Source organism: the organism of the source record quoted next, unplaced genomic scaffold, assembly GCF_019419815.1.
Source record: "Pyrus x bretschneideri cultivar Hongxiangsu unplaced genomic scaffold, Pyrus_bretschneideri_v1 Contig3, whole genome shotgun sequence".
Classification (NCBI taxonomy): domain Eukaryota; kingdom Viridiplantae; phylum Streptophyta; class Magnoliopsida; order Rosales; family Rosaceae; genus Pyrus; species Pyrus x bretschneideri.
This window is the reverse complement of record NW_025999612.1, coordinates 9989349-10047601: the sequence shown is the minus strand read 5'-3', so window position 1 is coordinate 10047601 and position 58253 is coordinate 9989349. Positions and strand designations below refer to the sequence as shown.

At 38.6% G+C, this 58253-nt stretch overlaps 11 protein-coding genes and 2 pseudogenes across 15 annotated transcripts; 8 read left to right on the top strand and 5 right to left on the bottom strand.

Moving 5' to 3' along the window:
• Window positions 1-920: 920 nt before the first annotated feature.
• LOC125479821 (39S ribosomal protein L47, mitochondrial-like) lies at window positions 921-3184 on the top strand. The gene is made up of 4 exons (XM_048589862.1): window positions 921-1054; window positions 1338-1510; window positions 2162-2319; window positions 2866-3184. The coding sequence occupies exons 2-4, from the start codon at window positions 1351-1353 to the stop codon at window positions 2971-2973; spliced, it is 426 nt and encodes a 141-aa protein (XP_048445819.1). The 5' UTR covers window positions 921-1054; window positions 1338-1350; the 3' UTR covers window positions 2974-3184.
• A 2821-nt stretch (window positions 3185-6005) lies between these two features.
• Window positions 6006-8075, top strand: LOC125479713 (the record flags this gene model as incomplete). The annotated part of the gene is made up of 3 exons (XM_048589435.1): window positions 6006-6163; window positions 7389-7760; window positions 7845-8075. Coding segments are annotated over exons 1-3 (726 nt in total), but the record flags the coding sequence as incomplete, so codon positions are not given.
• Window positions 8051-13385, top strand: LOC125479808. Of its 3 annotated transcripts, none has more exons than XR_007260301.1 (3): window positions 8051-12467; window positions 12771-12828; window positions 12959-13385. XR_007260301.1 is itself a non-coding variant. In XM_048589848.1 (2 exons), the coding sequence occupies exon 1, from the start codon at window positions 8076-8078 to the stop codon at window positions 12426-12428; it is 4353 nt and encodes a 1450-aa protein (XP_048445805.1). In that variant the 5' UTR covers window positions 8051-8075; the 3' UTR covers window positions 12429-12467; window positions 12959-13385. The 3 variants fall into 3 exon arrangements, 1 of the variants encoding a protein (XP_048445805.1); XR_007260302.1 differs by having other exon boundaries at window positions 12771-12841; XM_048589848.1 differs by lacking the exon at window positions 12771-12828.
• Window positions 13386-13537: 152 nt separating this feature from the next.
• Window positions 13538-16523, bottom strand: LOC125479816 (rac-like GTP-binding protein 3). Its single transcript, XM_048589857.1, has 8 exons — window positions 16028-16523; window positions 15660-15747; window positions 15350-15459; window positions 15182-15245; window positions 14748-14812; window positions 14604-14669; window positions 14048-14145; window positions 13538-13878 (listed from the first exon to the last, which is right to left on the bottom strand). Exons 1-8 carry the CDS (start codon window positions 16130-16132, stop codon window positions 13839-13841), a joined length of 636 nt encoding a protein of 211 aa, XP_048445814.1. The 5' UTR covers window positions 16133-16523; the 3' UTR covers window positions 13538-13838.
• A 4802-nt stretch (window positions 16524-21325) lies between these two features.
• Window positions 21326-25605, top strand: LOC125479811 (protease Do-like 9). 2 transcript variants are annotated; one of them, XM_048589852.1, is made up of 8 exons: window positions 21326-22147; window positions 23051-23250; window positions 23350-23530; window positions 23693-23884; window positions 24180-24412; window positions 24768-24930; window positions 25026-25129; window positions 25223-25605. In XM_048589852.1, exons 1-8 carry the CDS (start codon window positions 21550-21552, stop codon window positions 25319-25321), a joined length of 1770 nt encoding a protein of 589 aa, XP_048445809.1. In that variant the 5' UTR covers window positions 21326-21549; the 3' UTR covers window positions 25322-25605. The 2 variants fall into 2 exon arrangements, 1 of the variants encoding a protein (XP_048445809.1); XR_007260303.1 differs by having other exon boundaries at window positions 21328-22147; window positions 24768-24920.
• A 124-nt stretch (window positions 25606-25729) lies between these two features.
• On the bottom strand, window positions 25730-28742 carry LOC125479812 (WAT1-related protein At3g28050-like). The gene is made up of 7 exons (XM_048589853.1): window positions 28445-28742; window positions 28296-28358; window positions 28081-28197; window positions 27371-27620; window positions 27124-27282; window positions 26858-27009; window positions 25730-26032 (listed from the first exon to the last, which is right to left on the bottom strand). Exons 1-7 carry the CDS (start codon window positions 28633-28635, stop codon window positions 25864-25866), a joined length of 1101 nt encoding a protein of 366 aa, XP_048445810.1. The 5' UTR covers window positions 28636-28742; the 3' UTR covers window positions 25730-25863.
• Window positions 28743-30152: 1410 nt separating this feature from the next.
• On the top strand, window positions 30153-32060 carry LOC125479712. Its single transcript, XM_048589434.1, has 2 exons — window positions 30153-30537; window positions 31716-32060. Exons 1-2 carry the CDS (start codon window positions 30153-30155, stop codon window positions 31889-31891), a joined length of 561 nt encoding a protein of 186 aa, XP_048445391.1. The 3' UTR covers window positions 31892-32060.
• Window positions 32061-33703: 1643 nt separating this feature from the next.
• LOC125479819 lies at window positions 33704-37643 on the top strand (annotated as a pseudogene).
• Window positions 37644-39241: 1598 nt separating this feature from the next.
• Window positions 39242-41396, top strand: LOC125479809 (probable inactive receptor kinase At2g26730). The gene is made up of 2 exons (XM_048589849.1): window positions 39242-40626; window positions 40834-41396. The coding sequence occupies exons 1-2, from the start codon at window positions 39300-39302 to the stop codon at window positions 41394-41396; spliced, it is 1890 nt and encodes a 629-aa protein (XP_048445806.1). The 5' UTR covers window positions 39242-39299.
• A 1975-nt stretch (window positions 41397-43371) lies between these two features.
• LOC125479813 lies at window positions 43372-45039 on the top strand (annotated as a pseudogene).
• Window positions 45040-45763: 724 nt separating this feature from the next.
• LOC125479822 lies at window positions 45764-47633 on the bottom strand. 2 transcript variants are annotated; one of them, XM_048589865.1, is made up of 3 exons: window positions 46613-47633; window positions 46469-46502; window positions 45764-46087 (listed from the first exon to the last, which is right to left on the bottom strand). In XM_048589865.1, exons 1-3 carry the CDS (start codon window positions 46789-46791, stop codon window positions 46025-46027), a joined length of 276 nt encoding a protein of 91 aa, XP_048445822.1. In that variant the 5' UTR covers window positions 46792-47633; the 3' UTR covers window positions 45764-46024. The 2 variants fall into 2 exon arrangements, with proteins under 2 accessions (XP_048445822.1, XP_048445821.1); XM_048589864.1 differs by lacking the exon at window positions 45764-46087 and adding an exon at window positions 46166-46386.
• Window positions 47634-47673: 40 nt separating this feature from the next.
• LOC125479711 lies at window positions 47674-48099 on the bottom strand. The gene has a single exon (XM_048589433.1). The coding sequence runs from the start codon at window positions 48097-48099 to the stop codon at window positions 47674-47676; it is 426 nt and encodes a 141-aa protein (XP_048445390.1).
• Window positions 48100-51851: 3752 nt separating this feature from the next.
• LOC125479663 (probable alpha,alpha-trehalose-phosphate synthase [UDP-forming] 10) lies at window positions 51852-57103 on the bottom strand. The gene is given in 6 exon segments (XM_048589311.1): window positions 51852-52780; window positions 52871-53144; window positions 53249-53396; window positions 53399-55288; window positions 56498-56550; window positions 56759-57103. Coding segments are annotated over 4 exon segments (2601 nt in total). The 5' UTR covers window positions 55236-55288; window positions 56498-56550; window positions 56759-57103; the 3' UTR covers window positions 51852-52438.
• Between the last annotated feature and the right edge of the window lie 1150 nt (window positions 57104-58253).

Sequence of the window (58253 nt, the reverse complement as noted above, 5' to 3'; positions counted from 1 at the left end):
CCTTTTCATCGAAATTAGGGTTAGTGGTTGCTCCATCTGTTTCTTCGGTTGGATTAGAACCACAAGGAGGAAAAAGAGAAACCAAGTATAGTATATATATTCATGGTCCCCATATTTTAACTTACGTTATTGCTATGAATTTGATATTCCAAAGAGAAAAAGGAAAGAAAAACTGTTACGCATTTGCACTACTTTTTATGAAATTTAAATAATTTAGTAAACCCCAATTTAAGGAGAGAACTTTTGTTGCAGTCAAGACATATTTCTACAAGTATCACTCGTCTAATAGATGCTTACAACATGTTCAAAACATACATTATCCGTCTAATATGTCCAGTAAATTCTTGCCATACAAAGTATTTGGTTTACAAGAGAGTTCAATATCCTATATAAGGTACTAATATAGTTCAATAAAGTAAACGGTACTAATAGTTTAGTTTGCCGAAGTATATTCAGGTTAAGTCATGATTAGGACAGCGTGCTCAGCCCGTTGCACTCAAGCTTGAGTTCCTTCTTGTCAAATTAAGGTAGTTTAAAATATGATCTTCTCTTAAAACATAATTCAGACACCCAAAACTTTGAACTAATGATTACACAAAAACGTCACTTAGCACTAAAGTCCAGTTGTACTCCCTTTCACTTATAAGTGAAAAATTTTAGGTTCGAATCGTTGATTATGAGTTTGATACTAAGTTATTATAATATGTTTATTGTGTGACGTCCGTTTAATTTCTCTACAATATAAATATACCATTGTATTATAAAAGAAAATCTCCAATAGCTCAAGGCCATTTAGGATTAGGCCTTTTTTGGTTAATGGGCTTAGTTGTTTGGTTTTGGTCTAATAATTGGGCCTTCATTTGTTATGTTTGGTTTTAATACAATAGGCTGCATATGGGCTCTCTTATTAAACCCATTACCCGGCAATGCCCAAACGACGAGAAAGCCTCTGAAATTGCCATAGCCAGAGTTCCCATCAGTCTTCAGTCCTCAGCCTCCACCCACCACGACCCGAATTCAGGAGCCCCAAAAGCGCCGCCGTCAACCTCCGCACGTAAGTAGTTTCTGGGTTTTCCCCGTACTTTCGTTTTCCCATAATCTATATTGGTTCACAGTTTCCAACCACCGGTTGGATGCGTGTTTCGTGTCATTCAATAGTTTCTGAAAGCAGAGCACTCTATGTGTCTGCGAAAATGCCCCAATGAAAGATATCCAAAGGGGTTTTTCTTCGTGTTTGTTTTGGACTTTCAGCGTGAATGGTCTTAGTCTTGTGTTCCAATTAGAGCGTTTGATTGTTGCCGTTTAGTTTTCTGATGTCCTTGCATTGTGTTATGCAGCAATCTGAGCACGATGATCCAGGTGGCAAGGTATTTCAGGAGAACACTCTTTTCTGCTGCTAAATCGGAAACTTGTGCCGCGGCTTCTGCGGCTAGGACGACGGAGTACAACCCTCTTGAGGAGTTCTTTGAGAAAGATAGAAGCCAAGAGGAAGAAAAGCCAGTTGTCTACGGTACATTGTTTCCATTTTCATTGTTTCTGGTTGTTAATAACATATGTACATTATTTTCCCGGTTTTCATGTTTCTGTTGAAAGAAGTTAATTTGATTAGCAAATACGAAATTGTATATTGTTTTTGGAAATTCGAGCTATTATGCTGATTCAATGTATGAAAAAATTGTTAATTAAGCACCGGCGAGAGTTTAAGCAACAAAGGGTATAAAAGGCTTGAGCTATTGGAAATGTTTATGCTTCCCTTACGAGTTTTCATGTTAGTATACTCACATTGAAAGAGATCTTTTTGGATCAGTTGTGGGGTAGCTGGGTCCTTCATTTGAGTGTATAATTTTTTGCAAGGTTTTAAGCAGAAATCCTTGCACAAATATGGAGATTAAGCATTACTTTACATGTTATTACAGTTTTCTAATATGTATTCTCTTTTCAATTGGTATGCAATGCATTCCATGATAACTACTTTAAGTGTTTTTTTCTTCTAACCTCCATCCTTTTCTACTGTTTTACTCACTACGATACACTTTTACATAAGTTCAACCTTTTTTTTATGTTCTGATGTCACGTAATTCAATGCATTTCTACAAGACTTTGGATGCAATTTGTTTAACTTCACTTAAAATTCTATTATTGATACTTTCCTCGCTGTCAGGTCGAAGTTGGAAGGCAGATGAATTGCGTCTGAAGTCTTGGGACGATCTCAATAAGCTATGGTATGTTCTGCTTAAGGAGAAAAACATGCTGATGACTCAACGCCAGATGCTTCATGCGCAGAATCTCCGGTTTCCCAATCCTGAGCGCCTTCCCAAAGTATGATCCTTTTCTTTGTGTAATTGTATTATTTCAACAAAGAGATACTTGGGAAGTTTTTCAAACATGTTTCTTTGCACGACTACTTCCTTCTTTTTCAACTCCTACTTCTGACTTTCTCACTGTATTCTCATCTATTTGTCTGGTATGTCAGTTAACCAGTGCCATTACCTGGCTACTCAGTTTTATATGAAATTCTGAAACTTTGAGAAGTTAATAAGCTACGCCTGTGCTAGAACCATGTTGCAGCAAAGTCTTTCTTGATGTTGGATTCTCTACATTTGATTATTAGTCTATTAGATTTGATTTATTTACTGCTTTCTTTATGTGGCGTGATTTGACTTACATTAAATGTGAAGAACTATGAGTTGAACTGCTGGACTAGCAAATGTTCGTTTTCAGTTATGCTTTAACTGGTTGCTAATGTTCCCGAATAGGAAATAAAAGGAAGGGAACTATAATTTGTACAATCATATAGAATTCATTTTGTTGCTGCAGTCTAGTTCCTTTTTCTTCTCTCGTTACTAATGTCATTGTGAAATTCAGGTGAGGAAGTCGATGTGCCGTATCAAGCACGTTCTCACTGAGAGAGCGATCGTAGAACCAGATCCCAGGAGGTCTGCTGAGATGAAGAGGATGATAAATGCTCTGTGATAACTTCCACCTTGTGGATCTCCAGAGTCACCGTGCATTGGATATGCCGGGTCATTGCGAATGCTGCCTTCTTTTTCTCCTTGTAGACTAGAACTAATAGTGATTCGATATCGTGAGCTTAGGAGCAACGTGTAATCTGTTGTTGAATCTATGATGGTTTGTCTTTTGCGTTTTGAGATGCAAATAATCAATACTATTTATTCGACTTGCATTCGAATTGCTTTAAAATGTGCTTGTTTCTCCAACCATCTATATTTTTCCACATGTTAACGCTTGTTAACAAATCCTTATGATATATAATGTATAGTTTGGCCATGACTTGATACCCACAAGGTGCCTAAACTAAGGAAGGAAGACAATACTTGCTTGTGCTTCATGATGCGAAGAAATAGAGTTAGAGTTTTAGAGAAACTTCAAACATGTGATCAGACCACTCTCACAAAAGAACGAGCCACTTTAACCTCTTGTGCTAGTGACGAACCATCAGACATCAACTATCAGTCACAATGATTTATAAAATATAGTCTAAAAAGATTTTCTCCTTTGGATTTGAATTTTTTTTTTTTGCAGTGTGCCAGGAACACAATCTAGTACACCAAGTGTCATAATATAAATGGTTAGATTTTTTTTTCAAGTATCCAACCACTTTGTAATCACTGTTAAACAAATCCCTGCCTAGGCGCTAGGCAGCTGGCCACCGCCATAATTAATGTCTAGGTGTTAAAGGGCGCCTAAAATTGTTGAGGCGACCGCTTAGCCCACCTTGACCTGCCTAGGCACCCACCTAGATCACAACTCACTTAGATAAAAAGTAGATAACTTTCATTTTGCATTTTTTTTTCAATAAAGTGTAAGAGATTTGTTGCATATGTAAATGAACACACAATATATCATTGTTCCCTATATTTTTATTATGTTTCAATACTTCATAATATATACGTCATTCTATTTTATAGTTTATGATGAAATTATATATATTTTAAGTATAAGTAGACACTTATTTACATGAAATATAATAGATGTACTTAAATCTCCCCTTTTGCCTATATGCCCGCCTAACTGCCCATCTAGACGCTAAGCCCCAGCCTGTCGCTCAATAGCACCTAACGTTTTTCAAAATCTTACTTGTAATATAACAACATGATCATGTTCCAACGTCCTGAAAAATAAAATAAAAAATAATGCAAAATAAAAACATATTTGTTTATTTATGAAACCCAAAAAGGCAGATAGGTACAAAGAACACATCGTTTATATAGAATCCGATCCTTGTTGTGAAAATTGAGAGATTCATGAATCGTATCTGTTTGTCGTATATCGTACGGTCATAAATCATTTTAAATATTTTTATTTAAAATTAAACACAAATAACACTTGACAAAAACTAACTGCACGAAATACGATAAATAAACACGATTTACAAATTTCTAAGATTCTCATCAAAAGAATTCGAAAGGATCACGTTGGATTTATATGGACAGAGAGAGCAGGGGGTGTGCTGCTTACGTAAGCAACAAGCTCAGAATTCCCCAAAAAAAATAAAATAAGTAAATAAGTAAAAATAAAAAACAATTAAAACTTTTCATGGCAGAGACAGAAACATTCACATCAGCCACCACTTCCCGCCTTGCTTTTAGTAATGAGTGCTGGAAAAACCCAAGACAACCTTAACTTCTCCATCATACTCTACTCTCCCTCGCGTTTGAAGTGCTTTTACTACCCCCCAACCCAAATTACCATTTTCTCCTCCCTTGACACCTTAACGGCTTGACCTCACCCATCCAACCCCAAATAGTATCCTCTCACACAAAGTAGATTCTTTCCGAACCTTAGTGTCCGGAGTCTAAAGACCAGAAAATTCAAGTTCTTAGTTTTTGTGAAAGAAGAGCTCTTGGTCCGTGTGAGGTGGGTCATCAAAATGTGTTAGTGGAGACCGTTGAATTTAATTTGAGTGATCTGCATTATTCGTTCTTTGTGTTCCAGACAGAGAGATTCGAAATGAATCTCTATCCCTCTCACACGCAATTTCCGTCAAGATACCGAGAGACCTCAATAAAATGAGTTCATCGACATTTGCCATTTCGCTTCATTAGTGTATTATAATTTTTTTTACTCAATAATGTATTATTGAGCAAAAAATCATGATGACAATAAATTCGTTCTATTTTTGCTGCTCTTCAAAATAAAAATACTGCCCCTTTTTTTTTTTTTTTTTTTTTTTTAAGATACTACGAAGAAAGCCATCAATTGAAACTAACTTTGTAAACCATGTAACATGATTGTTTATAACTAAATTATTTTTTAATTAACATATTTAAATTAATGAACTTGTCTAAAAAAATTGGTGTATGTAGCATTATTTTTTATAGAAGCAAAATCCGAAAAAGTTCATCACTTTTGTAGTCACAGAGTAATCAATGACCAGCAGATGCCCCTAGAAATCCCAAAAAAATCAAAAGTCAAATGGGGACAAAACGGTCAAACACAAAATCCTAGCCACAGTTCTCAGTCCTGCAAGTGAATCCAGTCCAGTCACATATAATAATTTCTTTATCTTAAAATATTAGGGGGCACGTTGTTTTTTTCAAACCACCCGCGGATGACGCTACACTTCACCCTGCCCGGTCTGCCCGATCTGCCCGCCTGCCCGCCTGCCCGAGACCCTGCAGCTTTGCCCTCGCTACCAAGTACCCAAGTACACCTCTGCCTTTTGCTCCCTGGTTCCTTCTCTTCGACGTTCTCTCTCTAACTTCTCTCTCTACTGTAGATCGAAAGGCGGCTCGAAATTGGGACTTATCGTTGGATCTGAGCTTCAATTAGATCGGGACTTCTTGTGTGTAATCTATAATCGTCTCAATTGGATTCGGAATTCGGAGTTTCGCTGCGTTTGGGGGCAAAATTAGGGTTTCATTTCAGAGGAAGCGGTCGATCCGGGGATTCGCGGACGGCGGACGGGCGGAGAGGCGTGGAAGAGGATGGATTTTGGTGGGAATTGAGGGGCGAGATTGATGGTAGTTGTTGGAATTGAAGGCGGGATCGCGGCTGGGAGTGGGGAAAATGCAAGGCTATGCATGGGAGGGGAGGTGAGGAGAGGAAACGGAGTTGGCACATGTTGACAGTACCCACGCGTGTATCCGTGGCCGATGGTTCTTCTTCATCATCCTCGTCTTCGCCCAATTCGTTTTTCAAGGTTTGGCTTCTCTGCTGGTTTCTATGATCTGTTGATTTTTGGGTCGGGTCCGCGTTTTATTTGCTTTTCGGGTTTTCGGATAATGGGTGTGTGATTTTTGTGTGGTATGGTGGGTGTTATCAGTGGAAAAGTGAAGTGGGGTTCAGTGGAAAAGTGAAGTGGGGTTCTGTGAATTGCTTCGTATTTTGCTTGTTTGATATAGAAAACAATGTTATGGATTGCATTTTGTGTAAAGATGGATGTGTTGTTGACTTGGGGATAGATAAATGAGAGAGTTGCAACATGTTAGATATGAAAATTAGCAAATGAAACCGGTTTTTGAGATTGGGGTGAGGACCGTAAAAGGGAAGGTGAACAGTTGGATTCGTTGTCGCATTTTTGGTGTGATTTGTAGTTGTGAGGGATCTCTATCATAGGAGAGGGGGTTTGTAATGTCGTGAGTGGGAATTATTTTGTGGGGTGCTGTATTGTGTCAATCGGTTTTGGGAAGAATATCAATTTGGTATCAAAATTGGAAGAGTGATACTTTTTAAGGGTTCAGTTAAGATCCCTTCTTTATAATGAGGGGTGATTTTTCGTTGTTGGGTCATTCCCGGTCATTGGTTCTTGGACAATGACCATGAGGTGCAGAATATTGATGAGTATGACATTGTTTGGGATAATTCTCTCTTCTGTATGTAAATTGGATAACTTTCTGTTTTGTATGTAGCATTTTAATTATTTGTTTGGGATATCATTCATTTAGATAAATAAGTTACGATGAGTGATAGATGCAATGAATCTGCTCGAGAGTTTTTCCTTTATTGTTAAATGATTACGTAGTCTTAAATTTTTCAATGATAGTTCTTTATTTTTCTTGCTGTTGTTATTTTAATGACTCTTCTCTAGAAGGTACAGCAAAGCATTCTTTGCTTGGGGGTATTTCCATTTTCGTTCTATAATTTTGCATTTGAAATGGACTTTCAACGAAAGTCTGTCATACCTGTAGATTAGTTGTGAGAAAGCTTCCTCTTTAAGGGGACCTGAGAATGGAAGTGCTGCTTGGGCATGGTGTTATTCTTGGGAATCGTCATCATAATGCTCCTCTGAAGTTCTGAACTTCATTTTGTCATGCACATTATTTATGGTGTATGCTGATTTTTCAAGATGTTTTGCAATTTTTTGTTTTCTCCAAATGCCCATGCTAACCAGCATAATGCTCCTCTGAACAACTTCGTTTTTGTAGGACGGACGTAAGATCAGTGTTGGCGATTGTGCTCTTTTCAAACCACCCCAGGATTCTCCACCCTTCATTGGAATAATTCGTTGTGTGACTACAGGCAGAGAGAACAAGTTAAAATTAGGTGTTAATTGGCTTTATCGACCTGCTGAAATAAAGCTTGGCAAAGGCATCCTGTTGGATGCTGCGCTGAATGAAATTTTTTATTCCTTTCATAAGGATGAGATTCCTGCCGCATCGTTACTTCATCCGTGTAAAGTCGCGTTCCTTCCTAAAGGTGTTGATCTTCCGTCAGGGACTTCATCTTTTGTGTGCCGGCGTGTTTACGACATCACAAATAATTGTCTATGGTGGCTAACTGATCAGGACTATATTAATGTGAGTTTTGGATAATTTTCCATTTTCTGTATTGTGCTCATATGTCTAAACATTCAGGGTAGTTGATATCATTTCTTTTGACAGGAGCGACAAGAGGAGGTAGATCAATTGTTGTACAAAACTCGAGTAGAAATGCATGCAACTGTGCAGTCTGGTGGCCGATCCCCGAAACCAATGAATGGTCCAACGGCAGCACAGGTAAAAGTTGAGTCAGATGGTGTCCAGAATAGTGCCTCATCTTTTTCCTCTCTAGTGAAGGGGAAAAAAAGGGAGCGGGGCGATCAAGGTTCTGAACCTGTCAAACGAGAACGTGCTATGAAAATGGATGATGGGGATTCTGGCAGCTTTAGACAGGAAAGCACTATAAAATCTGAACCTGTCAAACGAGAACGCACTATGAAAATGGATGATGGGGATTCTGGCAGCTTTAGACAGGAAAGCACTTTCAAATCTGAACCTGTCAAACGAGAACGCACTATGAAAATGGATGATGGGGATTCTGGCAATTTTAGACAGGAAAGCACTTTAAAATCTGAAATTGCCAAAATAACAGAAAAAGGAGGGCTTTTAGATTCTGAAGGGGTTAAGAAATTGCTGCAGCTCATGTTGCCGGATGAAAATGAGAAAAAAGTAGACTTGGCTGGCCGGTTAATGCTTGCTAGTGTCATAGCAGCCACAGATAAATTTGATTGCCTTAGTCAATTTGTGGTCAAGGGTGTGCCAGTATTCGATGAATGGATCCAAGAGGTTGGACATAAAGGGAAGGCAGGTGATGGGAATGGACCCAAAGATAGTGACAAATCTATAGAGGAGTTTCTCTTGGTTTTACTTCGGGCACTGGATAAGCTGCCTGTTAATCTTAATGCTCTGCAAATGTGTAACATTGGAAAGTCTGTAAATCACTTACGGATGCATAAGAACTTGGAAATACAAAAGAAAGCAAGAAGCTTAGTTGATACATGGAAGAAACGAGTTGAAGCTGAAATGGATGCAAAGTCCAATTTAAATGCGGCTGTCTCCTGGTCTGCAAGACCACGCCTCCCAGAAGTTTCTCATGGTGGAAACAGACATTCTGGTGGATCTGCTGATGTTGCCGTGAAGAGCTCAGTCACACAGCTTTCTGCTTCCAAATCTGCTTCAGTTAAGCCTGTCCTTGGAGATAGTACCAAATCTGCTTCAGTATCCCCGGGAGCTTTGAAATCAGTTCCCTCACCAGTGTCAGCAAGTTCTAACTTAAAAGATGGACTGCCTCGAATTGTTGCTGTTGGCGTCACAGTTGATCTTCCCTCGACAACTCCAAGGGATGAGAAAAGTAGCAGTTCTAGTCAATCTCACAACAACAGTCAGTCGTGTTCGAATGATCATGCAAGAACTGGAGGTATGTTTGGGAAAGAGGATGCGAGGAGCTCTACTGCTGGTTCAATGAATGTGAAAGTATCGGGTGGCTCTTCCCGACCTAGGAAATCAGCAAATGGCTTCCCAGGACCCGCTGTCTCTGGAGTTCAAAGAGAAACCGTGTCAAGCAGAAGGTCGTCTTTGCACAAGAATCCAGCTCCAGAAAAATCATCACAGCCTGGATTGATAAGTGAAAAGGTACTGGATGGACCTTCTGCTGAGGGAAATGGACCTTCTGCTGAGGGAAATGGACCCAAGTTGATTGTTAAGATTCCAAATCGTGGTCGCAGTCCTGCACAAAGTGGCAGTGGAGGTTCGTCTGAAGATCCTTTAAATACTATTTGCAGAGCTGCTTCTCCCATGCAAAAGGTTGATGCTTATCGAGCCACCGTTGCCGCAGATGTGAACAACGAGTCATGGCAAAGTAATGATTTCAAAGATGTATTGACTGGATCGGATGAGGGCAATGGGTCCCCAGCTGCTGTTACTGATGAAGAGCATTGTAGGCCTGGTGACAATCATAAGAAGATTGCAGAAGTCCCAAAAGCTGCTTCCTCGTCATCTGGGAACGAAAAGTCAGGGAACTTGCAGGATGCTTCCTTCAGCTCTATACATGCATTAATTGAAAGCTGTGCGAAGTATTCTGAAGGTAATGCCTCTTTGTCAGCTGGAGATGAGCTTGGTATGAATCTGCTTGCTAGTGTTGCTGGAGAGATGTCTAAATCTGAATCTCCAACTGATTCACCTCAAAGGTCTACCCCAGTATCTGAGCATCTCTGCAAAGCCACTGATTCTAGAGTCAAATCACCTCCTGTTGATGAGCTTGCTCGAGATGAAAGTCTGTCTATTGATGGCCCTGATGATGAATATGAGAAGCATGGTGTTGCATCCACTACTTACGGGGCGAAGAATGGGGTTGTCAAATCTTCTTCCTCCCTGCCTCCTGAACAGTCTTCTGTAGCAGAGGACACTGGAAATCTATGCTCCTCCAGTAGAAGTTTTCATCAGCCTGCAGAACCCACCCCAGAAAGCCAAGAAAAATCTATGAAAGTTAAGTTAGCTCCTTTTACTGCTTCCCCTCCTAGTACAGTTGAGAAAATTATGGGCGGTGAAGGATTACCCCTTCAAGACAAAAATGTGGTTGGTGGAGCGAGTGCTGATGGCAGTTCAGAAAATAAGGTCAGTGATGTTAGTTCGAGGGTAGTAGTGGGGAAAGAAGCCATTGAAGAATCTTCTTTGCACCCAGAGTTTGATGTTGATGGTAAGATAGAAACTTCAAGTCATGAAGGGAGTGTTCATACGGAGGAGAAACCATCTAGTGTAAAGAGGCATTCTGAGTTAGGGAAAGGAACCTGCAAAGAAGTGCTACTTTCTTCTGGTTTTCATAAGGGTTTGATCTCAGAAAATGTCAGTGAACTGAAGGCTGAAAAAGATGATGAAAAGGATGGCCGGAGTTATTGTAAACAGGCTGAAAATCACCGAATGGATTCAGAAAGTAATGGTCCTGCCACTTTGAAAACAGAAAATAATGATCTTACAACTCCTGAGGGTCGAGCTCTAGGTGGCTCTAATTCTGCTGCTACTGATAACACCGGTGAACATGTAGAGGAGAATATGAAAAGTAAAGAAGCTAATGATCAAGTTGTTGAACCTGGTATTACCAATGTTTCACCTGATATTCCCATGCAAGAAGTAGAGGAGTATTTGAGGCCTAAGAGATCTAAGTTAACCAACATGGAAGCAGAAGAAGCTGAGGAATGTACATCTACAACTGCAGATGCTTCTTCTGTGTCTGCTGCAGGGGCAGCAGATGTGGATGCAAAAGTGGAGTTTGATTTGAATGAAGGCTTTAATGCCGATGATGGGAAATATGGAGAGCCAAATAACTTGACAGCACCTGGATGTTCAACAGCTCATCGGTTGATTAGCCCGGTTCCTTTTGCTGTTTCTTCTGTGTCTAGTGGCCTTCCTGCTTCAGTTACAGTTCCTGCTGCAGCAAAGGGGCCTTGTGTTCCACCAGAGGACCTGTTGAAGAGTAAAGGGGGGGAGGTTGGTTGGAGGGGATCAGCAGCTACAAGCGCATTCCGGCCAGCTGAACCCAGAAAAGTTCAAGAAATTCCATTGGGTACAAGTATTTCAGTTCCCGACCCTACACCGAGCAAGAAAGGACGCCCAGCTTTAGACATTGACTTGAATGTACCTGATGAAAGAATTCTTGAGGATATGGCTTCTCAAAGTTCTGCTCAAGAGACATGTTCTCTTGCTGACACAATAAACAATAAAACTTTTGCAGGTGATCAATCGATGAGTATTGCACCCGTTCGCAGCTCTGGAGGTCTTGACCTTGACTTGAATCAAGTTGATGAGGCTTCTGAAAAGTGTAATTATCCATTGAGCAATAGTCGCCGATTGGATAACCAATTCCTATCAATAAAATCAAGTGGACCTGTCAATGGAGAAGTTAGTCTTCGTAGGGATTTTGATTTGAATAACGGACCTGTTGTTGATGAGTTGTGTGCTGAACCGGCAGTGTTTAGTCAGCATAGCAGGAGTAGTGTGCCATCTCAACCACCTGTTTCTGGTTTTAGGATGAACAATACAGACGTAGGGAATTTCTCATCATGGTTTCCTTCAGGCAGTACGTATTCTGCAGTCCCAATTCCTTCAATTATGTCAGATCGTGGAGAGCAACCATTCCCAATTGTTGCAACTGGTGGACCACAGAGGATGTTGGGTCCCCCAAGTGGTAGCAACCTTTTCAATCCTGATATGTACAGGGCGCCAGTGTTTTCATCTTCCCCAGCAATGACCTATCCTTCTACTTCTTTTCCGTATCCAGTTTTTCCTTTTGGAAACAATTTTCCTCTGCCCTCGGCTGCTTTTCAGGGCAGTTCAGCAACATATCTTGATTCATCATCTACCGGGAGGCTCTTTCCTGCTGTTCGTTCCCAGTTGTTAGGACCCGCTGGTGTGGTTTCGTCCAGTTACCCAAGGCCTTATGTTGTTAATCTTCCTGATGGTAGCAATAACAGTAGCGGGGAAAGCAGTAAGAAATGGGGAAGACAAGGCCTTGATCTCAATGCAGGGCCTGGAGGCCCAGACTTAGACGGGAGAGATGTGACATCACCTCTTGTCCTGCGGCAACTATCTGTTGTCAGTTCACAAGCCCTGGCTGAGGACCAAGCAAGGATGTTCCAGATGCAAGGTGGCACCTTTAAAAGGAAGGAGCCCGAGGGGGGTTGGGACGGCTATAGACAGTCTTCGTGGAAATAGGCGTCTCTAATGGAAGAGTTTGGCGACTCATGAAAGCTTGTAAGTCTTCTATTATGTAGTTCTCTCTCCCGTATGCAAGCTCTGGTAACCTGGTTTGAGGGATCAAGAAATGTTTTAGGATTTCATAGCCGGGAGTTTCTCTGCAATCATCTTTCTCATTTTGTCGTACAGCTCCAGAACTTATGAATGTACAACATGCTTTTTAACTGTCCTTTGTAACATAGGTTGATTTAGTCTCATAACATTAATAAAGAAAGTGATGTCTGCGTGTTTTCGTTGGGGAAAATTGTGAAAAATAACGTTAATGCATTGTAATACAGTGTTTTCTCATGTGTATTCAAGGGAAATAGAAACAGGAAGACTCCAGAAAACAGATCCGGTGAAAGAGAAATTGAACCATGTAAAAGAACTAGGTTTTTCGCATCTTGTCTTCTGGAAAGAATTGAAAATTTGTGTTGTGTTTAACTATTTCATTAATGATTTTGTTGTCAAACCTAAGATATTTATATTTCACTCTCTTCATTTTCCAGTGCTTTGAGGAACGGCATTTGGTAAACGAACTCGCACGAGGTCATTGTCTAAGCTTGTGTGCTTCTGGAGGATGGGCGGTAAGTGAGTTATTTGATGTTGTTCATGGTCTCCGACCCCCTCCCCGTTGATGTGTCAGTTGTAATCTTGAAAGATAAATGAGTTCTTCAAGCTGTTTGTTCCTTGAATTTGTCATGGGCGGAAACGGTCTTGTTTCCGCTTTGTAGATATTCTAACAGTTAGAAAACATACCGTGGTTCCCATACACAATCTTTGGTGCCCCTGTTGGTCTTCAATGCATTAGATATAAACTGAAAATGATCTTCGTCGTTGCCAAACGTCTACATTGTCGATGTTCAACTGCTCAAAACAGAAGCTTCTGTGTGTGGCACTGTTGGTTGTTAAATTTATCTTTTCGTGCTCTCGTTACTGTGGTTTGATGTTGTATCGTAATTTTCTTTAAATTTCGCTTGTCAACCGAACTTGTAGCTTTTCTTTCTGGTACAAGTCTTTCCAGGAACTTCATCGTATGATGCCTGCGATTATGCCAGATTATGCACGGTACCAATCGCTCCGCTGAATGTCTCGTAATGCATGATTGAATGTCTCATAATACGTCATTTTTGCACACAGTAACTTTACAAATAAAGTAGCATATGCAAACGTAAACCCGAGCTTATAGAAACTATCGGTGTTACAAGGGCATCTGTTCTTTTGGTATCTATAGCGTAATACGAAATTAGTAGAACGAAAGAAGCCGGTATGTTCAGATATATTCCGCGCACAACCAAATGCACAGGATCCTCAACAGCCTGACGGTGAAGGAAGCTTTAACTGGCACTAGTGCGACACGAATCGCGATCAAAACGGAAGCGGAAGTTTTCACTTGAGACACACCAGCCTCCGGCCGCAAAGCATGTTGCTGCAATTCGAGAAGGGCCGGATTATTCCCAAGAACAGAAACTAGGAACCAAGATAACACTCGGAACTCGAAAGGAAAATCATAGAGCTTATATACGTATACGACACTATCGAAATGAGGATGTATAAATTAGCGCAGAATATGACATGAACGATAGGAAGACACTCACACTGGGCATCCTCGACGTTGCTTTTTCTTCTTTTCCTTCTGCTTCTGTGGCGGCTTGATAACCACCCTGATCGCAGCGTCGAAGACTGCTTTCACATTCTGCAATTGAAACGTGAATCGGCGCGTTAGTGTTACGCAATACGCAATGAGAACAATTTTAAGGAAATCTACCATGGACAGTGAAAGCATCCAAAGGTTCGAAATCTTTGACAATTTTTGTGAAAACTGGCACTATGCTCATAAGACATTTTCAGACCAATCTCAAGGTTGACGAACCGAATTGGTTGAGGAAAATGATCTGGAAGTTGGTTTAAAAGCCAAACTAGTGAATCGTACATCGGCAACTATTAAGTTAGGGATCTTCTAAATGCTCGCAGATTAATCACTTATCCGTTTTCTACGGATCTTCCAAACGCCAGCACATTTGCTCGTGTTAGTTTGACGATAAATTAGTTGGTTTTATCTTATGCAAGTCCGTAAACGAAGCAGTAAGCAGCTATTTGTAAACTGAACAATTTACTGGCCTTATGAGAATGTAAGTACTATATTATACATACCTGCTGGGTTTTTGAGCTGCATTCTATATAAAAAGCAGCACCAATCTGTTTTCGCAGCTCCTCACCCTGGTTATTTAGAAGAATGATCAGTGATATTACCCGTTGTTGCACGATGAACAAAGCAATCTTTACTAAAAACTACACCTGTGCAGTGGTCACAGGTACCAATCCTGGGTGATCAGCCAAATACTGCTTATCCTGCCGAAGATCTGCATATCCATTGCAAACCATCTTTAGATCCAGAAGATGATATTGCTGACTCCAGATTCCATACCATTAAAAATGACTAATCATACAACCTGCATGCGCGGTTAATTTAAAGGAAAACTAATGAAAAATGCTTGAAAACCTTGAGTTTTAACGAAAAGGACAAAATAAAGGGTAAAGTGAATAGTATCAGGATTGACTTTTTAGTGTAAATGTGGTTTTTCGTTAAAGTAAACAGTACTGGAAGCTTTTCGTTAAAGTTCCCTTAATTTAATGCTTCCCGGCATTATCATTGGTACAAAATCAAATCCTAACCAGAAAACAATAACTCCGGACTGAGTTTGGAAAAGTAGTACAAGCATTGAGCTTACCTAATTTGGTGCCGGCAAGTACTACTGGCACTCCGGGAGCATAATGCTGGAGTTCAGGGATCCACTGACCAAGAAACCGAGTGTCAGAAATCATAAATACGACACAACAGTGATAGATTAACAATAAGAAAAATAGAAGGAGAAACCAAATTTCTCAGGTGAATGCACCTTTTTCAATACATTCTCATAGCTCGCACGGCTAACTAATGAGAAAGCTAAGACAAAGACATCTGCCCCTCTGTAGCTCAATGGCCTCAACCGATTGTAATCCTCTTGCCCTGTGAAAAAAATGAAACAGATACGTAAAACAACTTGCTAAATTTGGCAAAACTATGTTTAGATAAAACCCAAAATTTACGGGTTCGGAAACATTTTGCCTCAATTTATGACATTACAAACAAACAAAAACTAGAACAATGAACACATTTATATAAGATGAAATTGGAATTTGGGTAGGAGAGAGTTAAAGATATCATACCAGCAGTGTCCCATAAGCCTAAGTTCACAGTAGTGCCTTCAACCACCACATTTGCACTGAAGTTATCGAACACAGTTGGTATATAGTCCTGATGGACACAAAAACAATTGGAAACCAAAAGCAAATTACTTGGGAAAGAAAAAGGGGAAAAAGCAAAGCAATTTGTTTAGAGAGAGAAACAGAGAAGAAAGAGAGAGAGTGAGAGAGAGAAAAGAGAGGGGTTTCTGTACTAAAATCTTGAAAACCAGACAAAAAGCTGCAAAACCCAGATGCATAAACACATAAAGTACTCCAAAAATCCAAAAAGTCACACAAACTAGTTAAATTTGATAGACCCAGATGGATATTTTTGGCAGAAAAGAACATACAGTGGGAAACTTGTTGCTGGTGTAGCAAATCAGCATACAGGTCTTCCCCACAGCCCCATCTCCCACAGTCACACACTTAATGAACCTTGAAGCGCTTGAAGCCATTGGAAGCCAAGAAAATACTCAGAGAGCTAGAATCCACACTTAGAAAACGAAAAGAAAAGATGGGTTGCGGTTGGGTTGTTGGGATATGCACAAAGTTTATGGCTTTTTGATTCGGCGGGAGAGAGAGTGGCTCATCTCACATGATTCCCCTCACTCATTCACTGTTTCCTTCCTTATAGCTGTTTGTTTAGCTTTTTGCTGTTGGGGTTACTTTATTTTTTTCTTTTTTGGTTATAAATACCACAATAGGAAAAATTAGCTTTCATTTTGGAGTCTAACACAATTTCTTTTAAATCATTTTCTCTATTTTTTATAATTTGCTTTGGAAGGTTTCTTGTTTGTGAAGGAATTGGGAAATCCTTATATTCTATGTGAATATTTCAGCCTCAAATTGTTGACTATATATGTACACTTTATAATAAAATTTTTAACTAGAGCACAAGATGACACCAAAATAGAGAGGGATATCATACTTTTGTAAGCATGGCTTGACCAACGTAATGAGGTTGTCGTATCCAAATCTCTCTCTCCATGAGAGTTTCCTTCCATGACAAACAAATGGAAAATAATAAGTAATAATGCCAACGAGGGTTGATTGAGTTGGTAAGGATCGTTCTCTTAGACCAAGGTCTAGGTTTGAGTCCCGTTGTTATCAATCCTTCTTAGTGGGCAATCTATAAAAACCAAAAAAAGAAGCTAAGACCTCTTCTATAAGTACATAGGGTAGCCTTCTCTCCCCTTTTAAAACTTATAGAAGGGGACATTAAGGCAAATTAAATATGTCATTAAGAACTTAATTATGGTGGTATAAGATGTAGCTCAAAAGCTTCTTTCAGCTGTTGTCATATATATGACTCATATATCTCAAAATAAAATAGCATCACGGGGGGAGCTAAATCAACATAATGCATGGCATTTAAGAAGTTTATCTGCAAACCTAGCATCATAAGCAACACCTATTGGTGAAGATTGGGATCAAAGGATGTTTACATCATCTAAAAACGATGGACCGCAATATAAATACACTTAAGTTACACCTACTGCATTACTAAACTACTAGAATTTATAGATATTTGCAGAGTATAAGGACCACAAATATTATTCTTATGGGGTATCCCTAATATATATGGGTCTATTGACTCAATTTATATGTTTATGGAAGTGATTCTCTCACACTAGAGAAATGCTAAGGAGACTCTTTTAACAGTCGGATTTTTTATTGACTTTCTACCACCTTATGTCTTTGGCATAATGTTTTATAATGTTGGCACGGAAGTTTATGTTAAACTGTGAGGTAGCAGAGAGTCTATGGAGAGTCCCACTATGAGAGAGTCTATTTAGCATTTCTCTCCGCACTATTCTTTTTTTTGCTATTTTCTCTTAGATTGTAGATTGAATGAAACAAGAATAATTAACGAACAATGAACATTAACAAAACAAAGAGTACTGAGGAAGAAAACACGAATGTGAAAATCATTTTACTCTATTCATCTCCTAGTTTCTCTCGAAAACCTGACATTGCTCATTGGCTTAGTACAACATCAAGATTAATTGATTCTTTTATCTATATAAGGAAGAAAATTCGAACAAAATACTCCTAACCACTGAAGCTACAAACTTGTTGGATCATAATCCATTTGTTGATATTAGGGGGATTAAATTTAAGATCATGTGGGAGAATTGAATAAGATTCTACCGCGTGCGTTGCATTTTCTTCTTTGGGCCAAACAAAACAAGTATACCACCACCGTAAACATACACATTCAAGAAAGATTGAATTCATGTACTCTGAGGCATGGAAGTGTAATAAAAACACACAGCACAGTGTTGCAGTTGCACCAGCATCAACTGAGCCAAAATTTGAGAACTTATTGTGGAGAAGAATTTACATATAATGGGTTCACTGTTATTGTGACGTCTTGTTTCAATAAAATAATGACGTGTAAGCTTTTCACTACATGTCTTTGTTTTAGTAGATGGAGATGCCACGTAACAATGAACTTGTTCCATGTAAGTTGGTTGCACCAGCCACCAAGAATCAACTAAGCCAAAATTCGAGACCTTATCGTGGAGAATAACTCACATGGAACAGGTTCACCATCACTGTAATGCCATGTTCCAATAAAATAATGATATGTATAAGTTTTTTACCACATGTCTTTGTTTTAGTAGATAAAAATATCACATGATGATGAACTTGTTCTATATAAATTGTTTTCCCATGAACTTATTCCATATAAAATTGCTTTCCTTATTGTGTGTCTGTTATGCTTGAAAGTGTAAACTTGGGACAAAGAAAAGAAAAGAGATGTCGTAGGTAGGTTTGAATTATTGCAGATTAAAAGGGGTTGTTTGGTCGGAAGGTGAAGTAAAGTTTTAGCAACATAATAAAAAGGGGTCGCCCACAAAGTGGGTTAGATAGATATAATTAGTAGAGGGAATGACGATTAAGAACTGTTTTAGTTTTGTTGCCTTTCAACAATGCGATATTTTAATTTACAGGAAGAGAGACTCAAACTTGAGCATCAAATAACTGACACACAACCCTAACCTAACTCAAATATGCACTTTTAAGTTCTACTTTGTTGTTAAGAGCCATGTGATTTGACATTATGTTGTTCAACAACTACCGTTCATTATTATGATGAGCAAAGCATTACAGGTTCTGATGTCTCCAAATAATGCTACCCAAGTGTGCTTTGTTAGTTTTGTTAAGTAATTTTCACACTTTTTACGTGGATTTTCAGAGTGAGTGCAGTACCAAATAAAACTAAAAATGCATAAAAAGTACCAGGTGATTCAGACTAACTCTCTAGTTTTATTGTTGCGCTTATTTAATCAGTACTGATCCATATTCTACTTTGAATTTGAATAAAATTTTCAAGTTGATCTTTATTTTTCCATCAGCTTGAATTGAATTTACCGGGTTATCCAATCAAATCCTAGAAACCAAATATGGCCAAAGAGTATAAAACTACTAGCAAGAGTCTCCCAACCTAAATGCTTAAGAGAGTTTACCACGGCAATTGAGGTCGTTTGGTTAATTTTTTTTCCTCTGTACTTTGCTCATTGCGTGACTACAAGGTATTCTTTCTTCAAGAGCCCACTGCAGACTAGCAATACCCAATATACAATCCTTTGAGCCCTGTAATTTCATGGGCTGCACAATCAATGGACTTGTACATTGTACAATATAGTTTCCAAAGGTGATTGATTCTGCATCCAAGACAGGCCCAAAAAGAGAACTTGGTGATATGGGGGGAAATTTTGTTTCCTCACATTTTTTTATTATTAAGGGAAGGCGGATGGTTGAAAAAATTACATTAATTTAAAAGAGGAGGGATTTCGAATCCAGGATGCATGAATATAAACCTAACTATTAGAAGCAAATTTGTGCACATCTGTAGATAGAGGCAATAATAAGTCGGAGTTACCTATAAACTCTAGCGAATGGTGAACATGGTTGATTGGGAGGAGGTGTGATGAATATGGAGTACTACATATCTCCAGGTTGGAGAATCAAATCATTGATGTAGTTCTATAAAATGAATGGTGTAATGTGTTCTACATGGTGAACCATCCTTAACGAAGGTGTCTTGACTTAGGTGTGTTGGAGAGATAAATCTCAATGTCTACACATGGCGTAGACGAATAGTGTCTATAAGAGGGATGAGTATTGGATGATTGCGAGAAGTCTATGTTATGGGATTCTAAGAGATGATCAAAGATAGGTCGTTCGATAGATACTCAAGCTAGAGTATTTATAGATTTTGAGACCTTGTAGAGAGAGTAATTCTTATTAAATCAGGAAACTATCTAGGAGAAAATTTAGGATAAGATATTCAATTCTCCTAGGATTATGATTATGTTGCCTAATCTCAAGATATCCTAATTTGACATGAATTAGGGTTTCCTTACCTGAGAAACAAGTTGTACAGGTAGCATACTTAAACCTCACTTGTCAGACTAAGGCTGTCTGACTACGTATTCTGACTCATTAGCCAATCAGAAGAGCTTACTCCGATTATGACTATGAAGCCTGACTAGTCTGATAGTTTGAGAGTAATAGTCTTTGGGCATTCCAATCTTTTTTGCCACCTGAGATGCCATGTGTCAGGGGTCCAAAATTCATGCTCCCACTCCAATATTCTATCCACTAGGATATTAGAATGCATACTTACAACTCATTCACATCTTAATACTAAGAATAATGTAGTACTATATGAAGTTTACCTCGCCATTACAAGTGGTGGTGTTTTGCTCATCTGATTGAACTTAAACATTTGATCACTTGATTTCACAAATTCCTCAATAAAAAGAAATGGCCGTTCCCGAAAACGATCTTTAACTCGAGATTGACTTTAAACTCATATACTTCAAACTTAGAGCTCGAAATTCTAGGGTTTATGCTAGAATTTGAACTATAAACGTGCAAGGGCGGAGCAAAGATTTTTTTCATAGGTGAGCTGGCTAAAATAATTACCATAAAGTAACATAATTTTTTCCGTAACTACATAAAATTATATAATAATACATAAATATAAAACTCTAAAATCTAAAATGATAATCCAAACTAACATAACAGGTAATACAATTTCATTTTTTCTTAAAAAGTCTTGCATTCATATTAAGTTATAGTTTTTATTAGAATTGGGTACGCTATATAGAAGTATAATAGGTTAACGTAGGTCAATACATAAACTATTAGCGAGAGTTCAAACGGAAGTTCCCTAGGCTACAACCCACCTTAATCGCGAGTGTAGTTCCGCCAGTGTAAACGTAGACTCAGGTTGTACCCAAATTACAAAATAACCCTAAGCATTGGACATTCGACATAAATATGAGCCTCATATCAGTACCTCGAGCCTTGAATTACGAACTCTAAACATCTAACTTAACACTTAAGCGAAAGCTGAACTTCATGTGTCAAAAACTAAACCAAACTTTACCCAAACATAATTCTGAAACCTGCCAAGGTCCCAAGAAAAAAACAACTCGTGAATTTGTAGCTTAGAAATTTCTTAGCGTAATTAGATCAATGTTAGCCAAGAACAAAGCAATTGAAATTAAGAAAAAATTATTTGGAGAAACACTTAGCCAAATTTGTTGACCGTTTTCTATTTTTTTAATTTTTTTTCAAATTACTTATTTTACGAGAAATGCAATAATTACCGTTAAACTGGAATTGGAGGAAGAACTCATAAAAGTTTCAGTTTTGAAAGAGTGGCCTTAGCATTTGTCTTATTTTACACATTTCACCCTCCCTCCGATTGCCCTGCACCGTCTTTTTCCCGCAATTTCTTCCCCTTTCTGTCCTTCTCCATCTAAATCCGACCAGTATTTACGCCCACCCCCTCCTTTTGCAGACACACAGAAAACAAACCCTTTAAACTTTCAGAATTCAACAAAAGCCCCAAATGGGCAAACGAGGCCGCAAGCCCAAAACCCCCACCCGGGAAACCCTAGATTCACCCGCCACCGCCATCGCATCGCCACCGCCACCGCCGGTTACGACGGCCACAACCGCAGTCGACGACGTATTCTCCGTCAGCAACGTCGAGATTATCGAGCAGCCTCAATCCTCTCAGCCCCAACACGGAGGTCGCCGCCGCGGTCGACCCAAGAAGCTCCAAAAGCTCTCCGACAATCCCGAGGCCATGGCCCCTTCCCGGAGGATCCCTCGGGCGGTCGACAATGGCGACCACAAGGGGGCGGTGGGCCCGTTGGTGACGGTTTCGGATCCTGGTGAGGCGTGGGAGGCCGTGGCGAGGGTGGTGCCCGCCATGGATGCGGTCGTGAAGGTGTTTTGTACGCATACAGAGCCGAATTTCTCGCTGCCATGGCAGAGGAAGAGGCAGTACAGCTCGAGCAGCAGTGGTTTTGTGATTGGTGGGAGGAGGGTGCTGACCAATGCGCACTCTGTGGAGCATTATACGCAGGTCAAGCTCAAGAAGCGTGGCTCTGATACTAAGTACTTGGCTACTGTTCTCGCCATTGGCACCGAGTGCGATATTGGTATTCAAAGCTTTCCTTTTTCTGTTCTTTTGCTTTTTTTGTTATCATTATTTAGTACTACTTAAAATTTCACTGATTTTTCGGAATGTGGATGATTTATTGGGTAGAAAAGCTTCATACTTGCTGCTTAAGGGGTTGTTTAACTTGGTTTTTTAGTGTTTGTTGTGCGTTGTTACGTAGTGAAATTTGCGTGGTGAAGATATAGGAAGTGATTTGTTTTTGGAAGGGAAGGAGAATTTCCATGTTTACCTTAGAAGGTGTTATGGAGTAAAACAGTTAGATATAAGGGATATAGAAAAGCTCAGAATAAATCGCGTAGTAAATGAAGGCATATGGGATGAAAAACTAATGCAACAGATGAATTTCGTATTGCTAATACTTTATGAGATTTCACTGATTCATGATGTTTTTAGGAATGGGGATGATGTATTGGTTAGAAAAGCCTCATACTTTCCGCTTAAGGGATTGTTTAACTTGGGGTTTTTAGTATTTGCTCTTCATTGTTACGTAGTGAAATTTGCGTGGGGGAGATATAGGAAGTGATTTGTTTTTGGAAAGGAAGGAGAATTTCCATGTTTACCTTAGGGGGTGTTATGGAGTAAAACAGTTAGATATAAGGGATATAGAAAAGCTCAAAATAAATTGCGTAGTAAATGAAGGCATAGGGGATGAAAAACTAATGCAACAGATGGATTTCGTTTGTCATGTCAATGTGGGGAAAGGTGTGAATTTATCTCAACATGGATGGAAATGGAGGGATTGCGAGTGAATGTTCATGCTCATTGTGTATCAATTCCCATTAGTTGGATTAATTAAACTAATTATGGAAATCAATTTTTGGTAACCAACTGAGCATATGTAAATATTTTATAATGGAAAACTGCTGTTTATATGATGTTGCAGCCATGCTTACTGTTGACGACAATGAGTTTTGGGAAGGAGTGTCACCAGTGGAGTTTGGGGATTTGCCTGCGCTTCAAGATGCCGTTACAGTTGTGGGTTACCCAATTGGGGGAGACACAATTTCAGTGACGAGTGGTGTTGTGTCACGAATAGAGATTCTGTCCTATGTTCATGGGTCTACTGAACTTCTGGGTTTGCAGGTAATGAGAATGTAATTCTAGCACTTCTGTTGGACATCTAGCTTATCAGCAGAATATTTTTCCTAATGTCATGTTTCTTTCTCTTTGGATTTTTTCCAGATAGATGCGGCCATAAACTCTGGAAACTCAGGTGGGCCTGCTTTTAATGACAAGGGAAATTGCGTCGGTATCGCATTTCAGTCCCTTAAACATGAAGATGCGGAGAATATTGGTTATGTCATACCAACACCAGTCATTATGCACTTCATCCAAGATTATGAAAAGAATGGAGCATATACAGGTAAATTTGTTAAATTTGATGTGTTCTAAGTATTTAAATTTATATAAATCGTCATTGGCATAGGTTGTCTTTCTATGTAATGTAGTTACATCTTTGAGCCAGCGGTACCTAGTATTGTCAGTTCTTCATGTAATGTGAATCTTATGATTGTCTATAATGTAGGATTTCCAATTCTCGGAATTGAGTGGCAGAAGATGGAAAATCCTGATTTGCGTATGGCAATGGGCATGAAACCTGATCAGAAGGGTGTTCGTATAAGAAGAGTTGATCCCACTGCTCCGGAATCTCAGGTTCTGAAGCCATCTGATATCATTCTCAGTTTTGATGGAGTTAAGATTGCCAATGATGGAACAGGCATGTGTACTTCTTATATTCCTGCTATGTACATATGTATTATGGGTATATGTTTATGGCATACGTCTATAATTTGTTTAGCAAATGAAAAACTCGCATTCATAAAAGATTTTGTTGTTCTTACTATTATTTGTTTGTGACATGACCCTTATGCTGGTTCTTATAACACTGTTGATAAGTAGTGAAGTTTCACTAATATAACATGTGGCATGTTTTACTTTGCTGTTTCCCTTTGTTAAATTATTATCGTACTCTATGTGACTTAGCACTTGATGTTTTCCACTATGATTTTCAGTTCCTTTCCGGCATGGAGAACGCATAGGTTTTAGTTACCTTGTCTCTCAGAAATATACTGGAGATAATTCAGCGGTTAAAGTTCTGCGCAATTCTGAGATTCTGAATTTTGACATCAAACTTGCATCCCACAAAAGGCTAATCCCAGCACACAACAAGGGCAGACCTCCTTCATATTATATAATTGCAGGATTTGTTTTTACAGCTGTGTCTGTTCCCTATCTTCGATCTGAGGTTAGTAGCTCACCTTTAATCCCCTCTATGAACTTAAACCTCGTTTTTACATCTGCTTAATGGATGTTAAGGAGTGGGATTTTGATTAATTAGTAGTGCTTGTAACTATTGTGCATCTACAGTGTCTATATGTATGTCTCTGCTCGTGTGTGTAAGTAATACTAAAATGATCTGACACAATGCATTAACATGACATAACTCGATTTCCATCTTTAGATGTTAGCCAGACATGGCTATATGTGCGTGCGCGCCTGCGTGTGTAATTAATATCTTAAAAGTTTATGATAATGCATCTGAAATTAAGATCAAATTATTCGTGCTATCTTAATCCAATTCTTTCTGCTTGTATTTACAGTATGGAAAGGAATATGAATTTGAAGCTCCTGTCAAGCTTTTGGACAAAATGCTGCATTCATTGCCACAATCACCGCATGAGCAGCTCGTCGTCGTTTCGCAGGTGCTTGTGGCTGACATCAACATCGGTTATGAAGAAATAGTTAACACCCAGGTCAGGAATTGCACTCTGATGGATTTTGCTATATTTTTGGATGTCAGCCGCTGAATCACTTCAAATAACCTGTTGTCGGATGACTTACTGTGTATGTTTGTGTAGGTTCTTACTTAAACGGTAAGCCTGTGAAGAACCTTAAGAACTTGGCAAGCATGGTAGAGAGCTGCGAGGACGAATTTTTGAAATTTGATTTAGAATACCAACAGGTTCTCTCCCTCTCTCCGTCTCACCCCCTTCCCCCTCGTACAATTGCATGTGTTTTCTGTCTGTATCATGGCTAATTTCTGTCATATATCCAGGTGGTTGTCCTCCGAACAAAAACTGCTAAAGCAGCTACTCTGGATATTCTTGCTACACATTGCATACCCTCAGCAATGTCCGATGATCTGAAGACTTGACGTTGGACCGAACGCATGCGGATTTTTGTAGCCCCTTCTCTACAAGGTCCCAAATAGCAACGGTGGGACTCTGGAGGAGGGTAGGCATACTGGCTATAGATAACTCAATTGAGTATGTGCAGCTCCCTCGTTGAGATCGTTGTATTTAACCCTTGTTTCAAAGGGCTGGATGTAACCATATGAGGGCATAAAATTGAAGAATCGCCGTCAAATTTTGTTTCTTTTTACGAGTTCCCTATAAATCATGAGGCACATGTTTAACTGCTAGTGCTTTACTCTCTTTATTTCTTGGATTTGAAAGGGGATATTTTGCTTATTGTTTCTTTGCAGAAAGTTTCCTAATAAGAGCTAGCCTGGTAAACCACAAAATTGACCCCCAAATTTAAAAATTCGAAGTTAAATGTGAAATGTATTTGCAAAGAGCTTATAAATAGTTCAATTAGGTAAGAGCGTTTATCAAGCGTTTGAGACTGAGTTCGAGTGGACCCGTCTGATATCGCATTTATAAGTGTACACGTATATATAGGGGTAGGGAATGCAAATCATACATGTGTGTGGGTCTTGAGGAGAGGCGTCGTCTGTTGCCGATCATCAGCCTCATGCGAGTCTTCAAACTTTTCCTCTTTCTTTTGGTCCGGACCATTTTGCTCTTTTGATTGCGCCCATACTACCCCATAGAAACCCACCACAATTACCACTGCCCCAATCACACTGCCATAAAAAATTTATACAATTAAATTAAGAATACAACTATCATGTTTTATCAAGGATAATTATAACCACATACAGTCCTCTTACATACTCATTTTTAGTCCGTTCCTTGTTTATGTTTGATTCATTCAAGGTCTGAATTTCTTCACGACCCGTTAACCCGACATGAAATGAGATGAAAATAACAAGTTTTGGGTCAACCCTAACTAGTTGTTTCGTTACCTGGTCATCCGTTAAGATAATAGATTTAACATGAAAACAACCCGTTTTCCAAATCTAGACAATCATGACCCGCTAACCCGATAAGAAATGAATTCTAGGTCAACCCGTTAACGAGTCGAATCGTTATCGAGTCACCTGTTACGCATCCGTTAATATAACGAGTTTGACACGACACGATACGTTAAGATAACAAATTTATAATTCAGAGACTAAAGTTTCAATTGGATTAAATTTATCCACACCCATTTTTACTCTTACACACCTCTTGTTAATTTTTATCGTTTGATATTTTATAATTTATTCGATCCGAAGGCCGGAAATTGAGGGTATTGTGTGAGAGGTAAAAAAGGGTATGTGGATAGCACCACTCTAAATTTAAGGACTAATGCTCCATTTTTCTCTATTTAGTCCAATACCAAAACTTCCTAAGCAGACACATAAATTCAGATGTGAATTAAGCCAATTGATCAGACAAAAGTGCCTATCCTGTTATTTAAATTGAATTCTCTTCTCCGTAAATTAGAGTTGTTTAGAATATATATCGTTTTGTAAAAGGCAAAAATAGAATGATAAGATAAGGCAGTAACGAGAGCGGTTTGTTACCTTCCAGTATAGAGTGTGTCACCAAGGAAGATGGCACCCATTAAGGCAGCAATGGCAATCCCTAGAGGCTTGAACATAGCCACAAATACAGGTCCTTTCTTTCTTATGCACCATGTTTGAGTAGAGAATGTTACTACACTTCCAAAAACAGCCTGCACACAAAGATCAAATGTTGCAGATTATAATTCGCTCTATTGTTGTTCGGTTAAAAAAAAATGCAACACAAGAGCTCCCCAGGAGGCCTCCCATCCTAATTATGCGCTTACCGAATAGGCGATCGCTGCGAGCTCCAAATCAAGTTTAAGTGCCCAGGCACTTGCATTCCTTTCTACAAAGAAAGAAAGTATTGCACATTGAATGGTCCCAAAGAAGCAATAGAAGGAGACTATGGTCATCTCTGATGGGTACCCCTTAAGAACTGCTGCCTTCAGACACAATGTGAATTACTAACATCAGTGCCATTTCCGAACAAAGTTCATAATCGAAAAGAAGAGTTGCACATCAAATTTTAACCTGAGCGGTGTTCCATATCGAAAGAGATAAGCAAGCTGTTGTGATAAAAAGGGCTCCAGTGACCCAATTACTCAGTGGAAACACATCAGAGACAGATGGGTTTAATTGAGAAGAGTCAACAGTTTTGATTGGAAACAACACGATTGGAGGACCTTTAACGAAAGTGACTATCAATGCTCCTGAGATGGATACCAGAGTGCCCAGAATTTTGATCTGGCTTCTTAAGCTTCTCAAATTTAACTTCTCCATTCTATAAGCAGACACAAAATCTTAAGTTCTCATTACCAACATTCTTCCCTTAATCCCCGAAATTCCCTTTAGGCCTCATTCGGTGTCTGGGATAAGATTTATTGGATAACTCACTAGAGTCAACGTATATTGAAGGAAGAAATGGACGACAACGGCCAAACCTTGCCCCAAGTTGACGGTAGAAGAAGGACATTATTTCGATAAATGGAAACTTATCCCTTCCAATCTTCACAAAAATGGCAGACTGGATGGGATAAGTTTCCTTCGTGACTAACTCGTCTAGTTCTTCACGAAATATTATTCTTCTTCTACTTTAAACTTCGACAAATACTGGGACTCAGACATCAGTGTCTTCCTTTAACAATACATTGAATCTAGTGATTTATCCAATCCATTCCTATGGACACTAAACGAGGCCACCAAAGTAGTTCATTAATCTGGTGTAAGGAAAAGAGAGCAACCTGAAGACGACAGCAAGAAGGAAAGTGAAAGCCGGGATCAAGTTGCTCAAGGCAGATGCAAGAGTGGGGGAGCTGTAGCTTACTCCAGTAAATATACAATTCTGCATCACAGTTATCCTGCCAAGGAAAATAGATTTGATGAAACCCAGCAAACCCAGCTAACCCACATGCTTAATAGTCCTACCCAAGTGGGATTTTTAGATCAAATCACATACCCAGCGAGGCTGAGGAGGAAGAATTTACAGAGGACGGTGAAAGTAAGTGGTGGCCTGTTGTTTCTGCAAATAACAAGAAATTAATCAGAACAATTTGGTGAATTTAGAGAGAGAGAGAGAGAGAGAGAGAGAGAGAGAGAGAGAGCAACCTGTGGATGATGAAAGAAGAAGGGAGGAGGATGAGAGTGGCAAGAGCATTGGAGTAGACAACAAAGACAAAGTGGCTCATTCCTCCGGACATGGCTGCTTTACTAAGTGTGGTTAATCCCACGTCCAGAATCTCCACCACCACCATCGCCGCGAACGGCAGCAACTCCCATATTCTTGACTTCATCCCCATTGATTCTTTCTCTCCACTGAACACTCTCTCTCTCTCCACGGAAATGGCAGTCTTAGAGAGTAGGTGAAATGTGCAAGACAGTAGCTGAAACGTGCAACCCTCTGGTCAAAGCGGAACAATTGCACAAATTAAATAAAGGCAAAATTAGTATCCCTGTTTTTCTATATCATTTGAAAAAATAATTTTAGAATTTATTATTTTATCTGCATGATGTACTTTTTCTTATTTAGTGGAGATATTAATAATTAAACTATATTTTCTCTTCTTCATAAATGTGTTTTTTCGATCATGGTTTTTTTTTTGGTTATGCAAACATTTAATATTATTTCTTTTTCCAAATGGTTTTTTCTTTTTCAAATAGTTGGTGATCAACCTAAAAACTCTGTATAATTTTTTTTATTTTTTTTGTGAACTATTTGAAAAAGAAAAAACCAATTGAAAAAAGAAATAATATTAAATGTTTGCTTAACCAAAAAAAAAAACTGTGATTTAAAAAACATATTTGGAACAAGAGAAAATATAGTTTAATTACTAATAAGGAAAAGTGCATCATGCAGATAAAAGGATAAATTCAAAAATTATTTTAATTTTAAAAAATAGAGGTGATTATTGGTTAAAGTACTTTAATCAAATTTAAAAAAGGCACATATGTTTAATCTAAATGATATAGAAAAACAGTAGATGATTCTAATTTTCCTTTTGCATAAATACTATTTGAACTTTTGTATGTGTGCGCATTTATCACCTACAAATTTTAATATTTATTTGTAGGTATGCGCAACATAATACAAAGTTCATAAGGTAATAAAAAAAATTAAAGGTTCAAGTGGTAAATATGCACACCAATAAAAGTCCAGATAGTATTGGTGCAAAATCCTCTTAAATGTATTACTATTACTACTACTACTACCAAAATTTCGTGAAAAAAAATTGCTTATTGTAAGTGGGTACATGGGGTTATCTTTTTAGAGGCAGTTATATCACGAGAATAATATGCATGGTAAGAGTATGATAAAATTATAACTTTTCACATCAATATTATGATTACATGTATCCGTTTATTTTCATATGACATATATTATTATTAAATAATATTCGATAACAATATACTCGTGGACTTTCCACTTCATAACCCCTAGACTACCTATAAGTAACAATAGAATAGGATTGACACAACAAAATTACAATTTACTTTTGTTGTGTTCACGAACCTTAGTAAAAACAATTACTATTTTAAAATCGTCTACCTAACATAAAATGACGCGGTCAAACATTTAATTACTTTTACGCCTTACGTAACCTGATTAATGAAACTCATAATTAAAATTGACAACGGTGGTACAATCACATCAAAATTAACTTTGGTGCCTAAATGTCGAAAAAATAGGGTTCCCAAAGCTATTCTAAATTTCCAACCATTAAATCAACTAAAATGAAGAAGATCAAATAACAAAAACTAACACCCAAAGAAGTATATTATTTTCTTTGAGTAAAAAGTAAAACACTTTTGTGCTTTGATGGGAGTATATAATAATTTAGAAACGTGGGCCTTATTTGGGCCTAGGCATGAGTTGGGCGGATCTATATGGGTTATCGGTTGTTATCAATCGGGCTCAGCCTCTAACTCCAATAATCCGCGAATCCGACCCACACTTACCGCCACCGACCCGCATCCACCACCACCACTACTTCCAATTCCATTTTCCTCCATTTTCTCTGAGTCTCTGCTTACATGTTCTTCTTCTTCTGGTTTCCAATTTTCGGGTTCGCGATCCCAAATTGATTTGACCATTTTCGGAAATTCGCTCGTTCTGTGTATGGAGAAGATGAGTGAGGTCGACCCCACGTTAGAAGTATTCTACGAGGAGAAGAAGCGGGTCCGGAACCCTTGGGTACCAGTTGGTAACTTCCCACTTCGATTCCTTCACTATTTTGCTACAATTTGGTTTCTGTGATTGTTTTGTTTAAATTTTGAGGTTTGATATGAGTTGGGGTATGCATATTTGATCGTAAAGTTTCGTGCTGGTTTGAATTTTTGGTGGATTTGGATATCTAGAACTAATAATTTGGAAAAGTTTATTAATTTTTGGGATAATAAAATTTTGATGAAAAGGTATTAGTAAAGCTTCTTCGTTGGTTAATTTATTAGGAAAACTAACCAAGTTCAAAAAAACTTTAGTTTTAATGAAAAATAACAAATAAAGGTGCAGTGAATTCTGTAAAAATGTAAAAATGTGGATTTTTGTTAAGAATGAACAGTGTTTAGTTTAATTTCAATCTTCTCGCGTGAATTCTGTCTGTTGTATCCTGTATGTGAATTTGGAGAAGACTTCCGGCATTTTTCTAGGTATCCGGTGCAGTGGCAACGTCTTAGTTTGTCATCGACGGTAATTGGTAAATATTACGTTGTCTTCATTTGACAATGTGGCAACAGTCTTGTCGAGATGCAAGGAAGTTTGTCACTTTGACATGATACCTATCCCTTGCTGTTAGGTCCTGTGTGCTGACCGAGTGAAGGTTAGCTATGAGACTGGCGTTTTTAGTGTAGTCGGAACTGGATGTTCAGTCAGGTGTAGACCATTGTTTCTCATACAAATGAGATTTTATGGGAAATTTTAAGAGAATCCGAAAGGGGTGCCATTGAGAGATGCTACTTAGTTTGCGGGATTGAAGACACTGAGGTCCTCGAAATCTGTGGTAATAGAGATGAATTAGAGCTGTGTGTATGCTGGATTTTATGGTGTGGGTAAAAGACTGAGGTGCATTGGGATCTTAGGCTTTGGAGAAACCTTTCAGCTTGGGAAGACGACGATGAGTTATAGTTAGGAAGTCCGTTTCAAAGTGTGTTCTTAAGTTTCAGAGCTTTATGGATCGTCTTGTGTTTCCAGTTTTCCCATGAACTTGATATAAAAAGAGAGAAAAATGTTCTCTTTTGTGTAGGGTTTCAAGCAACAAACGAGTAATTGCGACATTTTGATAATTGAATGATGCCAAATTCGTGTTAAAGCTGTGATCTGCTTTGCTTTTATTAGTTAAAATGAGATTCATTTTGGTTAATTACTAAGAACTAAACTTTTCAGGGGCTATGTTGACTGCTGGCGTGCTCACCGCCGGCTTAATCAGTTTCAGGCAAGGCAATTCTCAGTTGGGGCAGAAGCTAATGAGAGCTCGTGTCGTTGTCCAGGGTGCCACAGTGGCTCTTATGGTTGGCAGTGCATACTACTACGGGGAGAATCCGTGGAAAAAATCGAGTTAAATCGTTTTCTTCTATTATTTTCGTTCATGATTACGGTTACATTGTTGTTTCATTCATGTTGAAGCCAAATTAGGTTTACGTGAGTTGCATAGCTTGCGCTAAATAAGTAACACACGTATTGCTGTTAGTACTAAATGATATCAATGATTTAATCACGGCTCGTTTGTCACGCCAGTGGTGTAGGCATGTAGCCCTGTTTGGGTTTCCGTCTATGATTCGTTTTCAACCTTAAAGGGTAAGAGGAGAGGCGAGAAGAGGATTCGAAACTATTATATTAATGTAGTGGAAGGGAGAGTTCGAACACGAGACACGAGTTGAAACTTCACATCTTATCCATCAGGATATTGAACACATGCATTGGATGCTTGATGTAAACTTGAGGATGTGAAAACTTTTGGCAATTGCATTTTTTGCCTTCCTTCTTCAAACAGGGACCATCTGGTGGTTTTGCCATAGCAAATTACCCAAATTACCCTTTAGATGGTCGAGAAGATTTATATAAGCATTTCAACCTCCTTGGCCACATCATGTGATTAATTAGCGCCAAGAATTGAATCAAGATGTGCCTTATGGAATACGAGTCTGGAACTCGTTCATAGCCATTAGGCCACCCTTTGGTGATTAAAGTAAAATCAGTGGCGGATCTAGGAAATAATATTAAGGGGGTCAGTACGAATGGTGTGTGCAGTGCGTGATTTTTTTCTTAATAGAAATAACATGCATATCGTCATTTCATCGAGTATTAGTAGGCCTGAAGTCATTTGGAAAGGCATACTGCACACCTGTTAATGCCTCATTTGCGTGGGTAACTAACATGTTCCAAGGCTGCTTCCATGTAAATGCTTAACAAAGAAACACAATTACCTTGAAGACACTAACAATGTTTGATATCATTGCATCCCATTAATATGTTTGTCCAAGAATGATGACGCTTTGTTATTCTTTGAGATCACATTTCATTTACTTTGCATTTTTGGATAGTTTTTTACTTGTTTCTTTTTTTTTCTGCCTACAATTGTAATCACAACCAACAAACAAGCCAGAAGTAAATAATATTAGGAATAGACTGTAAAGGGGCAAAACCTCTCTAATGCATTTTATCAAGCAGTTGAAAGACATGTATGAAGGGCAACTCCAACCTTTAAAGGGGCAACACCCAAGTCATTCATGGACATTCATCGAAGTTCGGAGGGTCAGCACTCAAGTTATTTGTGGACATTCACTCAAGTTCGGGGGGGGGGGGTTAGCTGACCCCCTACCCCTCAATGCATTCGCCTCTTAGTAAAACCAATAATTGGTTTCATTCAATTATTTGATTTAACTATGGAGTTATTTAAAAAAAAAAAAATCGAAATGCACATCCCACTATTTTAACAAATTAAAATATTTTCAACAAAATAAAACAAATTACAAAAATTTCAACAAAAATTAATAATAGTTTTGCCAAAAATTAATAATAGTAACATAGAGAATTAGTGATTAAAACGTTCCATATAAATAAATAACAACAATAATATACCATAATTAGTTTTTGGGTTTACCATTATAATTGGTGATTAAATTTTACTCCGTAATTATCAATCAAATTTATATTTGCAACCACCAAATAAAATTTTAATTTGAGACCACCTCAAGTCTTGTTTATGGTTAGGAGAGGCTGAAATGCTTCTGTGAGTCTTCTTCTGATTTCCGAAAGGAATGAATAACTGTAGTTTGTCACTAGTTATCCTTTTTTTTTAACAAAAAAGAAAAAAGAAAAAAAATAGTCTTGCTTGCCACGTAATAACACTATCATTTGAACACGTGCGTGTCGACATTTGCCCCACCTCCAACTCTCTCTCCCTCTCTCACTCTCCTCCTCCTCCCTCCACCCCTACCCGTAGTTTCTTCTCCAATTCCATATTCTCTCAATATTCTGTTTGTTTCTCGGGAAAATCTTCAACCAGACAAGAAAAGGGTCGCCCCGTTAAATAAGTAGCTCGTGTAAGATACCCAGTTCCGATCCTCTCTCGCTATTTTTTTTTATTATTTTATTTTTATTTTTCATTGACAATCTTAAAGAACAAAACTGTTTCTCTTTTCTTTGTATATGGTTTTCTGGTTAGGTCTTAGATCTTCAGAAGATTGCAGCTTTTTTTTAATTGTTAGACTTCACAAGCACTTATGAAATTGATTCGCAAAATCTTTACAATTTTAATGAAATTTTTTGGGGAAATTTTTGGAGGGGGTTGTATGCGTCACTGGGTATGTCTAATAATTTGGAAATAAGAAATTTTGGAATCCCATCATTGCTCAAAGTTTGCATCTTCATTATTCTGTGCAGAAAACAGTGGCATTGCATTTATCTGATCATATTGTGATGGCCGAATTTTAAAATTTAATCCTCCATGAGTGTGATCTTCCAAGATTTCCCATAAGTATGCTTGCATTAACAAACTTTCGGATGATAAAATATGTTAGCTTGGCAATGTAGTATATCGAATTGCAAGGAACCGAGCTTTTGGCTTTTTGTTTAGGGACTTACTATCCAAGTTGAGCTAGTCAGTTTGATGGTAGCTTGTTATGGTTGTGGTCCAACTTTAGGGGAGGAAAATACCATTTTAAGGAGAGGTCTTAGTTTGTCCTTGGTGGCGAGGCACAGGCAATGCATTTAGATTCTGCAATCTGATGTCATTGTTGTATTATGAGCTAATTTGGTGTTAGTATATGTAACAAAAAACTTGTTTAAATTACTTCAAAAAAGTGGTCTTTGAAGGCTTTCGACTCGGTGGTTTAGTTTTGTAGAATATGCTGTTAGTTCACAGGCAGTTGGTGTATTGACAAGCTTTACCTGTCATCTGGAAGATGGTCCTGTGACCCTTAAGTTGCACTTGTTGAAATCTAAGATCTAATATCATTTTTGATTTTTCTACTTTGTCCTGTTGATTGATACTGTTGAACTAATGCACAGAGAAGCTCTGTTAGTTTTAATTGAGGTGGCTTTCTTTATGCTGCATCATCCAATGAGAATAAAAGTCTCTAACAAAACGCACTACTACATATATAGGCTGGTATGATTAATAATGTAACATAGGTCTGTTTCCTTCATGGTCATGGTTTGTGAAGAACAGTTCCCCGTTTAAGCAGACTTTTAACTTGTTTAGATTGTATCACTGATTTTGTTTATGTAATCTACATATATGTGTTTACCTTGATTTTGGACATCTGATTAAAATCTCATGTTTTTCTTACTTCAGCTTCTACATCACCCTTTATTTTTGCAATTCTTGTTGATTTCTGGAAGGTCAGTGGACCCTTTTTCTTGTATATTAGACTGGTTTAGTTTCAACCATTATACAATATATCTAGCTAACCCACCAGACCCTATGGTTATTTAATTTCTGTGAATTTTATTTCCTTGAAAAGTTGATTACTTTAGTATTCTTGTGACAGGTTTGGGAATTTAATTTTAATAAGCTAAGATGTCTTCTCCAAGCAAGCGGAGAGAGATGGATGTCATGAAGTTGTAAGTTGTTTGTTACTATAATACCTCTAACCTTAGCATTCTGTGTTTCTTAAGGTTGGATTTCTCCCTTTGGTTTACCAAATGGGTATCTACAGTCTCTTTGGTAGATGTAGAATCAGGTTGCTAACTTCATCTCTGGTATGATATAAAGGTTTGGAACACTATTTCTAATGCTTTTGTTTTCCTTTCTTTTCTCAATGATTTTCAGGATGATGAGTGACTATAATGTGGAGACAATAAACGATGGGCTAAATGAATTCAATGTGGAATTCAATGGTCCAAAAGAAAGTATTGTCTGACACCCCTGCTTATAGGCCTTCATTGCATAGAATTTCATATGTGTTTATATGTGGGGGCATTAGGCACGTTTAACTGAATTTGGTATCTTTATTGCCTTGTGGTAACTTTATTGCAGTTTACTCTTAGATCAGAAATGCGTTTTGCTTCTTATATTTCCACTAGGCTTTTCATCAGCTGAAGCTCTTGGCATTGTTTTATGTGTCATTCTTTTGGTAAACTTTAGTCTCTATGTGATGATATGGTTGCAGGCCTTTATGAAGGCGGGGTTTGGAAAATCCGTGTTGAGCTTCCTGATGCTTATCCATATAAATCTCCATCTATTGGCTTCATGAACAAGATTTTCCACCCGAATGTTGATGAGCTGTGAGTATTCTTCAGTTTTAGGATCAATTTTACCTCACGTTTCATCCAATTTAATTATTCTCTAGGAACTTTTAATTATTGCTACCAGTGGCATGCCGGCAGATTGGGTCTAAAAAAGGCGGAAGTATAAGTTTATTTAGAAATTTAGATGCTGTAATACTGCTGTTGATTATCAAATGCTTGAATAAGTCTGTGGTTTTGACAACATAGTTTCTAATTTATTTCTTTTGCAGGCAGCAGGACGTTGAGTAATTGTTTATTGGTTATTAACTTGTATGTACTGACTGTTTTTTTATTTCTTTTTTTCCGTAATTGCAGATCTGGTTCTGTCTGCTTAGATGTAATTAACCAATCATGGAGTCCAATGTTTGGTAATTATCATCCTATTTTAGTAAAAATTCTGACCCTTGTTTTCCAATACACTGCTGAAGTGTTGGTTTTGTGTCATTATACTCTCTTCCCTGAGCCGGTGATGTTTCGCGGTTCTATTCTGTTTCATTTTTCTTTTTTCTTTCTTCATTTGATTTTCTTGGATTTCTCACATATATGGTGATGTTTCTTCTTGATGCAGACCTTTTAAACGTTTTTGAAGTTTTCCTTCCACAACTGTTGCTTTATCCAAATCCTTCAGATCCACTCAATGGTGATGCAGCATCATTGATGATGAAGGACCGAAAACTCTACTGATCAGAAGGTCAAAGGTAAAACTTCATCTGCAATTAATATCCCTTCCTTTCAGTTATGTGCTTAAACTAATGAAAAACAATTCCTAAATTTTTGAAACTTCACCACAAACTCTCTCACAAATAACATAGGGATATTAGGAGATGGACCTTCCAAAGATGAGCCTATGTGTGAAAAGAGCTCTTTATTGTAATTAGATAGTTCCATACCCTCCCTACTTTTTCTTGGTTCCTTTGACCGTGTCTGGAGTTGGAATCCCAGTATCGTCTCGTAGCTGTGAGTGTGACTTCTGCAAGATGGTCCACGGACGATGACTTCACTAATTACTAGTCTATCTCCGGTGCCTTGTTCATTGCTTTCGGACTAATACTTGCTTACAAGATTCCACTGAATTTTCATAGTAAGCTAGTTGCTTCCGCTTCAAAGATGTTACACGGAGTATATTTAGAACTTAGAAGCTATTCTTCCTTGGTTGCTACACACAGCATAAGCTAGCGAGAAAATCTTCTATATTCTTGTAGGATTTTTATCATGTAAAGTTTTCTGTTTACATTTTTCCAATTTGATTTGTGGACACAGAGTACTGTGAGCGATATGCAAAGAAGGAGCACATTACCAATACAACACCAGACGAGGAGAGCGATGAGAACATTAGCGATGAGGAAAGCAATTCAAGCGACGATGATATTGCTGGACATGCAGACCCGTAGTGAACTGCAGGTGCATGGGGGGAAACATTATAATCCCCCATTACTCGCTTACGATTTGAATTATGTTTACTACCGATATTTGTACGACTAGATTAAAATTTCTTGTAAAAATTATGAATTGTGTTGAATAATCTGCTTCTGTTGTTGGTTACTGAACTATTTTAATGTTATGAAGAAGCACATTGAATGATGAACATGTAGAAATGATCCAGACACAACTATTTTTTGTGTTTCTTTCAAATTCCTTGAGATGCATATAGACAAACAAAAGCATACCAAGCAAAATGTATAACGTTTGTTTTGGTCGAAAAATAATATTTGAGTTACTCTGTGGACAAGTTAAGTAACGTTGTCTATGATGAACTTGAGGTTCTCTGTTTGGATCTGCCCTCGAGATTTTGTGTTCGGATCTGGATTCAACTCGAGGTTCAATTTTGGGTCTTTACTCGAGGTTGTGTTTGACTCCACTCTCATCGCGTGTATAAAATAGAAATGACTATACTTGGATACATACCATTTCTAAAATATACGACTTATTATGTGACTCAATACTATTGCAACACCTGTCCATTTAATATTCATGATCAAACACCAATTCCACTTTCTAATCATAACCAAACACCTCTTTTTCAGTTTTCGCTTACCTGTGCCGTTGCAAATTGATCAGCCTCATCTTCTTCCATGTCAATCAAAATAAAACCTTGCATGATTCACCGCCACCTTCCTCCCCCGCTGCCATGGGTACCGCGACAAACAAGGGGACGAGTTGGGGGCGGAGTCGACAGAGGTGACAGGGTTGTGTCGACGGAGGAGAAGGGGTGGGAACAACGGAGGCAACACAATAAGGGAGAGTGCTGCCTTTATGTGCCATTTGCCATGCTCATCCATGGTTGACTTGTCTTCAACTTAACCTAGTCGGTCACAAATCACAATCTTATACCTATATTTAAGCAAATTATAAAACAACATTAAAACTAATTGATAGTTACAGCCTTGGCACTTGGAAATTAGTATTGTCTAGTTTAGAAATTAAGAAAGTAATCCGATTTGGAGGGCCTTTACAAGTCTATAACAAACAATACTTGTTTAACATATGTCAATGCTAGGACCAGGTTACCATCGTTAATCCCGGAAAAGATAATACTTGGCTCTTTACATGTAATAAATCATTCTACATTACAAACAATGATAGTTTGATATGTGCATAAACTTTTGATCAGGTTTTAATAAGTGATGTAATTGAGATCCTCTCTGGATTTCTGTGTCTGAAGCTGATGGATCTAAAGATTTTAACTACTTATTTTAAATCTTCTGGTCCTAACTAGTTAAATCCATTGGCCCACGTTACATAAACCAAGAGTCCCATCTCTCTCTTTCTTCAACGGCCCGAATCTTCAAATTCTTGAACTTTGGACATAGAGATCTGGTGAGGATCTCGACTCATAAGTGATATATACATGTGTCCAAACAGTACTGTGATTTGCAAGCAAGTACAAATAACCGTATTCTTTCTAGGAAGGCTATTGAAAAAGACATGCCATCAAACAATTGACCGTTTAAAACTGCCGGCAAATATTCTTTTTAAAATCGGTAGACTTTAGTGCAAATTGTTATGAGCCTTACAAAAACACACAGAAATTTTCAAACTCTCTGTCAGTGTTCATCCAATTGGCACCAAGTGATTCCATCAACAAACTTCAACATTTCCATTTGTTCCTTTCTTCTTGTTCTTGCAATGTCAATCAATGAATCTCACTTCATAAGGAGGATACACCAAATCTGAGAGCCATTTATTTCCCACACAAAAAAAAACACTCTAATTTATACATTAAAAAAAACACGAAAAATGGATCGGATTTCCATTTGGGCACTCGCCATTTTGATCATTCTCGTTATCTTTCCGATGGTGGATTCAGAAGATCAAGAGTGGACTCAGATCAAGCAAGCCCTGGTGCAATTCATGGACAAACTCTCACCGGCCAATGCAGCGTCCAGAGTCGGAAATTGGGGTTGGAACATGAGCTCGGATCCTTGCATAGATAAATGGGAAGGTGTGACGTGTGACAGAAAGAATTCTGTCAAGAAAATAGTCCTCGAAACCTCGAATTTAACGGGAGTTCTTGATGCAAACTCTCTCTGCATGGTGAAGTCTGTTGGTGTTGTGAGCCTGAAGAACAACAACATAACTGGTCTGCTCTCAGAAGACATCGGAAATTGCAGAGATTTAACTCACTTGTACATAAGTGGGAACCACTTTTCGGGTGAGCTTCCGGAGTCGCTCTCGCATTTGAATAATCTGAAAAGGGTTGATATCTCCAGCAACAACTTCAACGGTGTGCTTCCTGATTTTGCAAAGATTTCAGGGTTGATATCTTTTCTTGCTCAGAACAACCGGCTTGATGGGCAAATCCCGGACTTTCATTTCTTCAACCTCAAGGAATTCAATGTCTCCAACAACAACTTCAGTGGCCCTATCCCTGATGTCAATGGCCTATTCGGAAAAGATAGCTTTTCAGGTAATCCTAAGCTGTGTGGAAAGCCACTGCAAAATGAATGCCCTCCTGCAATACCAACTCCCGTAATGCCAAAGAAATCGGAAAAGTCCTCATCCAAAAAGCTGTTACTCTTCTCAGGATGCATAGTTCTTGGCCTGGTTGTTGTTTGCTTCTTTCTCTTCAAACTTGCCATAAAAAAGATCAGACAAGACAAAGAAAAGGGCAGAAATAAAAAGATCACGGCGAATGATGCTGCTAGCACTGTGCCTAGCAATACTATTTCTTCTGGTGAGTTGATGGCTGGTGGTGGTCATAAGATGGCAGAGTACTCGTTATCATCTGTTGAAAGTGGAATGGCTCCACCGCTTGTAGTTCTCACAAGTCCATTGCTGAGGGGGTTGAGTTTCGAGGAATTGCTCCGAGCTCCTGCTGAATTGCTTGTCAGAGGGAAGAATGGAAGCCTCTACAAAATCATGCTTGATCGAGGGGTTAACTTGGTTGTGAAGAGGATCAGGAACAGTGGGATTTCGAGGGAAAAATTCAAGACTCGGTTGACACAAATCGATAAGGTTAAGTGTCGAAATGTCTTACCGGCTGTTGCATTCTACTGTTCCAGACAAGAGAAGCTCCTGGTTTATGAGTATCAGCCTAATGGCAGTCTCTTTAACCTTCTTCATGGTAAGCTAAGCTCGATGTGATCAATTTTTCGCTACTTATATATCTCAAATCTTAAGGCTTGGGGACGTGAAATTTCCTAAAATATAACTGGTTATTGTACTATCCTCTCCACACTCTGTGAATAGGCTTTTCTTACGGCACGTATTTTGTTTACGATCAATAAAGTAAATTTAATCGAATTGTTCATGATTTTTCGGTGTCACACAGAATCTTCAAATGGACAAATATTTGACTGGGGAAGCAGACTAAGTGTTGCAGAAATCATAGCTGAGTCATTGGCATTCATGCACCAAGAGCTACATGAACATGGCATTGCTCATGGCAACCTAAAGTCCAAGAACATTTTGTTCAACACGTCCATGGAGCCCTGCATCAGTGAATACGGAATAATGGAGATCGAAAATCAAGACCAGTCACACCTTTCGCCAAACAGCGGGATTGAAAGTTCGAATGCTGGCCATGCAGGAAGCACGTTGAAGGGTGATGTCTATGGATTTGGTGTGATACTTCTTGAGCTTCTGACAGGGAAGCTGGTGCAGCAAAACGGCTTGGATTTGCCCAGGTGGGTACACTCGGTAGTTAGTGAGGAGTGGACTGTCGAAGTTTTTGACGAGGCTTTGATCCAAGAAGGTGCAAGTGAAGAAAGGATGGTGAAATTGTTGCAGGTAGCAATGCGGTGCATAAATGAGAGGCCAAGTATGAGCCGAGTTTCGGCGATGATCAAGTCGATCAAAGAGGAGGAGGAGAGATCTGTGTCTTCTGATCCATAAAAAAGAAAACATTTCAGAAGTTGCAGCTCACTTGTTGGAGGAATTTGATTTCAAACGTGTTTGTTTTGGGGTTATTAGATGATGATATTGTTATTGACCTTGTCTTTGTGATGAGAAAATTCTAACACGGGGAGATGAAGTCACTGTATAGACCAAAAGGTAAAACAAAATGGACTGATTCAATATCCACAGGAAGCCAACAGGTTCCTCTCCGGATCCTTTTGGTGAGGATCATGGAGATTCGTAAATTGTGTCTGCTCATCGTACATTATGTGGTTAACGATGTACAATAAACGGATATGATTCATAGATTCCCGGAATCCTCACAACGAGGATCCGGATTCCACAGGAAGTCCTAAATGTCTGAATATGTGTCATACAATGTATAACCCTCTACCTTATTGATTGTTAGATTATATGATAAAATAAGAGTCTCACACCATTATCATAATGCTTAATAAAGCACGTTGGTCTGAGAAAATGTATGTAGAATTTTCGATGGTTCCACTTCTAACAACACCGATATTGTTCATAACTTGGTAATTACTATCTGTCCAATCAGTCAGGTATAATGTTTTATCACAGAAGGCCTAAAGGGGACCCACCCAATCATGTGGCAATACAAGCTCGTCCCCTGGCTCTGATACCATGTAGAATTTTCAGAGAGACGGGCCGAGGGCTCCACTACCAACAACAGCGATACTGTTCTCAACTTGGTAACTACCACCTGCCAAATCTGTTAGGTGTAAGGTTTTATCACAAAAGGCATCGATGTTAGTTGGAATAGGGTAATTATATTTAAACTCTTTTTTCTTTCTTTCCCTCACTGCTGGGAGATATTCAACATTATGTGTCATAACTAACCGTATACAATTATACGTCTATCTCTCTCATCACATTATGATGCGAAAACAACTCTAGAATCTCTACTCTGACCTGCTTGCTAAGTGGTTATCAACAAACGTCAGACAAAATTAGTCAAACCAATGGAGGTAGCATTCCAAAAACATGATTAGTCATAATCACCTGTGTTTAGTGGATACAATCATGGATATGATTAGGTGTTAATAATTGCCAGGAAAAGCAAATGTAACCCTACCATTTGATTTTGTCCAACCTCTGAGACTTCTGTTTTGTCATCATTTCAAAGCCAGGAAAAGCTAGTTTGGTCACTGGGGCTCAGACCCAGTACAGTAAGGTGAAAGATTTGCATGGATACATGACTTTTTACCTACTGTTTTTACTTACCCACTTCATATTTACAGCGGTAGATCATTCAGAGTTTCATGCCAGGATTGATGGAAAATTGCCTGATTAGCAGGGAGGATTATCATCATTGATGGGTTAAGGATAATAATTATGATTAATCGTGAGGAAAAAGAAGTCATACTGGTCACTTTTGGACAATCAAAACCGAGTGGTTGATGGACCTCCTTCAGCTTTTCAAATGTATGTGGCATATAGGTCTATATCACTATACATACGAGGGAGACAAGTCTAATGTTTTTCTTAGGTTTGTCTGGGATGAAGCCCTACAGTTTTAGTTCATCAGCTTAAGTAATTTATAGAGAAAAACTTAGTTATCGCAAATCGCATGTCACGTGATGAGAGATAGAGGATAAAATTTTATTTCATACAAGTATTGCATTATGGAAAACTGTAAGCTACTAAAAGAAAATTTTGGACAAGAGGCCCAACCTCGTCTTTGTGTGATCTCACAAGAAAGGGGGATTTTCGCAAGAAAGATGTGGTCGGGCTTCTTCATCCAAGACTTTTTCGGTTGTTAGTCTTGTGATTTTAGGCTTTGTAGACTTTGATTTTTCTTGAGTACTTACAGATATTCATTGCTAACACATATTTAACCGTCGGAATTAAGCTAATAACTTAAACTCAAATTTTTCATAAGTACCTACCGAAACTCAATACCAAGTTACCAATACATAACACATATTTGACGATTAGATTTGATCCAACACCCTAAACTTAAATCATATCCAAGAGTTAAATATGTAGTTGCTCAAGAAAAATTGAAAGTTAATCACAATGGGCTAAAGAGCCTATGGCGTTTTCATTCTCAACAACACACTTCACGCATCACTCTGCAAGTCTTCCTTCTGACACTTCTGTGGCGCAAAAAGGATTCAAATCAGACCGTCCAGACCCCATCATCACCAACCAAAGACCCTCTTCAGTTTCTAGTTCTGGTCTCCATTCTCACCCTTCACATCCAAAGGTAGGTCCTTTCCAATTCTACCACCTCAATAATTCTTCGATAACCAATTTTAAACCTCTCAATTTTCCACAAAACAACATTATCTCTTCACACATATGAGTAATTAATTTGATTAGGTTTCTGGTCTGCATTGCATTCGTACTTCTAGGTGTGAGTACTTTGCTCACCCTTTCCAGCGTCTAATCTGAGGAACCCAGAAAGAGTACTTTGTTTTGAGCAAAACCCATCTCCTAAAATGTCTAGAAAACTCCATGGATTGGAGCAAAAAGATAGTAATTTGATATATCCACCCCCCTTATTGATATCCCCACCAATTCCATCTTCTTCTTCTTCTTCATCATCATCTATTGGCAGTATCAGTCCAGTGCTTCTTCTCGTTATAGTAATTGTAGCTGTTATGTTTTTCATCTATGGGTTTGCTCATTTGCTTTGGAGATGTCTCACAAAAAGGTCATCTTCCTCCTCAATCTTCCATTCCAATAGATACCCGGAAACCTCTGGCTCTCGAGCTATCCAAAGGCAGCTTCAACAGCTCTTTCGGCTTCACGATTCGGGCCTCGATCAAGCCGCCATTGATTCTCTCCCTGTGTTCTTCTGCAAGGACATTGTTGGTTCAAAGGAGGAGCCATTTGATTGTGCAGTTTGTCTGTGTGAGTTTTCTGACCAGGACAAGCTGAGGTTGCTTCCTGTGTGTGGCCATGCTTTCCACATTGATTGCATTGACACTTGGCTTCTCTCGAATTCGACGTGCCCCCTTTGTAGAGGAACGCTTTTGGGGTCTGGGATTTTGTTGGAGAATCCGGTGTTCGATTCCGGTGGTTCTAGGGAGATGTCAAATGCGGTTGTGAGTGATGGGGAGAACATGTGTTCGAGCGGTCGGAAAGGTTCGGTTATGGAGGAAAGTGTTGGTGAAAAGAGGGTTTTTTCTGTGAGGCTTGGGAAGTTCAAAAGCTTGAATGAAGGCGGAGAAAGTGGAGGGAAAGTGGGGGAAAGCAGTAGGTGTAATTTGGATGCTAGGAGATGTTACTCAATGGGTGCATATCAGTATGTGGTTGGCGATTCAATCTGCAAATCGCATTGTCCCATGATTGTGATGCCAAGCTTGCCAAAGAGGGAGTTGGTAATGGGAGCTTCTCAGTTACTGGGAATTTGGAAGGGAAGAAAATCAGTGGCAGGCATAAAGGTGAGAGCTTCTCGGTTTCGAAGATTTGGCTTTGGTCTGCAAAGAACAGATTCCCGGGTTCTTCGAATGCTCAAACCGGTTTGCCTCCTTTTCGTGTAATTTCTCCCATCAATGCTGAAACATGAAATGTACAATTAAGCTTAGTACTGGTAGTAGTTACGATTTTCGCCATCTCGTTGTACAACGAATGCTTAATTGTAAGTTAAATTTAGCAAGGGTTTTGTTCAGTAGCGGTGTTAGGAATTTGTACCAGTTTCTAAGTGTTTGGATTCCAGACCAGGATACAGAAAACGGGACTTGCATAATCTGAAAACTAAAGCCTCATTTCTTTAGCAATTGAGAAAAGCGTTTCTTTTCGAAAGCAAGAGCCCTTTCTTCATAAGCAAGAAACATGCACATAGACCATAATCAAAGTATCAAACACAAGAAAGAGGCAGATGATCAGTGCTTTTGCTACTTCGTTCTGCAGCAATCTAATCGTGATCAAGAAGCACTTTTCAAAAGGATCGCGAGAAGCATATAGCCGAAGGTGATTCCTTTTCCCTTTTTTATGGGGAAAATGGTATCAAATTCATCATTTTCTGTCGAATGGACCAAAAACCTCAGGAAAATGGTACAGAAACCTTATTGTTCTGTAACTATATGCTTTCCATGGGGATTATATACACATGGAGATAAAAGTGTTTGCAATCGATAAACGAGTCCAAGAATGTTTTTCGGTTGTTGCAATTTGCAAAGATGATATGAGCATATATCCAAGACTTTTCCTTCCTAAGGACAAGATGAAGCTCGCTCGATACTTTGCCTAGTTGTTGTTGGCTACCTACCGTCTCTCACCTTCTCTAAGGTATTTTGTCAAGCCTCTCGTCCCATAGTAGCCATACTGCATACTCTCGCTTCTACTCAGCCTCGTCCTCGTTGAGGCATTTTGTCAAGCATCTCATGCTATACTAATCATACGCAATGAGAATATTAATTAAACATTACACCATTCATATGCATAACATAATCGCTGCGGAAAAGCTTCTGGAAAAATCAATGGGCTACCCTTATGTTTGGTTTGAAGTTTTTGGGCTATATACAAGCAAGGCCCAAATTTTATTTATTTCCTTGAAACGAGTCGTTTTTCTCCCCCTCCGCCTTCCTTTTCCCTCTATTTCTCTCACAGCCAGTCAGTATCCGAGTCCTCTCTCCGTCGTTCTCTCTCTCTCTCTAGAAATGGGGTGGCTGAGCGATCCACAGCGCGAGCCTTGAGACACGAACATTCCCCAAAAACTGTCACAGCCCAAGATTAGGTCCCATCCCATGTATTAAGATGGTTCTTTGATTGACATAGTCCTATGAGTGCTGCAATATAATTAAAGCCCAGAATACAACATTGTCAAACACAAAGCCGCCTCGCACTTTTCCTAGTACAATGGAAAGTGACAACCGACAGAGCCATTGAATAATCCAAACACAATAAATACAGCAAAATAGTTTGATGTCTGCTAAAGCCCAGAACACCAGTAACCTTAAAAACAGCCCAAAAGCAAGAATCTTTCCAATTTGGTGCAAAAATTAAGGCAACCCAACTGAGAAAAAACATGAATTTTAACAAAAAGCAATAGATCAACGCACGAAGAAATAGATCAAAGTGTGAGAGAAACAACATACCCAGGGTTGAAACCTGAGGTTGAAGAAGGAGGAGCTGGCAGACAAACACGAAATGCAATAAGAACCCAGCATAATCACTCTCCCATCCCCAAATTTAAAAATCCAAACAAATAAATAACGAAATTTTAGACAAGAGAAGCTTACCAGAGGACGGACGAGAGCCGGAGAACGCTACCTGGAGAACGAGAGAGATAGCTAGGATTGAAGCTTTCTGGTTCGGGCTTTGCAAGAGCATGCTGAATGCGAGAGGGATGCTGAAAGTGTGAGGAAAGGAGGGCAATTTTGGGGTTATTGAAAAATTCATTAAAGAATCTACTGTTCATCCGTGTTTTTCAATAAGCTGGTTTTTGGAAGCTGCTATTTGCAGCTTTAGGATTTGAGCTTATTTTCATCCAAAACTTTGAAATAAAGTTGATTTAGAGAGTTTACCAAATATCAAAAACTCCCCCAATTTTTTTTGATATCCATTTTTTTTTAAATCACTAATCCCAAACCAGGGCTAATTTTAGAAAAGCGACATTATTTATTTATTTTTCTTAGCAAGCAAGTTGACACTAAATTACAATGCCAGGAAGGGTAGTCTTGTCCTCTAATAATAAAATTAATTTGTATTTAGCAAAATTGCAAAACAATAATATAAAAAATATTTATTAATTTCTAGGAAATCCTCCAAAATCTGCACGATATTCATCAACCGGTTTCATATTAATTTGACAATCCTTCATAGTATCTGACAATTCTATACACCCAGCAACGGAGGCAGATTATCTGCCCTCATTTGGATGACATTCTCATTTCTTCTTATTTTATGCTATCACAGTTAAACCATGTTAACATTTTATATTAATTTTTTTATAAGATAATAAGATAAAAAACAATAAAAATATAAAATATTAACGTATTTTAACCGTGATCTCACAAATAAAAGAAGATGAAAAGATTGTCCAAACAAAAGAGTAGACAATCTACCTTCCCCAGCAACAACCACAGTCCATACAAAACAAAACAAACAAAATAAATAAATAAATAAAATACTACAACGAGATCAACCAAAACGATAAATAAAAAACGGCGGCGCCACGTCAACATCACGGTCAAACTTTCCATCTTCCGAGCCAGGTCACTGACTAGCCATTCCAGCTAAATCATAGATTTTCACAAAACATACCCCCCGGGCGCACGATTGCCGTCGCGGCGCAATTTCTTCACCCGTACACCGCCACGTCTGTGCCCGATTCCGTCGAACCCCCGGACTTTGCCGGTTGATGAAACGAGGCGTACCGGACCGAGAAATTCCGGAACCCCACGACTTCGTCGTCTTCGTCGACCGGGCCCTCGTCGAAGTTCAGAGCGTAACTCAAGGGATCGTATTGGAATTTCCCGTGATTGCTGGCGCAGGCCGCACGGCCTATGCTTCTGCTTCTGTTGAATCGGCGGATGAAAGTCTTCCACCTGGGGCCGGCGACGATCTCGGACCACTCTCGAAGCTTGTACAAGGCTCTGATGCCTCGGGACCACCACCGTTCGTCGTTTTGGAAGGTCCGCATCCGCGACCACGACGACGGAAGACAGAAGCAGCAGCGCGAACTTGTTCCTCCATGGCCTATTGACTCCATGTCAATGTCCTCCATGACTATCGAAGAGAGAGAGAGAGGGGCTTTGGAAAACCCCCAATTGAGAAATTTCGTCGCTCTCTGCGAAACGGGGTGTTTATACAGGTGCCGTTGAGAAACGGAAGTTTGTAACGGAAGCATGAGGTGACCGAGGACTGCCGGTGACCATTCTGACTTTTCTGTGCACGGAACGACCTGTCGTGTGGTGAGGTTCCAGTTGTGCCTTACCATTATGATTTTTTCCAGTTGTGCCTTACCATTATGATTTTTTTTAATCTGATTTGACGTAACGATAATTATCAACTATTATATGTTCAAGAGTGGAGTAACCTAACTCACGGGCATAAATGGGGAAAAAAATGTTCATGCTTACTTAGAATGAAAGTGAAATCCTATAAAACTAGTCTTCGATTTATAGAATTTTATATTATGATTCATATTATAAATTATTTTATAAAGATTGCTTTTACAAAAAGTCAATTAAAATTAAGTTTATTTAATCATCGAACTGTATAAAAATAGATGAACGAATTAGTGAAAATATTACGAAAACCGTCTATGTATTTGTTACAATCGATTGACTAAACAACTGTAGATGATTCCACCAAATCCAATCCTTCAAGAGCGGGGGATAGCAACCAAAGGAAATCGTTTGCAAGGCTAGCTGGTTAAATTGATAAGTCGTGTAACAATCAATCTTTGTTCCTTTTGCCTTGATGCCTTCGTCTTTCAGCTTTAGGACTAGCTCAGTCTTCCTTAATAAACAGGTATTCAATGAGCGACTCTGCAAAAGCGAGGGAAGCTCATGCCTTACCTTAAGTTTCTCATCAAGTTGCAAATATATTTTGATAATCTGATTTATAATATGAACGATTTATAATCTCAAAATTCTATGATTCGAACGCAAAATGCTTTAAGTAGAAATTCACAGAGCTTTAAGTAGAAATTCCGTCTCGTTCTTAAGTAATAAACAAGGATGCTGCTGTTGTGGGTGACGCTTGGGGTAGGAACGTGCGGGTCCCAATTAGGTGAACTGACGAGAAACTTAGATTAAAAAAAAAAAAAAGATGAACGGTGGTGATTAGGCATGATCAATTCCAGTGCTGCCATAGACCAATCATTCTATCTTTTTTTGTTCTTCATCCTTTTATTCTTTCCGTTTTAGTATTATGATGAGCGTGTTAAATACGTGTATGTATTCTAGTTAATTTCTAAATTAATATGGTTATTAACCTCTTGAATACGACAACATATTTACACTAAGATCATTTCCAACCCATGGTATAAAACTTAAAATATAAGCTTTAAAACCCTTCCAAACCATCTTTAGTTATGGGCTAAAATAAGTCATGGGGAGAAAATAAATTTCTGGGCTAGATTCTTCCCAGGATTTAAGTATGGCTTAAATTATTCTAGATCCACCAAACTGTTATATTTCAAACATTTTTTTGTTTTTTACTTATAATCTAACGGTTATGATAAAATGAGATCAAATATAATAGTAAAAAAAAAAGATTTGACAGCCCAAAATTAAATCTAACGTCTAAAATAATTTAAGAAAATTATTTAAATCAAATTTAACTTAAAACTTTATAAGTACTTATGTATTTGTATGATTTTTAATTATTTATCGAAATTTAAATATTTTTAGACTAAAATGTTCATAAAAACAAATTAAGATAATCTACATAAATTTTATTTTAAAAAAAAGTTACTGAAAACAAAAAGTTAGGCCAAAATCATTATTTAATCTTCACGGGCTAACATTTTAAGCCACAAGGGTTGGAGGAGAAAAATAGTTTCTGGCTTATGGCTTAAAATTTTATGACTCAAAAATGTTGGAGATCGTCTAAGGAGTGAAGAAATAAATTGGTTGTGAACCCTCCATTCTCGGGATTCAAACATAATACTCCTCTTCATTTACAAGTGAAGAAAAAATACCACTAAATCTAATACTAAATAGCTGGTTATAAATCTTTAGCAAAGAAAATAACTCTGAGGCCTGTTAAACTAGAAGAAACTTTAGGACGCTAGTCTTACAAAGGCGAGTATATAACTAAATACAATAGGGCTCATTTCTTTGTGAGCGTCCGATCATTTAGTTGATCAGTCTGTTGTCCCCAAACTTTTTTGTCACTCAACAAACAATAAACCGTACATGTACCACAATTTAGTGCCTCTGTATTATTTGTTTAAGGTCTTTGATTTTTGAGTAAAAGTTTATATTTATGAACATGAGAGTAGGAAAAAAGTAAACACATTGGCACCAACCATATTGGTTGAGAGAATTTGAGGTAAAGCTTATGGAGAAGGACAAATTGGCCACTGAGGCCAACTGAAAACGACATCAGTAAAGCCTCTTAGCTTAAAACGACCAGAGGGAATCAAAAATATTATGCCACATACGACATATTCAAAGTACGAAAAATCTTATGCGAACAGGTGCGTGAAAGGCTATAAAGGCTAAAAGTCAACTCTGATGAGTTCTAACTTCTAATCCATCACATTTTCCAAGCCTGTGAATCATAAGAGATTTGGAGCCGAAAAGGTAATGCATGAACACGGAAAGAACTTGGAGAGATTACACAACTGAATCAATCCAGTCACTTCGCGCCGGAGTTGATGCTGCAGCAGCACAGATTTTATCGGAAAAAGATGTACCGGCATGACACTGACATTTCGTGCCGGGATTTGATGTAGTAGCCGCACAGTTTTTATCGGGAAAAGATGTACCGGCATGACACTGAGTGGTTAAGTGAACAACATCAACAATGCATAATTCGAATGGCTATATAAATCATAAAACGTCATTGCACTTTGTTTTGTGCCAAGTCTTTCGTGATGCTAGACCTAGGCCATGATAATCACTTTTTGATACTCCACCACCCACCCACCCCCCCCGCGGGGGGCGCGTGTGGGGGGGCGGCAGGATCAAGAACGGCTCAAACAAAGTTGTATCATAATAAGTGTCCACTATACATAATCAGGTAAGGTAAGATCAGAACCAGTGCACTTCCAAAACAAGCATTTCCGGTGGTCGAGCAATCCAATAGTGGTTTTAAGAGAGACTACCGTGCTCCACGATAAGCGCTTGTTTATCTGAATTCTAACTTTAGCTTGTATTGCTCGACTTGCTCACTACTCAAACTATCGAGTATTGAAAAACGTAGTTCATTAAGTAAAAAGCAAAAATCGAAACACTTTAGTGATATGATGCAACATGTACCAAAGACGAATATAACAAGAGGCAATTTCTACTAGCCCTCTATGGCGAATTGAAGTCCCGTTGTTTTGTTTAAGATTTCAATCAAGGAAAAAAAAATGAAATTTGGCAAAATTGGCGCTTTTGTCAAGCGGTAATCAAGTGGAGGGCAAATTCTAGTATTCGCTCGTCAGATTTGTCGGATTCACGTAATTGTGCAGTCACACATGAAGAACACAGCTATCCTTTCAGGGGATGATTCGAACCCAAAAATTCTCAAGCCAACATACTAAGGCTTTTCCACAATAATTTGAATGAGATTCTAAGCAATCTACTTGAAAAAACCACACCCCCCCCCCCCCCCCCCCCCGGGGGCGGGTAAAACGACACAAAACTGAAACTACCTCACGGCCTGAATGCATGGTTCCCGCTCCGAACCTGGATGACTTCATTTCCTGTGAAAGCTCCTAAAAACGACATAAACTACAAGTGTAATTTGGGACTGTAAATTACAATTTACTCACTTCCATCTCCGTTCAGAACGTGAGGAGTATTTGCCAGAGACAACTTGCAGTAAAAACTATGAATTCACAAAGAAAAGAATCGAGTATCATGTAAGTACAAAGCCACTTCAAATTTACAAACAAATGATGCCCCTTGTATCTATATGTAAAAACTACTATTGATGAAATAGAAAACAAGTTTTAACCTGTGAACTACGAAGTAAATCCCATCTAGTTGACGACAAATTTTTCAGTATGCCGGAAACACGGCCTGGTACACAAAGTGACATAATATAATTAGTTGGAAGTTTTCTTTTTCAAGTTTCCAACCAATTATAGTCTTACACTTTGTATACCTGACCATGTTCCCGGCACACTGAAGAATTTCTCCTTGTTGACATCGCCACCGCATAATCCATTCGTAACCATTGACATCTCCAAATCCGCAGTCAGCCTTTTGTGATCATCGTTCTCTTTGAAAGAAACACCCAGAGCAGCATCATGTCCGGCTTTCCACCATGCAAAGAATAGGTTAGTGTATCAAAGCATAAAGAGTTAATCCGCGATTCCTTTGTGTATACTTGTATCATCAGAAGAAAAGCATCCGTCGATGTTCTTCACTACCCTAGGCACGCTGATGAACAGTGGCAGCTCATTCATCTAAGATAATATTCTCGAACGGGACTTGAATTTCCCCACCGCACCTTGGCTTGAGACTTGAATCGGTTGTCAGGCCTTTAAGCAATGTGACGACATCCGCTGTATCATCAAGGTAGTACCTGGCTTTACTAGGTTTTTGTCCGACAGTGCATGCAAAGATCTCAGGTGCTGCAACTTGAGATGAACTATACGTTGTGCAGCTTGTGCTCGATATGCTTTCAAACATGTCCTCGTCTGATCTATCATCCCCGATGCACAGCACAAAATCTGGCGCATTCCCATTACCGATCATCGTGGAAAGAACTTTCTGTGCAACTAAACCTTTAGTAACTCCCTGCAGTTTAAGAAGCCACAAGACATCCTTTAGGCCACAATACAAACAGAGAGATGCAAAAGTGAGGAAGAACATTGAGAACGTATATACCTGTGGCTTTACTTCGACAATATGCTGGCCCCTTTTAACAACTACAGGCTCATTCGCAAGTACATTTTCAAGATGATCCAGCAACTCCATGGCCTGGCACGATCCAAAATCAGGATCAGCATCTAGATGGTGCCAAACCAAGGCGCTCTCCTTACTCTCTATGTAGGAGCCATCGGTCGCTTCTGTATATAACTTCATCACAGGTTCTGCAATTTGCTTCCAATCAAGATCTATGGCTAAGGAACTGGTTTCCCAGCTGGACGTGCTATTCCATCTGTGACATGATAGAAGTGAATGCGGAATCAACACAAGTATAGACAAAACTAGTAGTCACAATGAAGTATATAAGTAAATTTATACGCACATGTAAGAACATACCTCATGAAGTATCCATGCTCAGCTGCTATACCAAGATTCTCACATTGAGCAAACCATTCGCTAAGTGAGTTTTGACCCCTTCCGCTCACTATAAACACAGTGTTCTTGGGGTCGCTGCAAAGGTTCTTCAGAACAGAAATGACTTCGGACTGGGGGTCTTAACAATGGAAGATTCAGGCATTATCGTTCCATCATAATCCAAAAATATTGCCCTCCTGTTTGTCCTCTTATATGCAGAGAGGATATGGTCAATTGAAAGTTTCCTAAAACTTGGAGAAAGTGACAAAATTCTGAAATTCAGACCAAAACCAATTCCCCAGCAACGTTTTCTGTAGTGATCTTTGCATGCTCGCTCCAAATCCTGTACAAAACTGCGGGACCAGTAAGCCACATCGTGGGAGCTAACATACCGAAAATGTTTCTCATGCCGCAACTGCTTTTCCAAATCAGGCATTGTGAGAGCCACGTTGAGTGCATCAGCAACAGCTTCAATGTTCCACGGGTTCACCCTGATAGCTCCACTCAAAGATGGAGAGCAACCTATGAACTCTGAGACAACAAGTGTACTTGTACGAGGGGAATCAGAGGCAACTCCAATAGCTTTATCCAATTTTTGATTACCCTGCCTGCAAATGATGTACTTGTAGGGGACCAGGTTCATTCCATCCCTCACAGCATTAATGATGCAACATTCTGCCAAAGAATAATAGGCAGCCTTCTCATAAAAAGGAACGCTACGGTCAATCAAAACAACTGGTTCGTAGCCTGGGAATCCAAAGACTCGGTTTATCCTTCTGGTCACTGAATATGTTTCCCTTTTTGCTTCCTGAACATCCTTCCCTGTGCTTCTTGCAGGATTTAAAATTTGAACCAGGACTACCTTCCCCCGCATCTCCGGGTGCTGCATCAAAAGTTGTTCCATGGCCATCAACTTCAGACTGATGCCTTTAAATATGTCCATGTCATCGGCACCAACAATGATTTTCTTCCCCTTGAACTGCTCTTGAATCTCTTTGGCCTTCATGGAACAAGAGGGATGATTTAACGCAGATTCAAGTTGGCCCATGTGTATCCCCACCGGCAGAATCTTAATGTACACTGTGCGGCCGAAATATTCAAGTCCTATGTAGCCCCGCTTAGATTCATATTCAAGACCAAGCATTCTACTACAGCAAGAAAGAAAGTGACGAGCATAATCAAACGTGTGGAATCCAATCAAATCTACATTTAGCAGTGCTCTCAGAATTTCATCTCGGACAGGAAGGGTCCTGTAGATTTCTGACGAGGGGAAAGGGGAGTGGAGGAAAAAGCCAAGCTTAACTCGTGTAAAACGCCTTCTCAAAAATGTTGGAAGAAGCATAAGGTGATAGTCGTGAACCCATACAATATCATTTTCAGGATTGATCACCTCCATAACTTTATCGGCATACATCTTGTTTGCAGAAACATATGCCTGCCAAAGTTGCCGCTCAAAGCGATTACTATGGTCCGGACACATTGGCAGCATGTAGTGAAAGAGAGGCCACAAAAATTGCTTACAGAACCCATGATAATACTTCTTATGCAGCTCCGAAGGAAGGAATGTCGGCACACAATTAAACTCCTCCAGCAGTTTCTGCGAAACTTCTTCTTGCTCACTTGCATCTATGTCAACCTTCAGAGAACCGACATATATAACCACAGTACCAGATGGAAAACCATCTTTGAGTTGCAACAAAACTGGATCCTCATCCAAACTGAAGTACCATTTCCCAGATTTTGCATCCTTCTGAGCATGTAGAGGGAGAAAATGCGCCACAATGATCTTCTTCTCACATATTTCCGAAGGAGGAACACTTATATCTTCATCAACACCGTCACTGCTTTTTACATCAGGAATAACTCCTTCAGGAGTCATCACCCTTGGGAGGTTTCTAGGAGTCTGAGGGAAATTCAACACGTCCCCGGATGACAACTCCAACAAACTAATGCAAGATCTTGAGAACATTATTGCGGTTATGCCCTGTTACGCCAATTTAATGACTTGGAGCTCTAAATAATCTACAATCAAGAATTTTGTGCAAAGTAAGAACCTATAAGAAATGCAGGAAAAGACTAATATGCAAAATAATGACTATAAGATGAAGCCGGCATAGCAGCATCCGGAAAAGGCTTAAGAACAGACATTCAATTAATTATCACGGGACAGAAAATTATTAGTAATTGGTGCAGCATCCGATCCCTATCTCTAGACAAAGAAGATCACAAAGCATAGCAGATTGAGCAGAGAGTTCTAATGAAAACATCATTCTTACAGAGCGATTTGTAAAACCATTTGCATCTAATTTCACAAAAAGTACAGCATGAACTTGCTCCAAGTCCTACAAGACTTTTCAACCACTGCACATTTTAAAAAGTCTAATCTGCCGAACCGATTTGGCCATCTATTCCAACTAAATTCAAGAAATCAAAGCATACCCAACAACAAGAAGAGATCATCAATCAAACCCATATACAGAACACCAACAAAAAGAATAAAAAAAATATAATACAAAAATACTAAATGGAAGCAATATACTAAAATGTATGCAAATAAATACCTCGTTTATAAACTTACAAGCAGATTCTGCAACAATGGTGTTTTTCACATCCTAAGCCATTTCTAAAATCTTCAATTAACAAAAATGATCTTCAAATCAACTTCTCAGAGCAGCGAAATCGAATTATTTCCGAAATAAAAAAAAAAGTTGCAGTTTAAATTGTATCCATAAAACATGAACTGCGCACATACATACACACACACATATATATCCTCATTTGCATCAAGCTTATCTGTATAAACATAACGGACGCAAGGAATAATTTCCAATAAATGCAAATACATATCTGGTTCGGCTATTATTCAAAGGATTCGTCCTTATCTCCGATCATTATTCATATTCTCACGTAACAAACTAAAACAAGTAAAAATTAAAATCCAAAAACCATTACTTATCACTGCAGCTTTTGCAAATTTCGCTCCATTTTTCTCAGCAGATTTAATTCACAAAAGTATATTTTGATAATATTTACCTTAAAACTCAAAACTTTTTTCGCTTTAATAATTACCATGATAATATTTTACCTTAAAGATTCAAACTTTTATCTATTTAGTATTTAACTCGATGCACAACACACCCTTTGAGCAAAAGATTTTATCTTTCTCGATTAAAATATAAATTTTCTATGCGAACAAACATAACTGGGGTGATTGGAAGTAAAGAGATTAACCTGAAATGAAGTCGGACTGATCCAACAACAAAGCTATGTGAAGAGAGAATATCCTGCGAAAACAACTTACGCATTTAGAGATTGAAGACAAATCAAATAATAATGGGAAAGAAAGTTTCCGTTTGGTTGCTGAGAAAATAGAAGAAAAACAGCTGTGTCATTTCATAGAAACTGAATCATAAAGCCAACTCCCAACAACCAAAAAAGCACGAGTATTGATTTCCCTTAAATTATCAGCAACCCAGAAAAAAGAAAACTCACTGTACAACTCGGGCTGTGAACGAGCTTGCAGAGAGAGAGAGAGAGAGAGAGAGAGAGAGAGAGAGATGGATAAAAGAGAGAGAAGGTAAGGCCGTGTTTGATATTTTTTTATATGGGAAAGGGACCTCAGAGGAGGTGTATGTTAGGTTGGAAACCGGTGAAGATTTGTGAGAGTTTTTAATGGTTTCAAAACTGACTAATAATTTAAGAAAAAAAAAAAAAAAATTATCGGAAAGATTTGGACGGAGCTCCGTTTTGGGGTTGTTTTGTAAGTGCCTAAATTGTTTCGTTCAACAAAGGTAGCTCGAGGAGCCTCGGGAGGCAGATTAACAAGCGTAGAAAGTCAAAAAAGAAGATATATATGGAAAGATTTAGAGAGAGAAACAAGATAAACAAGATAGAGATAGAGAGAGATAGAGAGAGAGAGAGAGAGACTATGGTTATGGTTGGATTGCAAATACCTGGTTGGTCTTACGTTATAGTCCTGTGTTGTGCCTTTCTTCTTTCACTAATGCCACCTCCTTTTCATCTTTATTTCATATCTACCCCTACTCCAAATTTTTCTACTTTTTATTCAGCGAGTCAGTTTAACATGTTACGTTACTTAATTGTTAATTTAAACTATTGATCATTGTACATTTTTCTAAATCCAAGCAATAATAAGGGTGTGAAAATTCTTCTCAAAATTAACCAATTAAACTATAGACCGTGTATTTTCAAATCAGCGTGAAGAAAATTCTTTTAATGTTTGTCTATGATAGATTCCAATTCATTATCTATAATGGAACCATATCCGTATGTCTTGCGCCTAACTTCAACTAAACTCCAATTAATGCCATGTCTTTAAAGTTTGGTATAATAATCATGTTCACATTCCACCCTCAATTAGTTTGACATGTCAATGATGTATCTATCAGGTAATGCTAGATAGATCAATTTTCAGAGCTAAATTTTATAAATTATATAACGTGGTTGTTGATGATTGAGTTATTACTTAAGTGTTGATTAACGTGTTTATTTCTATTGGTGACACATCACATGATTTGCAAATTTAGTTTAAAAAACTAGTCCACCTAGCATTCCTCTTATACAAATTAAATAGGTTCCGTTTGTGTAAGACGTGAAATTATCTAATAATTAAATATTGTTTTGTATCAACATTGATAGATTATTTTCAATCTCTTTATTTGTGTGCATATGTGAGGAAATTCTAATTCACAATCCATATATGTGTGTGTGTGTGTGTGTGTGTTGGCATCATATATATCCAAAAGGCTAGTCAACCATAACAAACCCACCACTAAACCTCTTTACACAAGAATACAAAAAGGGGACATATTCACAAATTAGTTTGCCAACTATTTCTGTAAATAGATATTCATTCACTGAGTAACTCTACATATATATATATCTCTTTTTTGAGGATTCAAAACCTTTTCAGATCTTGCAATCCCAAATCAACAAACCGTGTAATTTGTATAATTCAAAAGAAAGA

What these genes read in the sequence shown, in the direction of transcription:
- LOC125479821 (XM_048589862.1), top strand. Translation starts at nt 1,351, where the DNA reads ATGATCCAGGTGGCAAGGTATTTCAGGAGAACACTCTTTTCTGCTGCT. An exon ending in AGAAAAGCCAGTTGTCTACG is followed by an intron (nt 1,511 to 2,161) that starts GTACATTGTTTC and finishes CCTCGCTGTCAG; the next exon opens with GTCGAAGTTGGAAGGCAGAT. An exon ending in ATCCTGAGCGCCTTCCCAAA is followed by an intron (nt 2,320 to 2,865) that starts GTATGATCCTTT and finishes TGTGAAATTCAG; the next exon opens with GTGAGGAAGTCGATGTGCCG.
- LOC125479808 (XM_048589848.1), top strand. Translation starts at nt 8,076, where the DNA reads ATGAAAATGGATGATGGGGATTCTGGCAGCTTTAGACAGGAAAGCACT.
- LOC125479816 (XM_048589857.1), bottom strand. Translation starts at nt 16,132, where the DNA reads ATGGCTTCAAGCGCTTCAAGGTTCATTAAGTGTGTGACTGTGGGAGAT. An exon ending in CCAGCAACAAGTTTCCCACT is followed by an intron (nt 15,748 to 16,027) that starts GTATGTTCTTTT and finishes TGTGTCCATCAG; the next exon opens with GACTATATACCAACTGTGTT. An exon ending in ATGAGAATGTATTGAAAAAG is followed by an intron (nt 15,246 to 15,349) that starts GTGCATTCACCT and finishes TTTCTTGGTCAG; the next exon opens with TGGATCCCTGAACTCCAGCA.
- LOC125479811 (XM_048589852.1), top strand. Translation starts at nt 21,550, where the DNA reads ATGGGCAAACGAGGCCGCAAGCCCAAAACCCCCACCCGGGAAACCCTA. An exon ending in GATTGCCAATGATGGAACAG is followed by an intron (nt 23,885 to 24,179) that starts GCATGTGTACTT and finishes TATGATTTTCAG; the next exon opens with TTCCTTTCCGGCATGGAGAA. An exon ending in TTCCCTATCTTCGATCTGAG is followed by an intron (nt 24,413 to 24,767) that starts GTTAGTAGCTCA and finishes TTGTATTTACAG; the next exon opens with TATGGAAAGGAATATGAATT.
- LOC125479812 (XM_048589853.1), bottom strand. Translation starts at nt 28,635, where the DNA reads ATGGGGATGAAGTCAAGAATATGGGAGTTGCTGCCGTTCGCGGCGATG. An exon ending in TCTTCTTTCATCATCCACAG is followed by an intron (nt 28,359 to 28,444) that starts GTTGCTCTCTCT and finishes TGTTATTTGCAG; the next exon opens with AAACAACAGGCCACCACTTA. An exon ending in CTTCTTGCTGTCGTCTTCAG is followed by an intron (nt 27,621 to 28,080) that starts GTTGCTCTCTTT and finishes GTCTGCTTATAG; the next exon opens with AATGGAGAAGTTAAATTTGA.
- LOC125479712 (XM_048589434.1), top strand. Translation starts at nt 30,153, where the DNA reads ATGGGAGTATATAATAATTTAGAAACGTGGGCCTTATTTGGGCCTAGG. An exon ending in GAACCCTTGGGTACCAGTTG is followed by an intron (nt 30,538 to 31,715) that starts GTAACTTCCCAC and finishes TAAACTTTTCAG; the next exon opens with GGGCTATGTTGACTGCTGGC.
- LOC125479809 (XM_048589849.1), top strand. Translation starts at nt 39,300, where the DNA reads ATGGATCGGATTTCCATTTGGGCACTCGCCATTTTGATCATTCTCGTT. An exon ending in TCTCTTTAACCTTCTTCATG is followed by an intron (nt 40,627 to 40,833) that starts GTAAGCTAAGCT and finishes GGTGTCACACAG; the next exon opens with AATCTTCAAATGGACAAATA.
- LOC125479822 (XM_048589864.1), bottom strand. Translation starts at nt 46,772, where the DNA reads ATGAATTTTTCAATAACCCCAAAATTGCCCTCCTTTCCTCACACTTTC. An exon ending in CGGCTCTCGTCCGTCCTCTG is followed by an intron (nt 46,503 to 46,612) that starts GTAAGCTTCTCT and finishes TTTGTCTGCCAG; the next exon opens with CTCCTCCTTCTTCAACCTCA. An exon ending in ACCTCAGGTTTCAACCCTGG is followed by an intron (nt 46,387 to 46,468) that starts GTATGTTGTTTC and finishes GTTTTTTCTCAG; the next exon opens with TTGGGTTGCCTTAATTTTTG.
- LOC125479711 (XM_048589433.1), bottom strand. Translation starts at nt 48,099, where the DNA reads ATGGAGGACATTGACATGGAGTCAATAGGCCATGGAGGAACAAGTTCG.